The sequence below is a fragment of the Denticeps clupeoides genome, chromosome 11 (assembly GCF_900700375.1).
Source record: "Denticeps clupeoides chromosome 11, fDenClu1.1, whole genome shotgun sequence".
NCBI lineage: Eukaryota > Metazoa > Chordata > Actinopteri > Clupeiformes > Denticipitidae > Denticeps > Denticeps clupeoides.
Window position 1 is genome coordinate 10,960,301 of NC_041717.1, and position 64,908 is coordinate 11,025,208.

The window sequence follows — 64,908 nt, forward strand, 5'->3', positions numbered from 1 at the left end:
TTTAGTAAGGCAAACTGAAAAGTGTAAAGTGTAAGGCAAAGTGCCTATGCACTATTTTCATGTACATATTCAAGAAAATGTAATGTATGTGCAAGTTTTTCATGTACATATTCAAGAAAAAGTTTTCTTAGTAGAACCCATCAGATCTTCCTTTTTCTTCATATATGGCCTAGGGAGCGCCTCATAATTTTATTTTATATAGGCAAGTGAATTATAAAAAAAATCCTCCGGCCTATGAAATGAATTCGCGTTGCTAGCTCTGTAACTAACACCCCTCAACGGGATGCGCATACTTAACATTTTAAAGTGTAAAAGCAACTTCGAAAGGCCTAAGAATGAAATGGCAAGTAGTTAAAACTCTCTGTTTTATTTTAAACCCAACTCTAAAAACGGCGTTAAATCCTCTGACATGGCAACAAAAGTTCCAACATTGAACACGCTGGCGCCCTCTTCTGTTTGCCCTGTTCGCGTCTGCCAAACTTTATCTTTTTTTTTTTTTTTTTTTTTTTTTTTTTTTAACCTCTACCATTTTCCCTTCTAAGCACCGGAACTGTGATGTCCAGGACGAGAGCGCCGTGCCGCCCGCCCCTGGAGTCTGTATGCCACTCATTTATCTCTTTTCCCCGCGCCCGCCGCGATGACACGCTGGATTCCGACTAAGAAAGAGAAGTACGGTGTGGGTAAGTCGCCTGCGCCGCCACGCTTCTTTTTTTTCCCCCCTCTTCCTCCCCACACCGCCGGCTGTTTCCATGTTGTCTTCCCTGTTCACTCCCTGCTCCGGACCCGAGTTCGAACCCGCCCGTCTCACCCTCTCACCTGCACGGACGTTTCTAGCCTGACAACGTTGCGAAAAGTTATTACGCGTACAAACGTATTTAAATGTGTCGATATAAAAATGACACCCCCCCCCAAAAAAAAAGAAAAAAAGAAACTTCACTGCCTGTCCCACAATGTTGGGTTTCACTGTATCACGTCAGAGGTTACAAGTTTACTTTAGTTCCCCAGAGTGACGGGCCACGCAGGATTACGCGACACGGCGTGGCGCTGGCACACCCAGAAGGTAAACGAAGCCCCGTCGCGGTTTATTCCCCTGCTCTGTACGACCTGTACGTCAAGTATTATGCAACGAGGGGCTGTTTCATACACAATTCCGCCAGTTTTTATACTTTCTTTCTGCATTTGGCAGTTTTTGCTGTGTGTGTGTGTGTGTTTGTGTGTGTGTGTGTAGAAAGTATGGACAAACCTACAATGGGGACTTTTTTTTTTTTTTTCATATTAATAAGCATTTTATGAAGCCGGTCATGTTGACATTGTTGTGCCAAGCAGTAATGAAGGTAGAGAAGAGAAGTGACTAAAGAGTGTTATTTAAAAAAAAAAAAAAAAAATTCCTTTATTATATTCTTCAAAATACCTCCATAGAGTTTGTGTGTCCAATCTTTGTATAAATTCCTGTTTTTTTTTTTTTTTTTTTTTCCTTGATCATCAATAACATGTACAAAAAAAAAAAAGGTCGTTTTGGCGTTTTGGGGGCGGAAATGTCTCCCCGGAGGACTCTCAGCCTGTTGCTAATACATCAAACAGTTCGTGGGCAACCTTGACTCGGTGGTGCCGACCGTGTGATAATGTCCTGCCCGTGGCCAGGTACGCTCAGGACCGGAGCCGCTTGTTTTCCCTTCCAGGCGGCCGAGGGGAGAGGTTTCTCACCCACCGCGTTCTCTTTCTCGAATTATTTACTGCTCCAGGCGGCAGGCGGGATGAAGGCGGGCAGTGCCAACTGCTGAGCGAGTTTGCAAGGATTCTTCTGCTCGGTGCACATTTTAATACCAATAAACAATTTTCTCATGCAACGGGCTCATAATGAGTAAGAATTTCCTCGGTCAGGGTGGCCTTCACAGTGCCCCGAGTGTCTCATTTGCAGCATTATCTCTATGCATGTTTATATTTTTATACCATTGTGAGAGATATATTATATTTTATATTTTAGTGCTGTGCTTAGTTCCAATTCGAAAATAGTGCATTGATGTGTATTGATCATTCAAGTTATTTAAATTTATTAGACTAGTGCAAAGCCACTGGAAAAGCATAGTGGCCCATCCATCCATCCATCCATCATGCATGTCACCTTTTGAGTTGCTGATTTTTTGACAGTGTGCCATCGTAGCTCAGGTTGTTTTCTTGGTCATTATTTTTAAAGGCCTTTCTTCTTGGTGCATAATTAACGCCACGTCTGGTACAGGAGTTACGTCAAAGGCAGTGAACAGAGCGGTAAAAGATCGTTATTCGAGATGCGTACATATTAAGCAATTGCTTTAACCCAATGAGGGTCCAATGGGGTGAAAAAAATAAGATTCCTGGATGGTTTGGTGCACAGCGTAAACAGGCCCGAAGTGGGACCGCCGGGGCGGGGCGGACCAGACGGACTGACTGGCTCTGCACGTGTCGGTCTGACGAGTACAATAGGTGGAGTGAGACGTGCGAGCTGGTGACCTGCATTCAGCGCTCCCAGCGCGGACCCCTGGTCGCCTCGCCACACAGCGAGCCCCTCCTGTTCTGGCCACGGTCACAAGCCAGCGCTGTGTCCAGCCTGTGAAGCGACCTATTGTGCCTGTGCCCATGGCTGGCGCCCTGTGAGATGTGCCCGTTGTCATTTTCCCTTTGACCGACTGAAATGGACAAAGTTTGAGTTGTTTGCTCAAAGGTGACTTTTCATAAAAAAAAAAAAGTGTAGATATTTAATCATTATGCACACATGGACAACCAGCATATTCTATACACAAGCAAGCAAACTTTTTTTAATATTGGCAAAGACATAAGTGATGATTTCTGTGCATTCTATTACCAGTTACGGTATAATGATGTTAGATGGTGTGTCGTCTGCCCAATCCACACTGCGCCTCCCACATCCCGTGCTAATTCTGGGCGTGCTTCGTTTCGCTCTGCGTCCACTAATCGTAGGATCAATTAAGCTCATTTGAAGCCAAAAAGGTAGCTAATTGACGGTGATTCTGTAACGAGTGGCTTAATTAACATGGATTGCCTTCATCATCATCATCATTGTTTGTTGAAAGCGTCAGCGCTCCGCTGTGCTTTGTGCGTTATGGCGGAAGGGTGTAATCTGTTCGGCTGTGGCTGGGTCTAATGAACCACACAAGTTGAGGCCTGAAGTGGGGACCCTGCCTCCCGCAGCCGGGATTATCCACAAGCATGTCAGGACAGGGCCGCTATCGTTATACCTTCGGGCTAGGGATAGTTGCAATGAGTGGGGGAAAAAAAAACGCTCACCGTGAGGATTTCTTTTATTTCCGGTTTTGCAGTGTTCCTACATGCTTGCCCAAATATGCAGCGGTTTTGTTTGGCTGAAGCCTTAAAATGTCATTCAGTGGCTAAGAATCGCACAGTAAAGTGTAGCAAACACTCCACATATCAGAGCTGTTGTTTATATATGGAAACCCATTGACACGCCCTTTTTTTTTACATTTTTACATGTCATTTTCTGCATTATTATAATTTCCCTCAGACAAAGTGCGTTCTTCAGCTGTATTTGTGCGTGGCGCCAGCTCATCACACCAGTCTTTCTGCGCGGCGATTTCTTAATGCAGCAGATCAGCACTGCAGGAGAGTTTCCAGGTTTACCTGTTTGCATGATTTGTTGTTTTGTCGGCCGAAATGCTATTTGATTTTGTGCGTCATGATTTGGGGCTATTCCTTTAATTAAGTTGATTTTTGTTCAGCCGCTATTTTTTGCACTGTCTGGGGCGTGTACGCTAGTGTCAGGCTAATGCTAATGCCCTGAGGGATTATTAGATGAAACAAGCAAGAGAAGTGGTCTTCGATAATGCACATGTGACTTATTAATGATTGTGGGTGAGTAAAAAAGTAGAGTGTGTGTGAGAACTTTTTGAATTCTCCGAGTGACCAAGCTTCAACCTTTTACATTACATTACTTTACATTTACATGCTGTCCAAAGAGACTTCCCAATCGGGCCCTATATGACATCCTAGTATTGCATCTGTTGTCGTCTGGATTATGGATTCATGTCATGGTTGCGGCATAGATGCGTGGTTACTGAGACCAGTTCTGGAAGTGCTTTGATATTCCGAGCGTCAGATGTCCTGTGTCCTCCGTCCTCGGGGCGTTTGGCTTCCCATGCACTATTGGCTTGTGGGTTAGGTTTGTCTCTCCTTTTTTTGTGTGCAAGTTGCATCCCAGTTCTGGAACAGTTGGTATGTTAGATGTGTCGTTTCTCACAGTCTTTCACCACGCACTTATTCTCTTGCACACATTTTCTCACTCTTTTTTTTTTTTTTTCCCCTCTCACATTTTCTCACTCACACTCCCTGCTTTCCTGTTCTTTCTGCTCACCGGCTAAGTCAGATTGATACCAAGAGATGAAGAAATGTATTGTGGTTGGTTATTTTTTCACAGGGATAACACGTAGTTACAGATCTTCTGTAGCGTTTTTGATTATATCGGGCCAGTGTGCATCACCTAGGAGTCGGGATGCAGGCCGTCACTTCTTCCAGCCAGTGCTGGATTCCAGCTGCCACTTTACAGAGAGAATGGGAATGGGTCTCTGTAAATCCTGGTGCTTTGTGCTGCTGCTGCTGCAATATGGAATATGGCGGTCTCTCTATGTAGATAAGCAGCATGTTCTACATTTACAAAACACATAAACTATAATCAATTCAACTAGAATTAAATAAACTAGAATTAATAGTATTCTTTATTGTTTAACACCATACTTTAATACATTGCTATGTATATAAAACCAGTTTTTTCTTTTTTTTTTCTTCCCTGTTCTCTTTAGCCATCTACAATTTCGATGCCAGAGAGGAGCCAGAGCTGAGTCTACAGGTGGGAGACACGGTGCACATACTCGAGACATTTGAAGGTGAGTGCGAACGAGAAACATGCCCCAACTTACCAGACCATACTGACACATTGCGTGCTTCCACACGCTAAAGCAGAACCCTGGATATCGTGGAAACCTGCTCAGGCACAAAGCTATTATCTCTCCAACTTCTGTAGATGGTAGCTATCATTTCAGCAGAAGTGATGAGAAGCATTGACTTCTGGTTTTGCTCTTTTGGAAAAAAAGATGTGAGTGTTGTTACTGTTGCCATTCTTCATTTCTCAATCGTGTTTGTTCCTACAGGATGGTACAGAGGTTACACGCTACGCCAGAAATCAGAGAAGGTGAGTTTACATAAAACTTTTGCAACAGATTAGTCATTGAGATCAGCATGAGTGGACATTTCAGCAGAGGCATATCTTTCTTTCTCTTTGAAGGGCATCTTTCCATCTACATATATCCATCTGAAGGAGGCCAAAGTTGAGGGGAGTGGGTAAGACGGGTCAAAACACATACTGCTGAGTTACTGCCACTAGGGATTCAGTTTCTCATATATGTACATGTAAATGTATATATGTACAGAACAGGCCACATGTGTTCATTCATAGTTTTGATGCCTTCAGTGAGAATCTACCAATGTCATGAAAATAAAGAAAACACATTGAATGAGAAGGTGTGTCCAAACTGTTGGCCTGTACTGTACATGTAGATATATGTATGACTAATTTATGCCTTGATTGTACACAACTAAATGTGGGCAAGGATCACCAAGGGAGCAGTGTGTATGGTACTTTGCTATATGGGCAAACCTTTCGATTACGTGTCCACTTCCTTACCCACTAGGCCAACAACTGCCCCTTTGAAATACAAAGATATCTAAACGTTATAAAAAATAAATGTGACTACTTTTATGTGGAGGCAACTGCCATGAAGTTCAACCCCCCTCTCCACTGCATTTTCAAAAATGTGATCGATTCAACCACAATCTTAGTTTGAACATCAATTTTCTCTGCCTTTGCTTTCCAACAAATCTAAAACTCTTATGTCTATCAGTTACCTTCACATTCCTTACATAGCCTTCACTTTAAGGTTTAAGGTGAAGAATTTGGCTAATAAACATAGCATGTGGCACAATTATGTACTCAAGTTTCACTGAAATTCATTTATTTCTGACACCGAGATGAACTTCTGAACCCAGATTATATTTTGCTATGTATTTTTATGTGTATGATTGGCAGCTCTCATGCCTCCTACTTCCTGATTCTGGATTATTTAAATCCCCTGCTGTCAATGTGTCCCACATAAGTGGTGATAATACCCCTCCGTCAGCGGACATCACAGCTCTCTGCCATAATCATCATGTGCCCACAGCCACCAGATAGATAGATAGATTATCAGCCCTTTTATTCAAGAATCCTGATTAGAGCTCTAGTGATTGACATTTTTTGCAAATACTCTCGATGGAGTGTGTCTATATCCAGCCAAATAATAATAATGCCATTAAGTATGTTCTTTTCCAGCTGGATTTGCCTTGCTTTTTTGTATTATTGCCTGGGTTGTTTTATTAATGGCCCTTGTGCAGTACCTTGCTTCATTTGCTTTCTCTGCCCCATTTTCTTTTAACCAGCAAAAAGGAGACAGTCATACCTGCAGATCTGCCCTTAGTGCAAGAGCTGGGGGCCACTCTTAGAGAATGGATCCAGATATGGCACAAGCTTTACGTGGTACGTGGTGCTGGGGAGCAGAGGCCTTGGGCTTTGTTACTGTGAGCCGGCTCAGCGTGTATTTCTCCAGTCTGGCACTGAAGCACATTTGCCTGTTACAGGACAACAAGAGCACGCTGTTCCGGAATGTTCAGCAGATGACCTACTGCCTCATAGAGTACCGCTCGCAGATTGTCTCGGGAACACTTCCCAAAGATGACCTTGTGGACCTGAAGAAGAAAGTCACGGCTAAAATTGATTATGGGAACCGGTAGGTTGTGGACTTTGGACTTTTGCATGCTGCTAATGAGTTCTTGCAGGAGGTGACATGTGTTTTGTACCTTTTTATTGCTGCCGTTGGTGTGAAAAGGTCTCTGCAGGTGTCTTGTTTAATAAGCAACTGAACATATAGCTGCTGCTTCCTTTCCCCGAACTGTGAAATAATGAGCATATTAAAATTTAAACCTTACCGCCTCTGTCATACAGAATATTAGACTTAGACCTGGTCGTTCGGGACGAAGCTGGAAATACACTGGATCCCGACTGCACCAGCACTGTCAGTCTGTTCCGGGCCCATGAAGCAGCCTCACGAAGCATCGATGAGAGGATCCAGGAAGAGAAGGTGAGTCGTTCAAAAAATGGCATCAGACCTTCTGTACTTCAGGGCTTGTCGGTCGATTCAAAAAGCAAACTACATTTACATTTACATTTACATTTACAGCATTTATCAGACGCCCTTATCCAGAGCGACTTATAATCAGTAGTTACAGGGACAGTCTCCCTGGAGCAATTTAGGGTTAAGTGTCTTGCTCAGGGACACAATGGTAGCAAGTGGGATTCGAACCCGGGTCTTCTGGTTCATAGGCGAGTGTGTTACCCACTAGGCTACTACCACCCAAACTACTCCACTAACTAAGCATATTAGCAGCCGTAATTCTCCATTTGGAAAAAAATATAAATGTGCATGCAAAAGATGCAGCATTTGAATCAGCCCTTAAACTCCTTCCCTGTCCGTCTTCATCTTTATGTGATTGTCTATGGCAATTTTGCATCCATGTCATAGGTCAGACTCCACCCAGGAAATACGCAGATGTTAATTGCATTCATGTCATATTATTTTATAATACATATTTCATACTTTCACTAGATAAATAGAAATTCATTTTTGTTTGTGACCTTTTCAGACTCGGCTCCAGAACCTGGAGAGGAGGCGGCAGTCTCTCTTTAACACTGTTCACACTTACAGCCTCCTCATGAACCTGAAGAACTTTGTGTGCAACATCGGAGAAGACGCCGAGCTCCTGGTGTCCATCTACGACCCTGACCAGTCTGAATTCATTAGGTTGGTTCAGACAATCTAAATGGTGACCACTGTGATCCCAGATGTGGTTGAGACTAAGTTTAATGCATTATCAGTGCACTTGGCTCACTCTTAAAATAAATTAAAGGTCTAAAAAAAATGCATATTTTTCAAACGCATCTCCTCAAAATATTTTTTATGAAAAAGGTCAGTCCTCTAGAGGAGTTCAGTGGAGCTTTTAGTTTGTTGCAGAAGAACAAAATTGAGGGGTGCTTTTAGTGTTCTCAGTTAGGGCATGAAATAGGACCATAATATATTTTTTCACTCTGTGTGCATGTGCGTGTGTTTTTCGTTCACAGTGAAAATTTCTTTGTACGGTGGGATAGCACAGGCATGCCCAAAGAGATAGAGAAACTGAATAATCTGCCAGCTCTTTTCACGGTGAGAGTGATATCTCTCCACGCCTCCTGTTACCTTCATACTTTGAATACTTTTCCACGCATGCCAAATTATTCTAAATGGGTTTGAAAACAATAGAACAAAGGTTTAAGATCTTTTTTTTTTTTTTTTTTTTTTTTTACATACAGGATTTGAGCAGCAGTGACCTCATCAGGCCACGCCTGTTCCTGGTCTGTCAGATCATCCGGGTTGGCTCCATGGAGCTAAAAGAGGGAAAGAAGCATACCGGCGGGTTGAGACGGCCATTTGGGGTGGCAGGTGAAGAATGTGGCCAATTCCTATCGTGTCCAAATCTCATGCGCTTCAGTCAAACTGCATTAAGTGAGATTTAAGAGGAACTCCAAAGGAATGGCTGATCAAAGTGTGAGCTTGATGTTGGTTTGGTTTTGAGAGTTTTTCCCTGTTTGAGGGAATTCTTTGAAAAATTCCCAAGCTTTGAAGTGTTACTAGGTTTGAAATTGACTTGATCTGAGTCCTGGAGTCACATTAGGTTCAAATATTGGATCAATACTTTTGTGTGCAGTGAAAAGCCAAGACTACATTGTATTGTTTTATTGCATTTTATTCAGAGGATTAAGATGGTTAGCTGTTTAATAAAAACAATGCATGGGCTCTTCAGACGTGTTAAAACACCTCCAAAGATCCTTTGTTTACACAAAGAGTAAACGAGTGGGGGGATATGAAGTTGGGTCCACTAGAACTGAATGTGCCATACACGAAAGATGTCAAATGTATTACTCCTCTGCTCTTGTCTGCAACAGGGTCTCGTCAAGGATAGCTGCCAAGGAGGGTTTTTTTTTTTTATGCCAACCTTCCTTTTTAATTCTTCCTTTCTCCCATTAATTATTTTCTTTCTAAAGTGCTGTGTGGATTTGTTGTGCCAGCAGACCAGTCCTTGAACCTTTTTTTGTATACCTCATGCCTGAGCTGAGAGGACTGTGTTGTGTCCACAGTGATGGATATCACGGACATTGCTCATGGGAAAACAGACGATGAGGATAAGCAGCATTTCATTCCCTTCCAGCCGTAAGTTTTCTACCGTCACCTTCACCAAAATGAACATACAACCTGTGCTCCTGGTTTTCCTTGACCATATTTTTCCCAGACATTTTATGAAATATTTATTACAATTATAGTCAGAGGAGTTTTAAACTTTTATAAATGTTTTATAAAAACATATAAATGTTTTAATTCATGACATTTTAAAAATAATGCTAATTCCTTTGTGTGTGTTTGTGTCCCTGTGGTTATCTGCTCACCACAGCATCCAATTTTTTGTCATTTTTTTTTTCTCTTTCATTTTCCATCATCATCTTTCTACATCTCCCTCTTTGTCAGGATTGCCATGGAGACCTCCATCCGGCAGAGACAGTTGATTATGTCTCCTCTCATTCCATCAAAGATCATTGGGGAGAGTGAACCCCTCACTACAGTCTTCAACAAGGTCATTGCCAACCGGGAGGTCAATCACAAAGGCCAGGGTAAAGAAAGAATATGGTTTCTAAACAACAAAAAGAAAAGATAAAAATGAGCCAGCAGTGTTCAACCAACGTTTGATCAACAAAGTACTTATCTGTCTGCTTTTTTAAACCAAATGTTTAATTTTTTTCAATTAAATGAAAATGATTATACAAAGCATATGGGGAAAATATTTCCCCACAAAAAAAGATTGAGATGTTCAATCTGGTTCTGGTGGCCTAGCGGGAAACGAAACAGACCCATAATCAGAAGGTTGCTGGTTTGATTCCCAAACTGCCCCGGTCCCCACACTGCTCCCCGGGCGCCTTTCATGCCCACTGCTCACCAAGGGTGATGGTTAAATACAGAGGACACATATGGATGTGTGCACCAAGTGCTGTGCTGCGCCGCAGTGTTTCGCAATGACAACCACTTCACTTCACTTTTCACATGGTGAACAGTGGTTCATTTTGTACAGGTATAATCAACTTTCAGCAAAATGGACTTTTCCCTCTCTAGCATCTCCACAGGAAATATAGAAAAGGAAGTAAGATAGCATTATTGAACCTTAGCTGGGCTATGGGCTTCTAAACCAGTTATACAGTTGCGCTTGTGCAACTGAATCGGCCTAACTACGCAACAGGGAACTTTTGGGGAAAAGCAGGCCTGATTAATAATAATGCCACTGATTTCTTGATCTGAAAGAGTTGGACCAACTCACACAGAGCGTGTGTCGTCCATTATAAAAAGGCTGCAAGAAGATTTGAAAGGAGCCATGCTGTTTCCAAAATGTGCCTTGCCAATACTGGGAGAACACAATCAGTCTGAGAGGACACTTTGCACACTTTGTAAGGAAATGATAAAATACCTTTTCTGAGCAAATTATGTTTGCTGTTTCAGAGGCAAGTGCAAATCTGTTCATCTGTCTGTGTGTCTGTCTATCTATTGTAAAGAGTTACATTATATAATGCATTATATTGTCTTTAGTGCAGGTTATTGAATTGTAACTCCTGTATCATATGTGTAATGATTGAACGGATGATTGAAAGTGAAGTTATTGTCATTGTGAAACACTGCATCACAGAACACGGTGACACAACAAAATGTGTCTTCTGCTTTTAACCCATCACCCTTGGTGAGCAGTGGGCAGCCGTGACAGGCACCCAGGAAGCAGCGTGTGGGGACGGTGCTTTGCTCAGTGGCACCTCATTGGCACTTTGGTGGCTCAGGATTCAAACCGGCAACCTTCTGATAATGCCATCAAACGACGAGAACCATATTTCATTCCATTTTGTTTGTTTGATTTTAATTATAATAAAAACACACACAGATGACTGCATACATAGTTAACAGTAGTTTATATTTTATTCAAAACCTCCACCCTACATTTTTACATTTAAAAAATTTAAGTGTTTTTGATTTAATAAGTCTCAAATTGAGAATTTATTCATATCTTCTGATGAAGAGCTTAAATTGCTATATACATCTCAAATTATGCCCAAAATGTCACTTACACAGATGTAGTTATCACCCATCAATATCTTTGTACGTGTGAAACATGTCTCATCTTTAACAAGTCCAAATGTCTTGCACTTGTCAGTAGCGGAGCCCAGGAAATTTTCAGTGGGGTGGCTAGGATAGATCTGTGGTCATTTTGGGGTGGCGTACATGTCTCACAGGAAATATTATTTAATCCTATAATGCCATGCCTAACATATGTGAGACAGGCATGTCTCAGACCCACTGAATTACCATGAGATATAAACTTTGCAAAAACCCTTTTGTATATAATCTGATGCTTTTTTTTCTACCTTTTGCACTACGAGAATTCTCACATACCGCCAGTATAAAGGGAGATTTAGTGGTAATGACCTCAGTGGTCATTTATTTTTATACCTTTTGTCTTTCATAGTCCAATTTACAGGTTGAAATGTGATATTTACAAGAAATAATTAGACTCAAGTGCTTGAAGGCAATTTGAGTGATATAGAGGTCCTTGTAGAGACAGATGTCGAAGTGGAAGATGGAAGTACGGTATTTTTGTACTTGAATGATAAACATGTTCCAAAAACTTTTTTGGGAATTTCGCGCGACCCCTAGACCCACCGAGGCAAGTCATATTTCAAACCTTGTGGAAAGTGTCGGGAAGTGCCATTGCAGTTCTTGAATGGCCAATAGTGCTAGAATGGCCGAGGGCTACCCCAAGCCACCCTACACCTCCGCCACTGCTTGTTGAGTTTTTTTTTTTTTTACCAGTGGTGTTGAGGAACAATCTTCAGGCCATGTGCTAGCAGTACTGTGGAAAAAGGATTACGAGAGCTGCTTCAATTGATCAAATTTTTACAGTGTAGAGGACATTTTGGTGATGTCATCACGTGTAAAAATCCCTTTTTTAAAAAAACATGTCCTTGATGCTTCACATTTAAACATTGTGTTTTTCATGTCACAACATGATCCTTTAGGAAATATGGGACAGGCCCTTAGTCTGACTAATTGCAGGTTCTGCATAGTTGTAGAATGACTGAGAGCAGGTTTGTGGCTAGCTTACTCGCCAGGAGAACAACTAGCAATAGCCCAAAGAGGGCTAACATGTATGCGTAAAGATGTCATCATCCCCCTCTGATCCCACACTTTGTTCTTTGGATCGTCAGGACTGTTTGTGACTCTCAAGCTGCTGCCCGGAGACGTGGCGCAGGTCCAGAAAGATTACCCACACCTTGTAGATCGAGCAACCACCATCGTCAGGAAAATGGGATTTCCTGAAATCATCCTGCCAGGTCTCCTACCACCACATCATTGTTCAGTTTTTGCCAAATTGGAAACAGCCTTATCTTGTATCGCCGCATTGATGTGTAACAGTGATTCATATGCATGGTTCTGTGTGCTTTAACCAGGCAACGTGAGGAATGATATCTATGTGACTCTACTCCAAGGGGAATTTGACCGTGGCAAGAAGAAGACGCCCAAAAACGTTGAAGTCATAATGAGTGTGCTGGATGATGACGGCAATGCCATGGAGGTGCACTATTGTCTCATTTCTTACAGAACTTTAAATGCCAGTAACATCATTATATGCCAGACTACTTCTTTTTTTTTTCTTCTCTCCGCCGTTGGTTCAAGTTAATGCGAAAAATTGCATTAGTCTGACCAATGCCGGACTGTTAAAATGCATGTAAACTTAATGGTCTGATTGGAATTGTACTAAATTGGAGCAAAATTCTGAAATACTTCTGCTTGTATACTGGATTAAGTAGTCCAGTTAAATGGCCTAGTTGAGCTATATAACCACAGCTGCTCTGTGGAAATGTACTGGCTGACTGTTGTTCACAGGAATCTGCCTGCTTTACTAGAAACAGCCCTCTTACAGCACAAATTGAAGTGTTTAGCAATAGCCTTTAAACCTCTCCGCCCTGTCAAATGTCTCACTGAGAGCACCTAGTAGTAGTTTGAAAACATAATATTCTCATATGTGCCATTTTCATAATAATGAGACTTTTTTTATCAAATCTGGTGGATTCTTTCTTTTGATTCCTGCAGAATGCATTATATCCAGGAGCAGGGTATGATGGAATTACAGAGTACAAGTCTGTCATTTACTATCAGGTTAAACAGCCCTGCTGGAACGAGACCATCAAGGTACTGAAGGATTACAGCTTTGCATTTCTTATTATCATACTGAGAAATGTCCTATACACACATTTGCTGTCAAAAACAACAGGCATCAACATTGCATATATAATCTAACAATAATAACCATGGTTTCTTTAAATATTAAAAAGTTTTATTCAAATTGTTTACTTAAGGTGATGGAAAATTTTGTACTGTAATGTGATATAGTTGTTTCAAGATCTGTAGAATGATTCTTAAAGAATAAATATATCGAGAACTTTTGTGATTATAGTGACGCTGTAAATGTAAATGAACAGAAACCACCAGTTTATTAAATCTTAAATGATCTGTATGCAAATAGAGCAGTGAAGATCATTAACAGTGTTATTCCCCTGCTGGTTATGTGTTTCAGGTAGCAATTGCCATTGAGGATGTCTGCCGCTGTCATCTGAGGTTGATTTTCAGACACAGGTCTTCTCAGGACTGTAAGCATCCCATTCCTTTTCTCTTCCTGACACCAGGCCTGCCTCTAAACTACATTCTGCTCAGAGTAGCTTCCTTTTAATCTTCCGCCATTCTGCTCAGCCGGACTCTGGTCGGTGCTGTCAGCACTCTAATGGCTTCCACTGATCTTCAGTATGTACTCGTCTGAGTCATTCTGGTAGAGAGCCTCTGCCGGTCCTGAGTATTAAAGGCCTCTGCGTACGTTAAAGCACCGCTGCACTTGCAGCAATAACAGCCGAGAGAGGGAGCGAGAATTCAAATCAGCGCTTCCTTTATTATGAGCTTGCATGATATATACATTGCACTGGGGAGATGGCCCAGTTTCTTCACATTGCCCAAGAGGGTGCTGATGAAATAGCTCCATTTTGGTATGTGACAAAGAACAGCAGCCGACAGGAAAGGTTGAAAGCAAATTCAGTTTTCATTTTATTGTTTTTTGTGAACAAAAGTTTATCAGGTTTTTTTTTTTTTTTTTTTTTTCCATATTAACAAAAAGCACAAAAACAGTACATTAAAATGATTGGGATGTGCATTAAAAGAAATTTGTCAGGGTAATCGTTGCATTGTGCAATTTAGCATATGATAATCCAGGATTAATGGAAAAACTTTGTATTATGGTTCATTTTTAAATGTATTATAAATTTTTTTTAGTCATGCTTTTATAAAAGCTCAAGTCAGGGGTGTGTATTGCCTGTTCTTTTATGGAAACATCATGACACAAGTGCATAGTCGATTTAGTCGAACAGTTATTTGACATTAATGCATTTTTGTTATTGTTAAGCTTACCTGTTTTGATTTGAATCTTAGGTGATGTTCATTGCCTTTTGAGAACCACAATGTATGTCCTTTTCAGCCAGAGACAAATCAGAGAAGCCCTTTGGCATGGCCTTCGTGAAGCTGATGAAGAGCGATGGAACCACGCTACGAGACGGCAGGCATGACCTCATCGTCTACAAGGTGAACCCTTGCTGATGTTTCGAAACATGATTGGGTATTTCTGGATATCTTTGGCTATTTTCTTGTGTTGATTTCTGGGTAGGAGCTTAAGAGATGTAGCTCTGATGCGCTCATGCACTATGAATCACTATTCCTCCCAAGAGTTTTTAACAGACCGAGATGTAGTGGTCCAGACTTCAAGGGAAGTGAGTGAAAGAGGGACACAAAGGGAACCCACACTCGTCCCGGTTCTGTGGATTTGAAAAATGGCATCTGCACTCAGAGCGATTACAGTGTGTTTGTGCCTTTATTGAACTTGCTGGCACATTCATCACAAACCCTGTACAACATCTTTGTCCAAGGACCTGACATTTTGTCAAAAGCCTGGGGGCAAGCCATATAGTGGAGCGGTAGCGCATGCTGTTGTGTAGTGCAACCTGTCGATACCCCATCAAATCAAGAGTTCCCTCTGCTCTTAAATGCCCCAGGTTGAGAAGAAGACAGAGGACGCAAAGACCTATCTGAACCTGCCAGGCACGCTGGCCGAGGTTGAAGACAAGGAGCGGCAAACTGGCAAACAGTTCCACCACACTGGAGTCATTCCCGTCACTAAAGACAGCTTCTTAATCTCCACGCTCACTTGCTCTACAAAACTCACCCAGAACGGTGAGACAAATAGGGAACTTCATGGGAAAATACATGTGTGCATGCATCTCATTTGCAATATGTCCCTTAATATGAAATCATTTTAATTGAATTTCTAATTCATTTTTTTTTATTAATTCTGTATTAATATTTTGTGTCTTCCATACCCCTGGGAGCTAGTATTTTGCATCATTTGCTGAAGCTCCAAATAATTTGAACATGCAAGTGTAAATATTGAAATAGCTCTGGCTGTTTATATGAATTTTATTTATCTGTGGCTGGAAGGAAATGAATAAATCATCAGTGAACGAATGAGAACATTTTAATATTTCCTTATACCTGTCAGTGGATCTGCTGGGTCTTTTGAACTGGCGGTCCAACCCAGAGGAGCTTGGGCAGATCCTTCAGCGGCTGATGGAAGTAGATGGAGGAGAGATTGTCAAGGTGAAAAAAGGACTTTGTAACTGAATCCCAGAATTGCCTCCAGAGAAGACTCTTCAGTATCTCATTGCTTTTTTTTGGCCTCAGTTTCTGCAAGACACCTTAGATGCTCTTTTTAGCATTATGATGGAGACCTCAGAAGAGGACACCTATGACACCTTGGTGTTTAATGCTCTGGTGAGATTTTTTTTTCTTTGGTTAGCTTTCTCAAAGTGTGTAGTTCTATGAAATGTATACAAAAACGTCTTTGCAGGTTTTCATCATTTCACTCATTGGAGATATCAAGTTTCAACATTTCAATCCTGTTCTGGAGACGTACATCAACAAGCATTTCAGTGCAACACTAGCTTACAAGTGAGTCCCTTATCACATGCACAAAACACTTACTTAACCAGTAAATGTTGCACTAATTTACTCTACAAAGTAATCAAATAAATAAATAGACACAAATACAAATAATATAATGATGAAAGAATGAACAATTTTGGTAGAGACCTATTTTTTTGTTGTTGATGAATACGTGCTGTTACTGTTCTTATTAAGTTTAAATATTTTTTGCAACCCTTCATTAAAATACTTTAACTCCATATTTTCATTTTTTCAAAACGAGAATCTTAATGTCAATTTGAACACAGACTGCTTTTCAAATTAAGTTTCTTGTCAAATGAATTTATGTTACTGTTCAGATTTATGTAAAATATGTGTCATGTTGATTGGAACATGGAGTGAAACAGGGTTGATTGGAACATGGAGTGAAAAATGTTTCTTGACACTTCGTTCCCTTACTTATAGGAAGTTGACCAAAGTTTTGAATCACTATGTCGGGAATGCAGAAGACCCTGCTCTGAGTGAAAGGCTTTTTGCAGCTCTGAAAGCCTTTAAGTACCTCTTCAGGTTCATTGTGCAGTCACGAGTCCTTCACCTCAGGTATGGCCTGGCATCCTGGCACCTGACATCACACTGTTCCTTTTTCACATTGTGTTCTTCTTCTGGCTTCAAGGTTCCATGGGAACAGTGAAGATGGGGATGAGTTCTTCAACTCAATTCGGACACTTTTCCTCTCTTTCAATGCACTGATGGACAGGCCACTGGATGAAGCAGTAAAGATAAAGGTGGGCATTGAACAAGTCATGGTAATTAACCGTTAATACAAGTCAGAAGCACTAAAGAGGCCAAATGGGAGTTCTACTCTGGTGCACACATCAAAAAGTGAAGCTGAAGGCCGGAGGCAGGGAATACCCTGGAGACGGCAACAAGAGCTGTGAAATCATTGAAAGTGACGACTTGGGGTTAGTGAGAACACAGAGGGCCTTCTTTGTGTTTTGTGACACACATAAGCCTCTTTGCGTTTGCATTAAAGCGGTGTTGAATCAGAGACGAACTGCTGTGTTCTGTGAACTGAGGTTTTCATGGATTTTTTTTGCTTCTCACGCTTTTTGTTTTTATTTGGCTTGTCCCAGGGGGCCATACTGAAATACCTCCCTACCATCATCAATGATATCCTGCATGTCTTTGATCCTGTTGAACTCAGGTATGTCTGGGTTTAATCTGTAAACTGTCTTATGCTGTCAGGTCACCAAAGTCTGAAAATGATGCCACATTTCATATTTTGCAGCAAAAAGGAATATTTGAATTATGACAAGTTCCCTTTTGTTGGATTCTTGCGGCGCTCTGGTAGCGGTTTTATTAATGTCTTTTTTTCCCCCCTGTGCTGTCTTTCTCATTCTCCTCTCTTCAAAATTGATATAACTCTTCTAATCAGTGTTCATCTGACCAAGTTCATTGTAAGTATCCCGGACACTCAGCTGGTGCGACAGAAGATTGGCTGCATGTGTAAGATCGTGGAGAGTGACCTCTTCAAGCAGTCGGGTAAGATGTCCACCATTCTTTTGGATGATTTAAAGTGATTGTTGAATGCCGAGGACACATTTCATTGTGTGCATCACAATAACAATCAACCTTAGTGAGCAGCCAAGAAAGGCGCTTGGCGATCAGTGTGAGCGGACCGTACTTTGCTCAAGGGCACCTCAGTGGCACCTTAACAGTTCGTCATTCAAACCAGCAACCCTTTGGTTACTAGTCCACTTCCCTACTTGCTCGGTCTCCACTGCCCGACATTTCTCATACACTGTCTACAAAAAACACCCTTTCCAAACACTTTGCATGTGAAGCAAATAAACAAGAGAACAGCCGGCTTAGAAACTACTCTGTTGACCATGAAGCGATCAACCAAAAGCAGAAATGTAAACATGTCATTTCTTTTATGGAAGGTTTGCCTATTTAATTTTGTTCATGGCCAAATCTTGTTAGAAGTGAAGTGTTGGAGATGAATAGTCAAAAATCCTGCAAGTAAGAACTGAAAGATTGGCTGTATATAGCAGCCTTAGAATATTTACTTATTTATTTTTCTGCCAAACAAATGGTTATTCTGCTATTTTTTTCCCAGTTAAATACGATATTGTCCATGAGTTATACTGGTACTAAAGGAACTAGTGAAATGTATAATATACCCTTCTATAAACTCTTAATTGGGTAAACATTATTGTGATGGAAATAAAAACTGTTTTTTAATAAATGTATATTTAATGAATTGAATGTCAGCAGTTTGTTAGTTGTTTACAGTTGCAATATTGCAGGTCTCATATATGCCCATGGCATAATGCACAATTTCATGGATCACTGCTGTTTTTAAGCCTCTTGGACTGGCACCTTCCTACCGTGACTGTATGCCTTACCATGCGCTTCCCCTCTCTGTGTGTAGATTGCAGAGATATTCTGTTGCCACTTCTCACGGATCAGCTGAGTGGGCAGCTGGATGACCACTCCAACAAGCCGGACCATGAGGCCTGTGTCCAGCTGCTCAGCACAGTGCTTGATATGCTGGATCGCAAAGATGTGGTCAGTGGTGGGAGGTTGAGAGGATATAAGCATAGTAGAAAGCTTTTAACTGTAGGTTGTTAAACTATAATCTTCAATATTATTGTACCCTGAATATTGGGTTTTGTTGATTGTTTATGACTAGTTGTGCATTATTTACAACTGACTTCTTTATCAAAGATATGTAGACAAATGTACGTGTGTTTGTGTGTGCGTGTTTATGTGTGTCCTCCCCATGCTTCAGCAAAGGAACATAAACCTTTCCATCTCATAATTCATATGTCATGCTGCACTTGCTCCCAGGGTCCCACAGATGCCCATGTCCAGCTCATAATGGAGCGTCTCCTTCGTAGGGTCAACCGGACTGTCATCAGCATGAGCCGCAGCTCATCTCTCATTGTAAACCACCCCTTCGTTTGGTCCCCTCACTTTTCCCAATAAAAAGCCCCATTACTGGTTACTTCTTTGGAATGGTGGCCAAATGTTTAAAATGTGGTTTTTAATGTGTGTTCTCTTAAATTGAAATTGATTGTCTTTGTCAGGGTCACTATGTGGCCTGCATGACGGCCGTCCTGAAACAGATGGATGCTGTGCACTTTGCCCACTACATCAGCACATTTAAAACCAGACAGGATATCATTGTAAGAACTGTGACCATGACCATGACATTTCATAGTCAGTGAAATTAGTTCTGTGATTAAAAAAAATATTCAGAATCTTTCTTCCAAAGTGCGTGTACATGCACCTCACACATTCATTTTATGGTGGTGGGGGGGTCTACAGGATTTCCTGATGGAGACGTTCATCATGTTTAAAGACCTTATGGGAAATGTTTTTCCATCGGATTGGATGATTATGAATCTCCTCCAGATGAGGGTATTCTTACGAGCCATAAACCAATTTTCTGATGTCCTTAACATGCACTTCCTAGACCCTTCATACTTTCACCAGCAGGTAGTGTTTTTTTGGGCACGGCACAATTAGAATGTATGTATATAATGTTCATACTGTTCATGGCTTCTGTTGTTTCATTCTCCTAGCTGTGGGATAACTACTTTCACCTCACTGTGGCATTCCTGACCCACAAGTCATTGCAGCTCGAGTCCTTCTCTCAGGAGAAACGCAATAAAATCCTGAACAAGTAGGCGCCTTCATTGCATGCTTTATTGTTTAGTCTGTGTGTCCACGATGAGCAAACATAGTAAAATAAAAATATGTGTCCTGCCAAAGCAGCCAAATTTGCTGTGGCCCTGTGCCATACAGCCGAGGCAACAAATGTCAGCCGCGCCTCTCTCAGCCCTCTCTGGTGGGCTGCTGCTAGGGAAATGACTAGCTTCATTCCCAGGGCGAGAGGAAATTGTTCGGGTAAATGCTCTTTCAGAGGGGCACTCAACAGCAGAAGCTAGAGAAGCAGGGAGTGATCTGGCATCCTGTGGTCCCGCTGTGTCATTTGAGATTCGGGAGGAAGCATGTTCAAGTCTGACATACATTTGTTGTAACTGCACACGTGCAACAACATTTGGACGTTAATCAGGGTGGTATTAGCCTAGTGGGTAACGCACTCACACCACAAAGTCACAGGTACCAACAGACTAAAATTAAACTTGATGATTTTTAAAACTTCCCCATGTTATTGCACAATGGTGGATTTGATTGTATACAAAAACAGCACATTGACTGGGCTACTGTGCTTTATTCTGCAGGTATGGGGACATGAGAAAAGTCACTGGCTTCAAGATAAGAGACATGTGGTACAATCTTGGTGAGGACCCTTTATGGTTCTTATCTCCATGGAACATAAAGGCCACAGACAGACAGGATGTAGGAACAGGCACCTGCAGCCTATTCCTCCTCCTGTTTTTGTTTTTTTGTGGCAATGGGAAGTCTACCTGGTCTGCAGTGTTTTTCAGTGATTATGCAGATTAAAATGATAAATCATAATAAAATATATACTTTTTTATATAAAATATATAATACATCTTGTAATTCTAATTATTTATGCATGTGTGCCTTAGGTCCCCACAAGATGAAATTCATTCCTTCCATGGTTGGGCCTATACTGGAGGTCACCCTGGTCCCTGAGCCTGACCTAAGGAAAGCCACTCTGCCCATCTTCTTTGATATGATGCAGTGTGAGCACCATTTCAGCCCCAACCATACCTTTCAAACAGTGAGTTCCTCCTGCTGATTTAAATGAACACGGTGTGATTTAAACGTTTTGCAATCTCCACAGTGACTCATCATTCCAGTGATTGGGGAATTGGGGGAAAGTAGCCATTCATTTTACACTCTTGGCTCAAAAGAGTCCATATCAAGATTGAAATGTAGTGTTTATGGTTGAAAGGGAGCTGTGGAGCTACAAATCTGGAAAAAGATGACTCTTTGTGTGAATGATTGAAATTCGGGGGGGGGGGGGGGGGGGGGGGGGGTTGCTAGGGTACCCTAAATAAGTGCTTTTTCCATGACTGCTTACAAAATCTCAGTTATGCCTGAGGGTCTAATTCATCTATCTCATCCTTTGGCAAAGGCAAGTGTTTGGGTCTTCTGAATTGAGAATTAAATTCAATGGTATCACTGTTAACAATTGTCATCTGAACTCATTCACGGGTACAATGTAGATATTTGCTGATCTTTCCTTTCCCAGCCTTTTTTTTTTTTATGAAGACATTTACTTTTGAAGCAGTTCGTATTGTACTTCATCAGAATGTCCTGTAGTTGTTCTGATGACAGTAATGGCAGTTGTCGACCATTTTGTTTCTGTGTGTGTGTGTGTGTGTGTGTGTGTGTGTGTGTGTGTGTGTGTGTGTGTGTGTGTGTGTATTTCAGTTTGAGAATGAGCTTATTACAAAACTGGACCAAGAAGTGGAGGGTGGTCGTGGTGACAAGCAGTACAAAATTCTCTTGGAAAAGACGTAAGAAATGTCTCGTCTCATTTCTTTGTTCTCTAGTTATGACACATACACTACTATTTGGAAATGGCCTTGCTTTGCCATAAGAGTGAACAGAAACTATTACAAAAAAATCAATGAAGCTTTCAAAGTGACAGACTTGCTTTACTGAACACAGAATTCCATTAAAATTCTGAAGTAAACAACTATTTTGCTCATTACATCATCAGAAACAAGATATTTTAAATGACCATAAACTTTTAAAGAGTAATAACTTAATATTCTCATATTAATATTACATTACATAAAAGGCAATTATCAGATTTACAATAAGTAGTTACAGGGACAAGTCCCCCTGGAGCAACTCAGGGTTAAGTGTCTTGCTCGGGGAAACAATGGTAGTAATGGTTTGTACACTTTCAATCAGGCAGAGTGGTGCAAGATCTTACTTTAAAATACAAGTTTTAAAATCTACACTCATGGAGAGATCTCTCTGTAGGCTGCTGGATCACTGCAGGCGCCATCGCTACCTTTCCCAATCTGGAGAGGAGTTGGCCCACTTACTGAGCAGTCTGCTAGAGAATCTGCTGGCCTACCGCACCATCACCCATGATGAGAGTCCCGAACACCGCATGAGCTGCACTGTGAACGTGCTGGTAAGGCTCCCTCACACTGATCTGGGAGCAGCTGTTTCCAAAACCCGTCTTTGGAAACAACAATGCTGACATCGGATCTGTGTAACTGGGACACCTGCAGTGCAAAGTGCAGCTTCACAGATGTCCATTTTGCCATATGATGGATATTTAAATTAATCCATCCTGTAAGAATAGACAAGAAGTTATGCATTTACTAATAATTTATTTTAGAAACAAAAATGTTGCCTAAATTGCATAAGTGGGCACATGGGATTACTAAATGACTGGCTGACTAAAATAAGTGGGGGGATTCTGGGGGATTTTTTTAATAATGTTTCTTAGTGTAAAGGTGATTGAGTTATATGGTTATAATCATAAAGTGTAATGTGGAGTAGTCCAAATGAAAGAAACACAACTTGAATTAAACTTTATACAGTGGCAGAGAGCTGGTGGATGAAGAAAGATTAGTGTATTTCGGCCTGACTGTGTGGGGGTGTTATGTCTGAATCGGAGAGGGCATGGTGCCTTGGAAGTCTAAGAACTACCTGGTGGTGTAAGTGGCTGAAAAGACACTATCTGTCAAATACTGAGGGCCAAGACCATGCAGAGCTTGGTAACCGGGTGACGGTAGTGTTTAATCAGTGTGCTCTTTGACGGGAAGCCATTGAAGCTTAGTTATTACTCTAGCTCTTGTGAGGAGTGCAGCAGCTTTGGATTAACTGTTTAACAATGCTGACAAGCAGCCAGAAAACAAGGAATTAGAGTAATCTTAACATGAAGGAAAAAACAAGAACAAATGTTATAAACAAAGCTTTTAAAGCTTGGCAGTGTTTTAAAGTTGGAAGAAGAGGCTCATTCAGGCCTGGCCCCATAGGTTGCTAGCTTGTATGGTATATTTGACTAGCCTTGTTTTCACTCCTTTTGGATAAATCATTAGCAGCGTGATAGTGACTTCATTTCAAATAAGCCAGAAGCCACCCATTTTTATATATTAGAGATCTGAGAAGTCATGGGAGGTGTACAGCTGAATACTCCACCACATATTGCTTGTCTAGTCCAATACCACAGTGAACTTTAGTTGGCACCTTACAGTAGACAAGGTCAGACCCAGTTTTATTATCAGTATTGTGCCCTCCATATTGTAGTCCAATGATGTAGCATGGATCTGTGGTCTACATTCTTCTGCCCCTCCCAGAATAGCAAACATTTTTGGGGTGTTCAGCAATATTATCTGCAAAACGTTAACAACAGGTCTGTGTAAAGCATGACTAAAGGATCCACAACGAAAACAACCAATGCCCATGCACTGAGTTGTAGGGACGGGTATATACCATCCATCTGTCAAATTTTAGGGAATGTGGCCAAGCACCAGGTGAATACTTTTTTATTCTCTACTGAAAACTGCATTTTAATACCCCCCCCCCCCCCCCCCTCCCCAGAACTTTTACAAGGAGAAAAAGAGGGAAGACATCTATATAAGGTATGTGAAGTGTTGCAGTTCTACCGCAGTTGTACTGCAGATTGGCAAGAGATCTGCTTGACATGCCTCCTTCTTCCAGATACCTGTACAAGCTACGGGACCTGCACCTCGATTGTGAGAACTACACAGAGGCTGCTTACACTCTCCTGCTGCATGCTGAGTTGTTAGAGGTGGGAACATCTTTCGTGCCTTAACAAAATGCGTGAACAAACTCACATTTGTTCCTTTGTTGTTCACGTTAAGGGTACAACTGGTGCTTATCATTTGTTTGTTTATTTAATTATTTTTTTACATCTTTTTTTTTTTTTTTTTTTTTTTTTAATATCTACAATTATCTGCAGTTACATAAGCCATTGTGTGTGAGTACACTCTGTACCTGTCCTTGTTGAGCAGAGAACAACATTATTGCGAATCAGACTCTGGCTGAAGTTTTATGGAAAGTCTTTATAGGTGTTAAGTGGTGAAATGTTTTTTTGTTTGGTGGCGTTCTTAATACAGTGGAGTGACAAGCCCTGTGCCCCTCACCTCATCCCCCGCGAGGGATCCCCCAAGTGGACTCAGCAAGAGCTCAAAGAGAAGCTCTTCCATGAAATCATGTGCTACCTGGACAAAGGCAAGGTGAGTGTCCCTTCCCCACTCACATTCACTCCAGAGCCTGTGGATGCACACAGCACAGCACCAAATCTTATTTAATAACAGCCGGTCAGACCTTATGCGCTATCATTACAGATGAATGGGAGCAGGTGGTGGATGCATTTATGCTTGCTGTTTATATGCGTGTATGTATGAGTGCTGTTGATTTCATATGTGTGATTTGTATTTATTAATATTTTATCTTGTGCAGATGTGGGAGAAAGCAATTGAGATGAGCAAACAACTTGCCAAGATGTATGAAAACCAGATGTTTGATTTTGAGGAGCTCAGTCTGCTTCTTGTAAGAGTGGAACATCTTAATCATCTTGCATATGTATATTTGTATTGTTGTCTTGATTAAAATAGGGCTTTAAGGCCACTTATTTTGAACTGGTGCTAAGAGCAGCACTAGGCATTAAGCATATTATAAAAGGAATATTTTTAAAAGGAAAGGATTTATGCAAAGAAATGTATAAATTTACAGGCACAGATTTAAATTGTCCACAATCAGGAATGAATGGGCTCTTTGTGAGAACTGTCAATCTTCAGGCTCCTCAAATTTTATGCTCTGTTTATAAAATAATCATTAAAAATAGTGTTCTGGATGAGTAATTTTATCTATTTATGCAAGTCCTGAGGACACCTGACCTTACACTAGCAAACAAGACCCATGCTTAGTCCATAATTCTATGTTAAATGGGAGTTGTAAAATAGGGCTCTGATAAGTAGTATAGAATATCGCTATCGAAATTGGCATTGATAATCATTTTATCATCCCACCTCAGCACCCTGAATTGCAATTTAAACGACTCAAACAGGGTGATGCTGCAGCCTCTCTATTTGAATCCTGCATGTTTGCATGTCTGCAGGTTCTCTGTTGATGTGCTACTTTTACTATTACAGTCCAAAGACAAGCAGGTTAGATGTACTGGCAGCCCTACGCTGGTTCTGTATATTTACATTTAGCTATTGGCATGCAGCAAGGAGGAATTTGTGGTTTTACTAAAAAAAAAACCAACAAAAAAACCCAGCGCGGAAGGAAATGAGTAGGAGATATCAACAGCTCAGCCATGGTCTGGCCCCGGCCAACTCCCTGCCAACCTTCATTAGATTTTGTGAGCTCTAAATTAGATTTTTGTGGGATTGTGGTACAGCGCTGTGTTACTGAAGGCATCTTGAGAAACGGTCGCTCATGATAACAGGACTGCCTACCACTTTCTACTTTACAGAAACAGCAGGCCCAGTATTTTGAGAACATCATGCATGCCATGCGGCCCCAACCGGAGTACTTTGCGGTGGGATACTATGGCCATGGCTTCCCATCATTCCTCAGGGTAAACCGCTATACAGTTCCCTCATGACTTGCAGGTTCCAGCATAATTGTAATTTTTTTTTTTTTAAGAGATCATCACACTGTCACAAGCTGTAATACCCAGCACAATCTTACCAAATTATTGCAAATATAGATATGATTGTGAAATGCAGACTGTATTGTGTTTTATATATGAATGAACAATTTAACATTTATGACATTTATCAGACATCCTTATCACGAGGGACAGTCCCTCCGGAGTATCATGCTCAGGAACACAATGGTAGTAAGTGGGGTTTGAACCTGCGACCTTATGGTCTTATGGTTAATAGGTTACCAATCAGGCTACTACCAATTTCAACCGAAACATTTAGTTCATGTGCATTAAATCAACATTTTGTTCCTTGGTATTATGGCTAATGGAAAGATTTGGTAGCCTTTTGGGAGCATGCAGTTGCCCTTGTTGACATCACAAAGATGACTAATTTTTTCACCAAAGACCATGCATTTTCCCCTTTTACGTCAGTATGGGAACTAATAAATAAATCAGTGAATCTGAATCACTTAGCCCGCAGGCATTGTTGTACCACTTAATTAGTGGCATTTGACATTTTAACAGAAAGGATGAGCTGTAAGATTACTGGGCTCTAACAAATGGATAAATAAAGCCTTTGTCACCAACATTGCTTAATTGAACTCTGGCTTTAGTTTTTAGTAGCATTTAAAATATTACCCAGTGGAATGGGGAAAGTTTTTTGATTCATCTGCATCCTCGCATATGTGTTCTTTTCATTTTGGTAGAAGTAGATACAGTAGTTTACTTTTTTGTTGCATTTGGACCCTAATAGACTGAATTACTAAGTGCTGTAACTGAAGTTGTCCTACAGTCTGTATTTGAGTTCATTTAAAATGTTCTGTATTTTGTTATATCTCTCTTTTTTTTTTTTTCTTCATTAAGAACAAGCTCTTCATCTACCGTGGTAAAGAATATGAATGGCTGGAAGACTTCAGTTTGAAGCTGCTGTCACAGTTCCCCAATGCAGTGAGGATGCCCAGCACATCGCCCCCTGGTGACAACATCTATAACTCCCCCAGCCAGCGTATCCTACTAGTGTTGGATGGGTTCTCATAGGAAGCTGCTGTTTCTAATGTGCATTTAAACCCATGAAAGAAACCTTTTCATTGGCATCTGAGCATGGAATAGCTTTTCCAGTATGTTTTGCTAAACAGCCATATGTTCCTTGACACTATGGTACAGACATCCAGTGTTTCACAGTCAAGCCTGTTCTTAAGTTGCCACAACAGTTCAAGGAAAAGGGTGTTCCTGAACAAATCCTTAAGTATGACTCTTCTGAATTGTCCAGTTCAGTCTGTGATAGCGTCCAAGTAACACACCTCTCAATTTCAGCTCCGTTTTGTCCACTCTTCCAGCTACTACAGATCAAATGAAGTGGAGCAGTTTCAGTATTCCAGGCCTTTCAGGAAAGGAGAAAAGCAACCAGACAATGAGTTTGCTGTGAGTATTTTAATTGAACTGTCTCTCTGTTATTGTTCAGCATTTAACTGCACTGTACTGTACAAAAGACATAACAATACTTACAACAGAAGGGGATGTGGTCTTAGAAAACCATTCATCTTTTCAAAACTTGAAGTATTCTCATTATTAAAGGATTAGTCTAACATTTTCCTTACACTATGTTCTTGTCTCTTTTAAATAATCAGTAATTTGTCTTTGAGTTTTAAATAGATTTACAAATTAACGATTTTCAGACCATGTGGATTGAGAGAACTACCTACATCACTGCCTATCTATTTCCGGGGATCCTCAAATGGTTTGAGGTGAAGTCTGTGTCTGTGGTAAGTATCCTGTAATAGACAATTGATATCTGGCACCAAAAAGTAATTATAAAAAAGAAAAATTAAATATTACACACCAAAAATATGGAATTTTTTGTATTAGAGTATAGAAATATAGAAATACTCTAATACTCTAAAGGATACGTACTTTGAATAAAATCTGTTTTGTTCAGTGTAAATGAACAATAACTTTTGGGGAGTGAAAGCCATTGTGTAATCAATAGGCATAATAATGAATAAATTATACAATTCGCAGGTGCATGCTCATGAACAAAGCTACTTGATTACTATTACACATCATGGAAACATCTTTGCCTGGAAATGTTTTTTTTTCTTTTTTAAATCTAAACCTTTTTCTGGTTTTTACTGCTTCCATTAGTGGTTGCCATAGCGACCAGGCCTCTCCATTTTCCTCTTTCACACCAAAAATGCTGAAGTTTAATTTAATGAACTGAAAGCAAATCAAAGAGTCTTCCACATGAAATGTGAATCAATATTCATCACTTTATTTTTCTGTAAGCATTGGCTATGTTAGAAGTTATGTTTGAAGTTTTGTTGTTATTCTATTATGGCCACTTACATACACAGCAATCAGAGATGGTTGGCATCATGCACACAAAAACATACCTGCAAAATTGCCAGTTATTTGCACAATAAATGTCCATTGTTGGTATTTCTTTCTGACTCTTGCCATTGTTGTATTCCTTTTATATAGGTGTAATGCCCTTACATGATTTCAACTCTGTCTGGCACAGGGCTTATCCCTTTCACTAGTTTAGTCACTCTGAAGAGTCCTAGGTTAAAGACCATCAGATGTCTTGCTCAGTTGAGTTTATTTTATTTTATTTATAATCAGTGTGTTTAAAGTTGAATGAATGATTGCTATGTGTCTACTTTACTGCTGACTGCACTAATTCAGTCGGTACTTTTGGCAGGAGGAGATCAGCCCTCTGGAGAATGCTGTAGAAGCCATGGAGCTGGCCAATGAGAAGCTTAGTAACCTGGTACAGCAGCAAGCCTGTGATCGCTCACTGGCCGTGCACCCCCTCTCAATGATGCTCAATGGCATTGTCGACCCTGCTGTTCAGGGTGGATTTGCCAACTATGAGAAGGTCTGGTCTCCATATCTCATATCTTTTGAATAATATTTACCGCTCTAAATGAATTAAAAAGGTGTTAAAGTGCTGCGTCTGCTGTTCTTGACAGGCCTTCTTCATTGAAAAGTACGTGCAGGAACACCCAGAGGATTTGGAACGCATCGAAATCCTCAAACACCTGATTGCCCTCCAGGTTACCCCACAGCCAACTGTTCTAGCACCATCTGCACCTTCCATGCCTGCTGTGTCCTAAAAAAATCCACTGTTCTAGATTCCTCTCCTGGACGAAGGGATCCGCATCCATGGAGAAAAAGCTACGGAGCAGCTGAAGCCATTGCACAACCGCATAGTCACCTGCTTCCAGGACCTGCGGGAGAAGGTTGAAAAGCATTACGGAGTCATCACGCTGGTCAGTGTTTTTCATTTAAAACATTCAGAAATGGATAATAAAAAGATGGTTTTGATGTAATGGCACAGAAATTCATCGGAGATATTTACTGAAGAAGGATTCACCCACTTTGTAATACCAACAATACCTCCAGGGGGTATTGTCAGCTACTGTAGTCTTAATGACTTTTTAATGTTCAAGCTTATGTTTAGACCCTAAGTGTCGGGGTTGAGTTGAAATGAAATGTGTCCTCTGCATTTAACCCATCATCCTTAGTGAGCAGTGGGCAGCCATGAAAGGTGCAGTGTGGTGCAGGAGCACAGTGTGGGGACAGTACCTTCCTCAAGGGGACCTCGCTGGTACCATGGCGGTTCAAAATTTGAACACACAACCCTTCTGTTACTTACATGCTAGGCCATCACACCTCGATAACATTAGCTTTGAATCGAAACTGTTTGCATTTCATAGCGGTTTCTTGGGTTCTTATTTATTTTTTATTTTACATTAGTCTGTATGGGAAGTGTCTGTATGAGTCCTGGCAAAAATTTTCTAAGTAATGCATATGAAGGCCACTGCACATTTTGCAAGAAAGTGAGATGTTGCAGGGTGAGTGACTCAGTCCATGGGTTCAGTTGAAAGAGAACTGATGAATTATGTGAAGGATTGCCACTTTTCAGAGCTAACATTTAACCTTTAATTATTTAAACTTCTGTTTAAAAGTCCCTGTGCCACTTGTTGTGCCATTCTGCTGAGACTGCCCTTCTGGCTGTGTCCGAGCAGTGGCCAGATTGGCAAAACTGTCATCGGTTCTTATTCTCCTTGACCTCTCTGCAGCATTTGACACCATTAACCACAAGACTCTCTTGTCTATCCTGAAGAGTAATTCAGGGCTCAGCATGGCAGTGGTTTGCTTCCTACCTTGATGAGCGATCTTACCAAGTGACTTGGAAAGTATCCACCTCTACCACACGTAGACACTCCACTGGTGTCCCTCAAGGCTCCTCTCCTTTTCTTCCTCTACAAGAGATCACCTGGTGAGGTCATTTCCTCACATGGATTGTCCTACCACTGCTATGCCGACGACACAACTCATCTTCTCTTTTCCTCCCTCTGATCTACATGCTGCTTCCAAAATCTCGGCATGTCTAACTGACATCTCGTCTTGGAAGGCAGCCCATCACCTCAAACTCAATCCCACCAAAACTGAACTAATCTTCATTCCAGCAGATTCTTCACCACATCAGGAAAAGGGGTCTAGCGGTTAAGGAAGCAGCCCTGTAATCAGAAGGTTGCCGGTTCGAATCCCGATTCGCCAAGGTGCCACTGAGGGGCCACTGAGGGGCCACTGAGGGGCCACTGAGGGGCCACTGAGGGGCCACTAAGCAAAGCACCGTCCCCACACACTGCTCCTTCGGTGCCTGTCATGGCTGCCCACTGCCACTCAGGGTGATGGATTAAATGCAGAGGATAAATTTCACTGTGTGCACCGTGTGCTGTGCTGCTGTGCATCACATGTGACAATCACTTCACTTTAGGATCTTGCTATTTACCTGGACAACTCACAGCTTTCTCCTTCTACAACAGCCCGCAACCTTGGAGTAACAATAGACAACCAACTCTCCTTCTCGACTCACATCAGCAACCTTTCCCGCTCATGTAGATTCCTTCTCTACAATATCAGACGAATCCGCCCTTATTTGTCAACACAGGCCACCCAGATACTGGTTCAGTCCTTAGTAATCTCACGGCTGGATTACTGCAACTCTCTTCTAGCTGGTCTACCTCTATGTACCATTCGACCTCTACAACTCATACAAAATGCAGCAGCACGACTGATCTTCAACCTTCCCAAATTCTCCCACACCACCCCTCTGCTACGTTCCCTCCACTGGCTCCCAGTTGCAAGCATCAGATTCAAAATACTGATGCTGGCCTACAAAGGCAAATATCCTACCTCACAGCACTTATAACACCTCACACTGCACCTCGAATACTCCGAGCCTCCAGTACTGCTCACCTGCTCCCCCCATCGCTGAAGGTAAAAGGAAGACACTCATCTAGACTGGGCAATGAACTTCTCCTTGAGGTCAGAACAGCTCAGTCACTTGAAAGAGTACTTTCAAACGGCAGCTCAAGACCTTCCTCTTTAGACAATATTTAATTAACTTGTAACCTTTTTATTGTCTAACTTATGTATAGAATCTACAACAGAGTGAATAAAACATTGTATTCATAGTTGGGGGTCCTAATGAGCCAGAACTGATCACTTCATCGATGGTAACATGAAAGCACGTTGTAAGTCGTTTTGGATGAGGGCGTCTGCAAAATGCCTTAAATGTAATATGTAAATGTAAAGAATGAGCATCTTACCAGTAGAGAGGTTATAGCCAGAACATGTGTTGAGGTGTACTGAAAATGATCTTCTGGGAGCCCAAATATGGCAGCATGAGGACCATGACACTACTTCTGCCAAAGACTGTTTGTATGAAGGACATGAAATGAGCATATCTCACAGCTGTCAGAGATGTTGGGATAGATTTGTGCTAATCGTGTTTTTGGAATAGTAGACCCTAAATAGTACATTGAAATGTATCAGTATGAGACGAGAACAACCAGATCTAGTAAGAGTTATGTTACGGGCAGCATCCCCCAAGTCATTATCCAGTTCCCTTCCCAGTTCAGACTCCCTACTGTGTGGGAATCTGTTTACTGATGAGAGCGTATTGTAAACTTTTGAAATGGGTGACCTTTAGCGAATGACAAAAAAGGAATACCTAAGTATACCTAAGCACCTTTTAATAGCATTAAATGCATCCAGTAAATAAATTACATTGGCTGTTCCTTTTGTGTTAGTGTATTCACAATGGATTCACAAAGTAACCCTCTTCTTATAATAGTCACGTTTAGTTGGAGCGATGCAAACACTTTGGGGTTTTAAGGGCCCTTTCAATATCAGCACTTGAACTTTAGGAAAAGAAAATGATGGTGTGGACGTACAAAGGCCCAGAGCCTCTGCCGATGATCTAATAGAAGCCTGACAGATAATAAACAAATTATGCAAGGGAGTGATGTCGGCACATACTGATTTGAGGGTTATCGCAGCCTTTATGTGTAAAACATTTTCCCCCTATGCACACAAACACACCGGCAAGACAAAAAAAAGAAAGTTAAGTTCTAATTCAGACAAAATGGCTTGATGGTAAAACCTTTTTGCACATATTGCATCATGCCCTTATAAAATGCAGACACATTCATCCATGTCTGGAGCTTGACTTATGTCTCACGGGGAGTTCAGCGGCTGTCCTTGTTTTTCTGCAGCCCTGCTCCCTGACAGAGAAGAAGAAGAGTCGCGTGGGTTCGGTGGTGATGCCCTACATCATGTCCTCCACGCTGCGTCGCATGTCCACAATCTCCACCCTCTCCACCGCCTCCTCGGGCCTCTCCAGCGGCTCCGGCTCCTCAGACGGCGCGCCCTCCCGCCCATCCTCCCAAGAGTCAGTGCCACTCATTTATCATTTGTCATCATTCCTCTCCTCCCTCAGACGCCTTCTTTTTTACATTTATTTTTAGAGAAATTCTGGTGGTTTTAGTTAGTCAAATTCATGAAGTCTTCCTGAATGACTTTCCGTGTCTCTTACTCCACAGCTCACTCCTGTCCCGCTGCAGCGACCGCAGAATCTCTGTGTCTTCCCGCTCAGAGGAGGACAACCGCATCTGCAGGAAGAACAGGAAGGAATGGAGTGTGAGCAAATCCCAGGTCCTGCTGGAGAGACAGACCGACACAGACGAGGTGCCAAAATAACACAGAGACACACCGCTTCATGGAAATCAGGACACTTCTATCAAACACCAGACTGATTAACTTACAGTAATGAGTCCACTGGGCTGCAAATTGCCCGAAAATCTTTTTTTTTTTTTCTTTTGGTAATTTTTCCTGTGGGATAGAATTATTTCAGCTGAATGCATCCAATTTGCATATTTGTGCCACTTCAAAATAAATTCAGAATAGGAATTTAGCTATTGTTGCTTCTCATAAAATTATAAAAGGTTGATAAAGGTAATTTTTTTTTTAAACTAAATTCAACCACTGGAAATATATGGTCAGTGGCCTATCATTGTATTATATTGTGAGAGTTCAGCCAGAATAGTTAATAAAAAAACTTAAATATATTTTTTTTGAAGTATCACAGGTTCACCCATTTATTATTAATGGAGGGCACCATATATGGGAACTGATGATGAGAGCGTATTGTAAACTTTTGAAATGGGTGACCTTTAGTGACTGATAAAAAAGGGAATACCAATGTCATTTTTTACCGAATGTCATGTTTAGTGTTTTTTTTTTTTTTTTTTTTTTTTTTTGTGTGTGTCCTTGCTGTCATCAGACTCCTCCAGAGAAGCAGCAGAGACCCAAGAGCCTTCAATTTGGAGACCGGCGGCTTGCACTCTCCCTCTTCCAGGGTGACTCTTCTCAGCTGAGTCTGACTCACACACTGAGTTCCCTGCCAGCCTCCCCCCGCACGCCTTACAGCTACAGTGCGTGTCCCACAATCCTACAGACACACACACACTCTCCCACGAAAAGCAGCAGCAAATATGTCATTCGTTCTCTCACGTTACTGATGTCTGTTACTTACTGCTACCTGTGCAGGCGACAGTGATGTGTCTGCCGACATGCCAAGTACACCCCCACCCATGCCCCCTAAGAGGCATCCACACGAGACAGACCTCCTTCAAAACTCTGCTGAGGTAAGTGTGTCAGAGTCACAAAAATACACAAAACTTCATCTCCAGGATTTATGGTTGTTTTTTTTTGTTTTTTTTTTTTTCTTTTCTCGCTGCTCTCTGTAGCTCATTCCTCCGCTGCCGCTGAAAGTTGACAGTAAGCCCCCGCCGCCCCCACCCAAAATCCGCAAGTCAATGTTCCCCACCTATGAGCAGAGTCCTCAGTGAGCGCTTGACAGTTGGAGAGCCGCAGCTTCACTACACTCAAGTCCGTCTGCACCATCAACGTGGAGCCAAAATTATGGCTGAGGGGCCGACGGTGAAATATGGGGAAAGTCCCAAAAAGGAGCGTCACTGCGGTGCATTGTGGCCCTTGACATATCATTTTGATTGGCTTTTGTTTGGTTTTGATGACTTTCAACAGAATCAGTGTTCACAAATGATGCTTTATATGATGATCAGTGTTTTTTTTTCTTTATATGATTCTAGTGTTTTTTTTTTTTTTTTCTCCAATGAAAATCTTTTGTACATATTTTGTGTGTGTGTGTGTGTGTGTGTATGTATGTGTGTGTGTGTGTGTGTGTGTGTGTGTGTGTGTGTGTGTGTGTGTATATATATATATATATATATATATATATATATATCACAGCCCAATGTCATCACTGGGTAAGGGCTTGGTTCAAAACTTTCATTTTTGAGGTGAATCCACTGGACGAATGCTTAGTTTTCAAGGGCTGTTGACTGTATGCTGTGAACCAGTTTATGTGTTCAACGCAGTTCTCTGTAAAATGGCTATGAGTTTTAATACCATTTTTATTTAAAGCACTTTAGTTCATCACTACTAAAAAGGGAGTGTAAAAACTCAGTAGCGTTAAATGACATCTTTTGGGAGCGGGCCATTTTACCCCTTCCCATCCACCACAAGCTCTGCTGGAGACTTGACATTTCAAAGCTCCAGCAACATGGACTAAAATAAAGCTTAATTGAACACCATGAATGCATGTAGAATGCACCCCCTGCCTCCCAATTCTGAGTGAACATATGAATGCAGTGCGGGGTTTACAGTGGACAGTAAATGCAATGCACAGTTCAATAGGCAATGCTGTAAGTGCCTCAGACTGTAAACAGTGGTACTCTAGATATGCACTGGATGGCATTTACATCAGTACGTTTTTTCATTGTATTTTCTTTAAAGAATAAAGTGATTGTTCTAATGTATTTTCTCTATGACCGTGTGTGGTAGAAGTTTGTTTTGTACATCAGATTAATTTTTTGCTCCTTGTATATTGATTTATTGTCAAATTGCTATTACTTATGCTCATTGACATGCTAGATATTTCAGGGTCACAGCAGATTCAGAGACTTGAAGAGGGTTGAAATAAACCAGAAGTGTGTAAAATCAATATTTGAACCTTCTCCTGTTTGAATTTGCAGCTATAGAGCAATTGTTTTGTTAACGGATCTTGAACAGACCAGAATTTTAGTTAACCCTTTAAAATGTCCAATTAAGCTGTAAATGATTGAGTTATAAATATAAATCTGCAGTATATTATTTTCAAACCCACACCAAGCATGGGGCTTGTTTGCTAATGTGAGGTTAAAGCCGTCCTCGGGATTTACATACACGGGTATAACACAAAAGAAACATTTCATCTGTATCTGGAGGAAGAGAAATTATGACAACCAGAACATGAACTTTAATTATGTTTTTACAAACAAGAGATTAAAATGGGAGGAGCCTAGTGATTGACAGCTCTGACCCTACTTATTAGCTCATTTTGGATTATCGAAACCCATGTCTGTCAATATGTCATGTGAAAACATCATTAAAGACGGTGCTTCTTTTTTACTTATTTATGGAAATTCCATGGATGTGTTTGACCTCACTCTTGCAAACAGGCCCCATGCTTAGAGCCCAGCTCCACTTGCTGCAATTTCTCAAAATAAAAAAAGTGCCCTTAGTGGTTTTGAGTATTTAGGAAATTTTATTCATAATCCTTGCACAATGTTCTTTTTTTTAATTGAAGTCACAATAATTAGGAGATTTTGGAGATATGAATATATAGTTACACACCCCCCCCCCCTTGCCTGCACAGTACCATGAGTTCTCATGATCAATGAAACTGCCAGTCTTGTACAATACACACACAAATGAGAAGCAATGCGCAGCTCGCGACTTCTCAGTGTTTATCCTAGCATTACAGTAATTAAGTACAACTTTGAATCATGCCAGAGCTGTTGACAGATATAAATGATCAATTCATTTTTCATGATGCGGGGAAAAAAAACAAAAAGTCATGGTAATATTTATGATCGATGCAACAGCACGACCCTGCAGCCAATTCATCTGGGCAGCACAGCATTGCTTCAGTCTGGAGTCTGCCATGTTGTCAAGGAAACCACACTCCTCTGGCTTTGGATCATAGCGGACTGAATAAGCAGCATACCCTCCTCAGGAAAAGCGGGGGCCTTCAAGGACACCCTGTTTATAACCAGACTGTCGTCTACCCTTCTGGAAAGCAGAAAGACCCACTGTGAATGTTTTTCAGATTTGGTTGGGGGAAATAAATTAATAAAAGTTCTTCATTGACTTATGGCAACAGAACTTAATTATTTTCTGCAGATAAGTTTAATCCAAAAGGCTGAGAATCCCTCTGGCTAACTCGCCAGAGGAGAGTTTTAAATGCTCTAAAGGTTAGGCATCAATTTAGAAAATTGCATTTTAACACACAGTGCACTTTCATTGTCTATAAGCTATGTGGCACTATGAGATAAATCTTAAACAGTATTGGACTTGTGGTGAGATGAAAACCTGGCCAAACAAAATAATTTTGAAATGTAAAGAAGTATATATGTACATTAACAAGAACAGGTTGTACTGAGAGAAGGAAAGCAGCGAACACCTCATTAAACTGGCAGGCATTGTCTGTACTGAATGGTCTGATGGCCTGGGGGGTAAGAATCTCCTCCTGAGTCTTGGCCATCTCCTGAGCAAAGCCATCAGCAACCTCTGCTGATGTAGGCCAATGATAATAAGGCCATACTTTACAGGTACAAAAACATCACAAGTTCGTTGGTGTCGCATTAAATATATAAGATTTATGAAACAAAATTTCATCATCCAGAATGGGCAAGTTAGCATCATATTAATATTGCTGCTGACACAATTCTGCTGACACAAATCAACACGACTGCATTAAAGTTCCCTTTATTCTGTTATGCAATGCATTGTACACAATTAAAATAAAAGTGTAGAGATTGTGAAACTCTGCAGCACAGCACACACAACAAAATGTGTCCTTTGCTTTAAAACCATCACCCATGGTGAGCAGTGGTCAGCCATGACAGGTGCCCAGGCAGCAGTGTGTGGGGACGGTGCTTGGCAGATTTGAACCTTTCGGTTTCATTACCTGCCACCATTGCCCCACATAACAAATGTATAATATTTTGGTAATATTTTGCACCATTAAAAAAGGTTCATATTGAAAGATGGCCCAAAAAAGTCTAGCAAGGAAATCAGAACAAAAACTTTTATACTTTTATTCATTTTAAGCCTGTATATGCTTATGGATGACAACCTCACACAGATCTTTCTTCCCCTTAGTCACACTAATATAATTTTTTTTTTAAATCACTGTGCTCTTGAGCATTAGAGTGACAAAGGAATGATTGAGTTGCTTCTCCTAAAATGTCAAGATTTTTTCAGCTCTGCAAGAGATAAAAAAAAAAACAGATTTACGTGTTTATGTGCAGTGCAAGTTCTGCACCAACCAAGTTTAAATTGTGCCTAGACAAAGAATATGTAAAATATTTATAGTGTTAGTCTTCTCTTGCTCTGCATTTCATTTTATTCGCTACGACCCCTCCCACCGCAGCCGCTTACATACATCCTCCTTCGTCAGTTCAAGTACCGTTTGTAACTCAGTGGCCCTTTTCCAAATTTGAGGCAACATGAGCTGCTGAGAGGACAATTGAAACTCACACAGCTTGTCCAATCAAAAATGAACTGCCGTTATGCCACTTCCATGCAAAGTAGGGCTCTCTGGAGAAAAGGGTGCTGCCCAATCATTTCGCCCCAGGTGAAAATTTTTCAGCAAGTTCAGAGGTTATTGTAGTCTGGTAGAAAATTCGGAAACGAAGGTTTTACCCAGACTGATCATTGAATATATTTATCAGTGACGGGTCAGGTTATGAGAGAATCATTCAATAAATGTAACCCTCCTGCAACATTCTAAACAGCCGCCTTGCACTTTGATCAGCAAAATCTAAAGGATTAATTTTTTTGCACCAAACGTGAAGTGAAGTGATTTTAATTGTGAGACACTGCGGCACAGCACACGGTGACACAACAAAATGTCCTCTTCTTTTAACCATCAGCCTTAGTGAGCAGTCGGCAGCCATGGCACGCGCCCGGGGAGCAGTGTGTGGGGACAGTGCTTTGTTTAGTGACATCTCAGTGGCACCTTGGCAGATCGGGATTCGAACAACCTTCTGATTACGGGGCCGCTTCCTTAACCGCTAGGCCACCACTGCTCCAAAAGCGCACTGATGGTCATGTCCAATGATCTATTTTAAGAGCAGATATGAACTGAAGTCTTAAGACATCAGAAAACATTCAGAATAGCATGTGTTTATCTGGAAAGATCATCTTAAACCAAGCAAGTAGTCCTGCTTCAGCGCATAGTGACATCAAGAACCCTTGTTCCTCCTAATTATAACCATTTACAGTACGCCTGTAATTAACAACAACACGAGTTTACAGCCTGACCTGAGGTGGCAGAGTCCCTTGTGCATCCATGTTTCTAAAACAGGTTATTTAAAAAGCGTTCAACAATGCACCACTTGCTTTAGACATGTTCTTCGTCATTTCATTTTCATTTTACAGCCTTGAGATAGCAATGCGCCAACAATGCGCCCAGCCCAACCTCAGATGCCAGTTGGAAATGGGCAGATTTGTTGTAATGACGACGTAGTTGCATAGCCAGAAATGAGCAATGTGCCACCAGAAAAGCACTGATCAACAACAAAAAAAACCCTGCCAAAAAGCGCCTTAGATTGCCAGAATGAGGCCTATTGTGTTCATGAGAATTAGACTGACATGCAACCAGAAAGTATAATGCCCCCAACCATTGCTGCAGAGGCAGAAAAATGAATGAACTAATATACTTTCATGTGAGATACAGTGGGCTAAGGTGACTTATTCTGAAATGCTGCATTTACCTCCAGTGTTTGTTGTAGTTTTTGCATTGAAGGAAATGTAAATGTGGACTATGGAATGTATCGGTTTGCATTTTCACTTGCAAATCATGAGGCTGTCGAAATTTCTGACATTAATTAATAAACACAATGATAACTGATAATTAATAACATCCCTATATTATTTAGTTTTTGAGCAAAATTCAATGATGGGGAGCCTGGTTGTGGACTCGTTTGGTCTCCGGCACCTTCAGACAGCCTAAGCAGGGATAATCGTCCAGGAAGAGGTTGTACAAATGCAGGAGGTTCTTCCAAAACGTCTTCTTTCCATATATCAGCACTAGGGCACAGAGGGAGGTGTACATGGAGGAGAAAAGAACAGTCAAGGACAGGAGGTTCTCATCCTTCATCAGGATTACATAGTGTGAATAGATATCAACAATCAGGAAAGAAAGAAAAATGACCACCAGGAAGAGGTTCATGCGGATGACCCGCATCTCTGAGCCGAGCTTGGGCGTGTGGAACCCGTTGGTGCTGGCCTTCATGTGCTGGAGGTGGATGGCCAGGTGCACGGTGATGGAGATGCTGCTCTTGAATATCAGCACCCCTGGAATGACGTCTGAAACCAGCACACAGAACCCACCATACATTTGACCTACAAAGTCCTCTGGCATAATGGAGCAATCGTCCAACCAGGTGATGTTCTCAGCGGTTATGGTTGTGATCAGAGGGACACAGATGGAAAACCCACAAATTGGGATGACAATCACCACAGTCAGGACATGTTTGAGGATGACCTCCTGGATCCTGGTGTAGCAGTGAATGGGTTCAATCACTAGCTTGGTGGCATAGTAGAATACGAGGAAGGCCGTAGTCCACATAATGGAGAACTTCAGGCTCAGCACGATTACTGTTAAAACTGCATACAGTATCCTGTACTTGCACTCATGGTCCAGTTGATCCATGCTCATCCAGAAGTAGGAGAAAACTTGATGCGCCACGTTTTGCAGGGCCAGGCCGGTGATGATGGTCTCACAAGGTGTCCAGTGGTGGCTCTGTCTGTAGTTTCTGAGGCCCATTAGTAAGATGTAAGTGTTGAAAAATATCGTCAGGACACCCAGGAAGCCGGTCAGAATCCACATACCCATCTTGTGGGCTGTGGTCAGCAACATGGTTTCTGCCTTTTTTCTCTACCTTTCTTTTTAAAAACAACGCCAAATTGTCAGCGTGAATTTTGCACGGAACATCTGTTGGATTAAAAAACAGAAGCTTACCGTTAATAAATTATGACACGACACCATCTGCTCAGACATCTATGACACTTTCTGCTACAATGGTCTGTGCTGCTGTGCATTGTAATAAACAAAGAGCAATAAATACAACAAAGTACATACATTATTTAATGTACACCTTATTGGAGAGCAAATTGACAATGATGGAAGTCTCTTGTAACCACTTGTACTGTATTGTACATTTACATATGAAATTGACCATTTAATATGTCCTAACAGCACACTTTTACACACAGACTATTTACACTGAAAATACTCTGGTTTCATTAATACTAGTAATAATAATACTAATAATAAAGTAGTTTGTTTATTTTAAGTAGATTTACTATCAAATAATATGTAGAGAGAAAAAATACATTTATTTGTTTTTATTATTAAAAATAGCAATTGCTATATAATGTCTGTTAATTTACCATTTACCATATGATTTATTCCTGAAGGTTAAAAAAAATTTAAAGAGTACCTCTTCAGACTGAGTTGGCACATGCATAGTTGGCACATCCACATCCTTTGATCCTTTCAACATCAAAACAGCATTTATACTAGATCCAACTCTTTCAGGAGGATATTTCCATAAACAGAATTCACCAAACTTCTAAGCTCCTCCTCCATCCTCCATTGCTTTCTACAGAAAAGATGCAGAGGCCCAAGGTTATGTCCACAGTGAACTCTGAGGCAAATGAAACAGACCTTCCCCCACTCCCCCTTCACTAATAAGCCCATAGAACTCCAGTTAGCAGAAAGTGTAGTACGGATGTGTAAAATGCCAATAAGTTGTATTCAGAGTCAAGGGCATTTTGTTCTGACATATCCCAAACTTCTCTCACCTACACCTTACTTCAGTTGGTGTTGACCTCGTGCAGCTGGCATTCAAATACACTTCCTGAAGGCCATTTGCTGCGGTCAAATCACAGACCGGTTCTCTGCACAGTTAATTTACATGCGGTGCTGTATCTAAATGAAGGCAACCTCAGACGGCAGGCCTCATCAGACCACATGCAATTATATAATCCACCAACACCATGCAGGCAGTCATTGACTATGTGCCAAACATCCAGCGTTTCAATATTTCTTTAAGGTTGCTTTTTGAATTGTGTATTTCAAGCATATGGTATATAATAGAGGAACATCATGCTATCATACTTTAGCATGTAGAATTAGCTACCTAAATTTATACTGAGATTGATCCACCAAGAATGACATATTAAAGACATTTCTGCACACATAAACACAGGCTTTTACTAATGCACCAGGCTGAGGTAATATGCTAATTTTCCTACATGGTTAGCCCAATATTATGTAAATTGCACAATTTGAACATTTGAAATTAAACCTTCGAACATGTTTCACCAGGTTGGTTAGACAACCAACTCTCCTTCTCGACTCACATCAGCAATCTTTCCCGCTCATGTAGATTCCTTCTCTACAATATCAGACGAATCCGCCCTTATTTGTCAACACAGGCCACCCAGATACTGGTTCAGTCCTTAGTAATCTCACGACTGGATTACTGCAACTCCCTTCTAGCTGGTCTACCTCTATGAAAGTGAAGTGATTGTCACACGTGATACACAGCAGCACAGCACACGGTGCACAGTGAAATTTGTCCTCTGCATTTAACCCATCACCCTGAGTGAGCAGTGGGCGGCCATGACAGGCGCCCGGGGAGCAGTGTGTGGGGATGGTGCTTTGCTCAGTGGCACCTCAGTGGTACCTTGGCAGATCGGGATTCGAACCAGCAACCTTCTGATTACGAGGCCGCTTCCTTAACCACTAGGCCACCACTGCCCCTAAAGAGGAAGGTGTACCATCCGACCTCTACAACTCATACAAAATACAGCAGCACGACTGATCTTCAACCTTCCCAAATTCTCCCACATCACCCCTCTGCTACGTTCCCTCCACTGGCTCCCAGTAGCTGCACACATCAGGTTCAAAATACTGATGCTGGCCTAAAAAGCCAAACATGGAGTAGCACCATCCTACCTCACAGCCCTTATTACACCTCGCACTGCACCTCGTATACTCCGAGCCTCCAGTACTGCTTGCCTGGTCCCTCCATCTCTGAAGGTAAAAGGAAGACACTCATCTAGACTCTTCTCTGTCTTGGCCCCTCGGTGGTGGATTGAAATTTCCCTTGTCACTGAGCACCTTCAAACGGCATCTCAAGACCTTCCTCTTTAGAGAATATTTAGATTAACTTGTAACTTTCTTATTGTCTAACTTATGTACAGAATCTACAACAGAGTGAATAAAAATATTGTCTTCATAGTTGGGGGTCCTAATGAACCAGAACCGCTCACTTCATCGATGGTAACTTGAAAGCACGTTGTAAGTCGCTCTGGATAAGGCCGTCTGCCAAATGCCATAAATGTAAATGCTACTGCCTTGTTTGAGATGAAGGAAAAAGGGGGCAATTTCTATGCATCGAGTTGTTTGACTTCCCTTGTTAAACGAGTCAAAGTGACTTCTAAGCAATTTGGCAAGTACACTTAAGGTGGTTTTTCTACTCCTGCCTGGTAAGTGTGGAAGAAGATGGAGCTGCTCAAGCATACTGCTCTTAGAATGGAATAGTAGGTGCAGAACATACATTTTTGTGGAGGGCCAGGGCGGGCAAGGGTTGTAAGGCAGGGTTCCTACCTGAAACAGGTGCAAAGAATGTATTGCACAAGGATGATGGAATTAAGCTTTCCAACAAGTCTGTTTGCGAGACATATACAGGTGGGAAATGTAGACATAATCTACTGCCAGGAAGAGTTCATTGTCATTTCTGTATTTTAATTATTTGATAAATTACTTTAAATATTTGGTGCAGTTTAATTATTTTTAGGTAACATTTTCCAACAATACAAAGCGCCACAGACCATTTATTTGTGTTCCAAGAGTCATTCTCTGTTCAGAATTTGTCCTGGGACAGTTCATGTCAAAATTTGAGCCTGGGGCAATATGGCCAAAAAAATAAAATAAAATGAATTTACATTTACATTTACATTTACAGCATTTATCAGACGCCCTTATCCAGAGCGACTTACAATCAGTATTTACAGGGACAGTCCCCCTGGAGCAATTTAGGGTTAAGTGTCTTGCTCAGGGACACAATGGTAGTAAGTGGGATTCGAACCTGGGTCTTCTGGTTCACAGGCGAGTGTGTTACCCACTAGGCTACTACCACCCACCTGAATCAAATTAACAGACTTAAATGAGCCCACATTATATAAACAATCCAAAATTAAGGGACTTCAGAGTAAAATAAAACCATCAACTGAATGCAGATCAGTTTCTAAGACCTAAAGATTAGCTGTGAACAATTTGAAAAGCTTCAAAGGCTGACCTGTGATGCACAGGTTCAATGTGATTAAGCTTAAATTGAATCAATTCAAGCTGATTAATCTTCATATGACACAAAGCCATAAAAACTTTTAAATTGCCGTCCAGAAGTAGGAGAAAACTGTGGAGGGTTCGCCTTCTGGACATCTTCCCGATATGCCTGAGCCTGCGGTAACACAGAAAAAATTAATTTGACTGGTGTGGAAATGAATGGTCGGTTTTTCCTTGTGGTATGTTTCTGTGGCACGAGAGCATATAGGAATCATGAGCAGAAGGGCCACTGCGGAATGCAAATGTCCTGAGACCTGACAGCATGAATAAAGGAATCACTTTGTGACACTTCTTTTCGATTGAATGATGCATTAAGTGTAGAGTTTACAAGAACATATTCTTTAAAAAGAAAAAAAAGGAATTGAAAATATTCTCATTGGGACTTGATGGGTCTCTGAGGGACCACACTGTTACAATGTCAGTTTACGTTCTGTTGCATACTGTCACCTATTGTCATTGCATCACTCTAGCATTACACCTGGCGGTTTGTTCAGCATCCCAAACCCACTCAACACTTGCGTCACTCAAACTCATTGCAGAGCCACCCACACCTTGCCTAACCTCACTTCAACCTCACTTCAGTGTTACCAAGGATACGGCGCTTCTGCTGCAGAGCACGCAAGTTACAAAAAAAAAAAAAGATCATAATAATAAATCATAATTTTCTGGTGCCAGCCTCTGACAATTTAAGGAGATTTAAAGTTGTGTGACCCCTTTAATAGACTTTGGCAGTCTTTGACTTACAGTCACGACATAGAGGGACAAGTCTCTCCATGGCAGTGTGTTCCTTGGTGTCTTCAGCATGTTTTAATTTAGTTGACATGCCCTAGTTGCAGCTCGTGCCTTCTTCAGGGCATAACGCTGAATGCACCGGAGAAGGTCTGTGCATGCACTCTGTTAATTAGTGAAGAGTTGCACTAAACTACCCCCCCCCCCCCCCCCCCCCCCTGAAAAAAAAAATTAATTGGCCAGAACTACAAACTGATTTATTTTACATTCAACTAAAACTATGACAAAAACACACATGGCTGGCCAATGAAATGGCTAGTACAGACTAGTACATCTTTTTCCTGATTAATTAACTGATATTTCATACAGACCATCCTCAGTGGATTCGTGTTATGGCCTGAAGAGGGCATGAACTGCTACACGTGGACATTGTTTTTAATATTCCAACTAGGACAAGCAAATGAAGAATGCGTTGGCTTAGATAGACTAATCTGCTGTTATCTTCAATAATTCAATAAGCCCCAACATAAAAACCACCCAACTCAAGAAATCAAGAAAACTCAAACGAAAGATCAAACGTTCATAAAGGTCTTAATGCATTTGGCAGGTTGGACGCACAAAAGGCTAGTCAGAGGACCTCTGGGGCACAAAGCCCAGCACAAGGTGACTGTCGTTTTGCACCCTGGCCAGTAGAGGGCACAAAAAACACTGCACTGGCACTAGTCAGGAATCTATTTAGGTCGATTGAATGGGGTTATTGCCCTCATTATTATTTGATGAAACATCAAGAATGTGTTTTCCTTCCGACTGAATGTAATCTTTGAGATAAAGCTTAATTTCCCCCTCCGGATTAAAGCAAGCACAGTAAAGCGACAGGAGAGACAGGGCATTAACTCCGTCGTAATATCTATGTCACCGGCTAATTGCATGCTTGTAAGAAATAAATCAGGCACATTCTGAAGTAGGTCTGTATTTTCTGGAAGAAAAGTGGCAAACAGAAAAAGAGTAAAAAAATCTTCATTTTAAAAACAACACTATATATAAAGAAAGGCTTTTATTTTATCTACATATGTGCAAATGATCAGTATCAATAAACAGCTTCATTTACTAAATTCTGCTTCATAAATATCTACATATTATTCAAAATAGCAACACAATTTGTTCTAGACAACCCTTGAGTATTCCAAAAACTGTGAATGTCCACAAAGTGCGAGATCCCACTTAACACCATGGTGGTCTGGTGTCCTTCTAGTGGTTACACGGCATAGCCGTATCTGCTGTCGTACTGTAGAGGTGCACTGTAGATGTTGCCAGCGGGGGGCTGTTGACCGTGGTAAACACTGCTCTTGCCAGATTCTGTCCTATGGGGGGGCTGGTTCCTCACAGAGCTGTAGAAGACCCCGGGGTGGGCGCGATAGCCCAACACTGAGCGGAAGCTGGACAGCCTGCTTCCCGGCCGACTCTCAGGGGCTGGAGCGTCTTCCCTAGAAGGTTATGTGTGGAACCATTCATATTTGAATACCAGCAAGTCATTAATAAAACAACGTTGAACTGAAAGGGCATCGACTTACTGGATCTCATTTGCCATTTCCTTCTCATAGCGTCGCTTGTTGCAGCAGCAAATCAGAAGCCAGATGAGCAGGAGGAGGAGGAGCAGCAGCAAGATTGCACCAATCACTCCTGCTGCTATGACCCCTGCTTTGTTGGTAGCTAGAAACACATGACAGCAGCACTTAATAATGAGAGCATCTACCTAGTCTACCACCTCACCCTTCTTCTAACTTGGCCTTAAACAGTACATATTTCTATCCACAGCCTTCAAACCTCAGCTCTTGCTGGCCCTGATGTTTTTGCGAAAAAACTTATATGCTTTTGCAAATGCTCTGTTTTTTTACTTATGACTAACAGTGTCCTTACCTCATTAAAAAACAACATTTCTCTTCAGTTCACAGTGGTCTTGGAGGCTTTTAATGAGCCAAGACTTTGAATTGTGTTAAAAATAGAGGACAGAAGTTCATAGAATGAGCAAAAAAGGATTTGGGAGCAATTGTGCAAGTTGAGAGAGACAAGGGAGTTCTTTAATTTTCATCATAGGTACACTTAAACTGTGAGAATCATAACATGAAAAAAAATCTCATTGTATGATTTTTATCATACATTGTGGAGCCATTTCTGCTCTTCAAGACTGTTTTGAATGCACTGACTGGCAAATATTTAGCTGCAACCAATGGCAACAACACCCTCATCTTGGAGGAGTCAACACGATCAGTCAACAGCCACATCAGCAAACGCACTGATGACGGTACAGTCTTCAAGTCCATCACCACAAGATCCAACAAGAAGTTGTGGATGGCTGCAGAGGTGTGCGAACTGGTCAAACCACGAGACTCCGCTTTCAGGAAGGGTGACATGGTGGTCCTAAGAACAGCGATGACCAAACTGTCTCGAGCACATGGGCAGAAAATCCACAGCCACTTCCAGGACAGTGGTGACACACGCCGTATGTGGCAGGGCATCCGGGCCGAGACAAACTTCAGGACTAAAACTTGTGACTAAAACCCTCCCTCCCAGATTCGCTGAATGACGTCTACGCACAATTCGACACACAGGACAACGTGACTGTGAGGAAATCCAACCCTCCTCCTAGTGACCTGGTGATGTTTCTAACCACGGTGGACGTGAGCAAAACATTTTTGCAGAGTTAACTCACAAAAGGCTGCTGGACCAGGCAAAATCCCTGGAAGAAGCTCAGAGAATGTACAGACCAGCTGTAACATCTAGACATCCAAGAAGTCTTCGGTGTTGTGTCTTAAAGTACTGTCCCCTTGCACTTACACCCATCATGATATGAAACATATGAAAACCCTGTTTTGTCTATTGTCCAAGCTGCTCCACGGATGATGCCATTGCCACCACCCTGCATCTGACCCTCACCCACCTGGACAACAAGGACTCACACACACGAATGCTCATCATAGACTTCAGTTCTGGATTCAACACTGAAGCTTGGCCTGCTGGGCCTGAACACCTCAATCTGCAAATGGATCAGTCTGTCCAGATCAGGAACAGCATCTCCAGCACCACCACACTGAGCACTGGAGCTCCTAACAGCTGTGTGCTCGGTCCAGTGCTGTTCACCCTGCTGACCCACGACTGTACAGCAACGCACAGCTCCAACCACATCATCAAGTTAATCAATGACATGACCGTGGTAGGTCCACTCTCCACTGAACATCAACAGATCTTGTGATTGTCAACAACACAAAGTTCCTAGGTGTTCATCTGGAGGAGAACCTCTCCTGGACTCTCAACATCAGCTCAACAGACAAGAAAGCCCAGCAATATCCAAGTAGATTCAGGTGGCCCTGCTCCCAGCAAAGCGCAGGGTGAATTAGGGTAATGTGGAATGCTTTGTGATGTGGGAGACCTAATATCTTGGCCTCACTTGTTGGGGTGTCATCCCAGCAAGTAAAAAATGCATATAATATATCCCAGATTAGGCTAATTCACCCCAGTCATGTGCGAATGCTGAGCATCTGCTCCCAAGATCATCGCTAAATAAATTCATAGCTTTTATCTCTTGGAAAATGAGCTGATTGACTAATTGAGCCAAAATGATCTTGACTTCCCCATTTCACAATTTAACTGATGGAAGCGCCGTCATGCTAATCAACCATTTGTTAACCGAACACAGAGACGGCTGCATACGTGTGGAGCAGGAGATTCACACTTACGGTTGTAGGCCTTCAGGGCGTAAATACACTGTTCTGTTCCAACCTCGTTCGTCACTTGGCAGCGGTAGTTCCCGGTGTTGCTTTCCGAATGGTTACTGATCAACAGCTCCCCGGTCTGTGGATCTAAACACAGACATTTTTTGTTTTACATTTTTTTGCCTCGACAAGTTCTTCCATCCCAGCGCTGGCTTCCTGTCACTTATTGAAACAGGGATATTTGGTCAGTCCAATTGTGGTGTACACATTTAGAAATGCAACGTCATGTGGGTCCCATTAAATATTTTAATGCCATTTCAAAGCCATGCTGAAAAGCTTGTTGTTGTCATTGTGATACACAACATAGCACAGCACATGGTGTACACAACAAAATGTGTCCTCTGCATTTATTCAAAGGCACCCAGGGAGCACAGTGGCACCTAGATGGTTTCCGAGTCCGCTTCCCAATCCGCTAGGCCACCCACACCAAATTGAAAATTCTGTTTGCTCTTCACCAACTTCACCTATTTATGCTCCATGGTTGTATATGTACCGTATGAAGATGTAATACCACCATCTTATGTTGTATACATATGTATAGTTATGGTTATGGTTGGGATTATGGTACATGGTGTTACATGGTATTACATTTGTTACTCTGCATGTTGCACTGATTTATCACTCACTCACTATTCCTCACTATTCCTAACTGCCTAGTCCTTTTACTCAGGGTCACGGTTGCCAGAGCTCATCCCAGAACACGGCTCACAGGATAGGGTCACACCCACCAGCCCACCACTGGACACACACACACACCATGCACTCAAACTAAATCAATTTAGAGTCGCCAATCCACCTAGTTTACATGCCTTTGGACGGCGGGAGGAAAACAGAGAACCTGGAGGAAACCCATACAAACACGGGGAGAGTGTATAAGGTGCCTCTATATTAACAAAAATTAACATATTTTTTTGCATATGTTACTTAAATGTTTGAACATAAACCTGACATTTGTCATACACGTCTTCTTCAAAAGCTCACACCACACACATATTACCTATTCACTACTTTTGTTTTGCACATGTACACTGTACATATATTAAAATGATGAATGTGAATGATATGTTTATGAGAAAAAAGTAAGGATTTGCAGCCTTGGATTATTATGCTCTAAAATATTATAATACATTACTTAAACAGTTAAAGATGTAGATTACACCCCCATTTTTAAAAAAGCTGTAAAAATTGTTTCCTGTTTTTAGCTGTTGTTTAGCTGTAGAATTTTTTTTATGTTGATTTTGTTTCAATCTTTAAAATATTTGATCTTTCTGTAGGTAAAGCGCTTTGAGCTGCATTTCATGAATTAATAAGGCCTTTTCTTTTTCTTTCTGTTACCATTGCTACTAGTGTAAATTGAACTTACTTTGTGTGGACATAGCAGGCATGTTGCCCCCACTCTCTCTGGTCCATTGATATGTGAAAGGTATGGAACCTTTTGAAGACTTGCAGCGGAGGGAAACGGTTCCTCCCTTCTCCTCTGGACCCTCCACCCAACATTTTGGTTTTGTTGGGCGTACTGGGGGAAAAAAAGTTTATTTTGGTAATTCTGTGACAAATGAGTGACACTAAGACAGACAGGGTGGAGCAAGGTGGAGTGGATGCTCCAAACCACATTCCAGAGTGAGCAGAGCAGGAGAACTGGTAAAACCGAAACCAGATAGGGAGCGGCATCAAACTTGACAGACTAATGCCCGGGTCTTACCCAATACAACCAGGGTCACTTTGCGCGAATCGACTCCTGGCATCTGTTTGACTTTGCACTGGTAGGTAGCTGTGTCAGCCATGGTGAGGGTGGAGATTTCAATGGTGGCGTCACCATTCTGGGGGTCTCCTACAAAGTCCAGGCGCTTCAAGAGGTTTGGGTTGCCCAGTTTATGCTCCTGTCCCCCTGAGTAGGATAAGATCTGAGAAACACAGACTGGCTTCAGTGATAGCTGATAGCTGATATCTAGACATCAGGAATGTTCACCACAGGTACGTCCTCAGACATGTCTGTCATTCTTTAACTCATGCTTTAAATGGTTCTGAGAGGAAAAAAAAGAAGACCTGGCAACTTGAATACAGGCCTGAAAGGCATAACAGTGAACACCAATGAACAACAAAAAAAGTTTTATTTAAAAAATTTTATTTGACACTTTCTCATCCAATAAAAAGACTAATTCTCACCAGTTCATCTTTCTGGGTCATGTCTGGGCTCACATTCGACCACTCAATATCCAGCTCCCCAGTGTCAGAGGGACCCGGGCTGTAAGTGCAGCCCAGTGTCACGCTCTCACCCTCAGCCTTCTTTATGGTCTGGGGTCCCGTGGAGGTCACCTGCATGCCACCTATAAATACAACAGATTGACTGTTCAGGACCCTTTTTTTTATTACTCCAAATATAATGCTTTATTTGTATATTTTCTTTACTGTTCACACCACATACAGTATTCCCTCAAAAGAAGTGAACACAGATCCTTTCCTTTAATATTCTCTTGGAAGCCTCAGAATGCAACATATGTATTTTCTGTATTATTTAACACATATCCACCCTGGGCAATTAACAGTAAATCAGATTTAAGATTTAGATTTTCAAATTTAAACCAAAGTCATAGAGCAGAGTGCGAGGCTTACTGGATGCCTTTTAATGTTCACATTTTCTAAACCAAGCCCCTCACCAATGAGTCGAGAATTTCCTATTTTCAGAATTTTCTCCTGGGTGAGTAGGCAGACTGTAGAGCAGATTAATATGCAGAGCTAATTTCCGTGGCATAACTGTACTCGAAAAAAAAATTCAACTCACCGGCATTATTCAGATGGAGTGCAACAAGGACCATGGCCAAGGACCATATCCTCTCCATTACCAGGTCAGGGCTAAACCTGTAAGGCAGAGTGGAACAGTGATGGGACGGTAATGGTCTCAGCTGCCCGGCTGATTTGCACGTGTGAAACTTCCTCTTTGTGATTACAATCTCCTACGAAACTGACTGCCGGTGGTGACTGAAACTCACACAGTTTCTTTATTTTTCTCTCTGTAGCTCATAATTAACTCCATATCTGTAAAATCACAAAAAATGGATCAAGAGGATCCATGCCTTGGCTTTCAGTGCACTGAAAAAATGTTACATGAAGGTTCGTACCTGTAACCCAGTACAACTCCCTGAGAGCAAATACAGGATCGCCGAACAGCATGCAAATATATCTATATGTACATAGTCTAACAAGCTTCAATAAACAACTCCGTTTAAAAAGCCCTGTAGTGCAAGATGACTGCAGTTCACGAGCATGAACCAAGCCCGTAAAAATGGAGAAGTGCTTCTCTGAATTGTTTTTCTTCCAGCTGATAACAGGGAGCAAGGTACAGAACACCTCCACCATGCCATGGTCAGTTTAAATGGAGGGTGAACAAAACAGTAGCAGAAATAATTATAATAATGACAATCTACATAATAATTTACCTTTAGTGGAATTAATCTTCAGTATGCTCTCCGGAACGGAGAAATGTGTAGAGCGTTCTGCTTAGTGGGTGGATTTTGTTTTTTCTTCCCTGTTCACCCCTGCTCCACCTTTCTCTTACTCTCACCTTCAAAAAATGCAGCAGGTGTTTCGCACAGACCACACCCCGAGACTGTTTACCTGCTTCCTGTTGCAGAGGAAACTGCTCTGGCTTTGTCTGCATTCGGATGAGGGAAGTGGCACCTTTAATATAATCACAGGTTGACGCGCTTGCTTTTTATGTAATTCTGTAAGCTCTGTTCATTAGTTTGTGGCTCAATTAATAGACATAAATGTAAGAGCAGCAATTAAAGGGTCACATGTAATTCACATGCTAAATAAACCCTTTTATATTTCAATGAGTGTTTGATTTATATTTGAAAAAACGGTAGACCATCTTGTATTCAGGCCAACATTTAGTGAGTTCAAGTCAGCCCAACATTTAGAGTTATATGTCAATTTATTATTATTTTTTTACTAGACGTTTGTCAGAATATTAGAAAATAACTCAATTAGATGTATTCTGAAGCTTTAAAAAACTCTGTAACTGAACACTGTTTGTGTGTCTTGAGCCAAGACAAATATGCCATGGTGAGAGAAAAGAAGCAAGGGTAGGAATGCAGTAAAATGCAGCAGGTCCTTTATTACACCAAGACAAGTGGGCGTGAAGCCATTGTCAGTCAGTGCAGAGATTTGTTTTTCATTCAGGTCCGGACTGGATTGTGACACACACTGTCATACATATTTTAACATTGCATTATGTTTCTTCACTCTTATCTCTCCATACAATATTTATTGTGAAGTCTAAATAAAGTACTAAACCACTTTTAGATACGTGTCTGTTCTTGTATGCATGATATCAATTTATCCAAACAGAAGTCACCTAAACATATAGGACGATGCACTTGCTGATTGACCGCACCCCACAGGTTTCCCAGCGCTGGCTGGGTGCTCCCCTGGGGCTACCTGGGGTCATCTGGGGTCATCAAGGATGTGAATTAACTTTGCCTGAGTAGATGCAGGTAACTCATAATGGAGGGTTTACCTGCTGTGTATGTGTTTGTGAATCTGTAGCCAGAACCTTTCGTAGGGCAGGTTCATACAGATCAAAGCCAACATGAATGGTACTCTGTGATACTCAGGTGCCACTGGGTTTAGCATTTAATTTAAGGATGAGTTGTGCTACCCATAGATGTGTACAGAGATTACTTTTATTTCATTCACACATTTTTATTTTTCAAACTGTCTGAAAAGCTGCAATAAATAGTTTCTGAAGTTCAAAACCTTTATATAATGTGTTTGTGTGATTTACAGTTGTGAGATCAATTCATGTAAAATAATCGAGATATTCATGAAAACCGGAATTTTTCTCTGACTATAATCATACCACCAAAATTTTATAATCGTTGCAACCCTACCGGCAGGAAACACAAAGAATGGATGTCCTGCATTGTTAATGTTCATGTTGACTGAGTGCTACAGGTTTTGTTTTCTGTTTGTTGCTGTTGCGCCGTTTTCAGTTCATTTATTAAAACAGGTAAGTTGTCATGATGTTGAGCGTTTTTCCTCCTCTTCCTTTTCACCCCGTGGCATGACATACTCAAACAATAGAATAGAATAGAATGCCTTTTATTGTCCATATACGAATGTACATTGAGATTAAAAGCAACTCCTTCAGTGCAGACGTGTGTAGAGAATAGTACAAAAAAATACAAAATATAAAAGAGTAAAAAAAAGTACAAGAATTACAGTGACAATTGACAGCGCTATATACATATGGGAAGAATGAATAACTGAGTAAGAACTGAGTGTGGGTTGCACAATATTGCACATTGGATTATTGCACATTGTTTTTCACAGTAATGATGAACGTTTAGTGAGTAGTGGATGTTGGACAGAGAGAGTCATGGTATTTTACAGTACACAGATGTTGCACAGCATTTCAATGCTAAAGAAATATTAATACTGCATAGTCGAAGGATACAAGGAGGTTCGGTGGTTCGACTGTCAGTGCATGCGTGAGTTTATGTCTGTGTCTGGGTGTCGTGTGGGGTCGCAACGCCCCGGTTAGTCCTCATCCCGTAGTGTTTCACTTGCTGTTGCCTTTTCCTCACTTCCGGGTTATCGGCCCCTACTCACATTTCCTCCCTAGGACCCCGCGGCACGGTCCTTGCCATGTAAAGGGTGTGTGACCTGTTATGTCTAATCGTCTCCACCCTTTAAGATCATCGGAGCGGTTCTCCCTCACGTTACCCGAGGTGTTCCCTGATTCTGACGTTTGTGTTTAATGCGTGTATATGTTTGGACTCCGTTGCCATACAGGACCGTGTGTAAGCTCTGGTGTGTTCAGGGCTGCACTGCCGCCGGAGAGCCCAGAGCTCATGTAACCTGAGACGCCTCGTTGGACTCCTGCTTGTGATCCAGCTGACTGCAGCTACGCGCTGCACAGTGTGCACACAACCAGGACCAGCAGGGACTCTTTTTCAACTTTGTACCTTTTCTGTGGCCAGAAATAAACTTTGTTCTAACCCTCGGTGTCCATCGTCTCCCTCCACAACTCAGGTGTGACAGTGGGAGCCGTCCTTGACTATCTTTTTTGCTCTGCTGAGACATCGGGAGATGTAAACGTCCATCAGGGAGGGGAGAGGGCAGCCACTGGTGCTGCCGTTACTACTGAAGCCTCTGCCTGTCTGCCATGGTACAGTTGCCGTACCAAACTGTAAACCAGTACATCAGCAGGCTCTCAGTGAACGAACGGTAGAAGGTCATTAGCAGGTTGGAGTCAAGGGTTGTGCTTCCTGAGGACGTTCAGTGTAACCGCTGATGACTCTTCTTTATTACTGCTGTAATATTGTATGTAATATGAAAGTGACGTGATTGTCATTGTGAAACACTGCAGCACAGCACAAGGTTACACAACGAAATGTGTCCTCTGCATTTGACCATCACCCTTGGTGAGCAGTGGGCAGCCATGGCAGGCGCCCGGGGAGCAGTGTGTGGGGACGGTGCTTTGCTGACACCTTGGCAGCTCAGGATTCGGACCGGCAACCTTAAAAAAAAACGTGTTTCCTTACCCGCTAGGCCACCCACCTGCCAGCGAAGTCAGCGGCAATAAGAACGCCAAGAAACCGCAGGGTATGGACACTCTCCACACATTTGAGATAAGTCTGACCACCGTGGTGTCGTCAGCAAACTTGATGATGAGATTGTTGTTGTGGGCCAGACTACAGTCACGGGTGTAGAGACAGTACAGGAGGGGGCTCAGCATACAGCCGTGTGGGGAACCGGTGCTCAGTGTGAGAATGGAGGAGAGGTTGGTGTCAAGTCTCATAGTGTGGCGTCAGCACTATATTTCTATTATCATACATTTATACGTTTAAATTAGAATTTTCATGATATCAGTGTTTGACTAGCAATAAAATAGCCCAATCACATGCATATGTGTGTGGTTTTTGTGTATAGGTGTATGAAATATAGATGTTTTAATAGATTTTTTTTCTGATCTAGATGATCTAAATATAACGGAAATCAGTTTTATGCATTTATTAATTCATTAAGTTCCCACTACTCACAGTCTATTGCTACATTAATTAACCCTCATATAAAATTAATTAACTATAAGACACAACGGCTAGAGTGTTTCCCTACGCATTAGAATTAAGAATCTCCACAGAATTGTGCCTCATACCAGCTCATACATACTTTATTGTTATTTCATGTATACTTCATGTTTCATCTCTGGCTTGGATAGTACCATACCTTAATCCTAATGGTGGGATTCTTGAATAAATTGAAGAACTTTCTTTTGCGTGCTAATTTTCTGCATTAGTAGCATCATGCACAAACTGAGCAGAGAACTGAATTCCCTTCCACCAGCAACAACTCTGATGTGCAACGTTCGCCGTCTCACTCTCACACGTTTATCCTGAATCTTTTTAACCTTGTTAGACCTCCTTTTGTTTACCAGCCGCAGTAAAAGAATTCTCCCTTGGTCAGTGGGCATTCTACTGTGTAATGAAATGTGGAGCGAAGCATTGAAATAATAATGCGCAATAATCAAGGTTCAAGAGCAGATGTTTTACCTCCATCGGTGTGCAGTTCGCATCATTTGACTATTTTGCATAGTCTGCATGCCAGCTCTCTCACAGGGACCTGCATTTATGGTGCCCCCCTCCCCCCCATCGCTTGAGTAGTTATATGAATTTGGGCGTGCTCGTTTGTTTTCGGTGGAAAGGGGTAATTTGTCTTTGTCGCCTTTAGGCAAGCGTAATGACAGATTTGAGTAATTCCCAATCCGCCAGTTGCAAGGCTGTCTTGCTGCTTTACATGGATTGAATGTTTCTGCGGGTTTATGTCTCACTTTTTTTTTTTAATGCTGCATCAGGATATCACAACTGTCAAGACTCTGAAATAAGAGAGGAGGAGGTGAAGCTGGAGAGGTGGACATCCGCTAGGACAGATAATTCAACGGGAACCCTGTCCTGACGAGGATTTATGCCTCATCGATCGTCAGCGAGTGCTCGATTGGCTCGGGCCTGACTGGGAGACTTAACGACTTGAAGTGGAATAGTCATAAAAAATGCGCGCTCATAAGCGAATTGGAGAATTAATGGTGCACATACGGACACATATGCTGCGGAAAACTCACCCTAAATGAATGACTCGGACAGGCGAATTAGCTTAGTTTAAAAATAATGGCGTTCACTAGCTAGCAGTTCATGTCTCGGAGGCGCTAACTAGGCTTTGTAACATTTATTCACTTTTGGGAGACCTGGCCATTAATCCAAGTGGGCCAGCACATTAGTTTGTTAGCAGGATAGTTGATGGCCAGTCTGATGGGCTGGTGATGAGCAGGACGTGTCTAATGTTTACTGAATCTTTGATCTTGCCTTTGCCTTTGCACGCACACACACACACACACACACACACATGCACGCACGCACACACTCGCTTAATGATTTCGACTGCTGAGAGAGCAGGTGTACAGCAGCATGCAGGCTCTCTCAGGCGTATGCAAGTGTGCGAGAAAGACATCCTCCGCAGATGGCTAATCACTGAACAGACTAGACTAGATAAACGAGGGAAAGGCAGGACGCATTTAGAGAATTATTAGTTGGGTTATAATTGGCTCTGCACAGCATCTATTCATTTCAAAAGGCACGCAAGCAAAAGGCTTCAATGAAAGTTTAAATAAGATAACCATTAGCGCCTGTCATGAATTGAATTAGCTAAACAGGGTGTAACTTATGGATGGGCAGATTAATGCGGCCTGTTTTTTTTTTCCTCTCAAGCATTTTCAATATTAGAACTTATTCAGCATGCAGAGATTTATGAAAACACGTATTATGATAATACTGAATGTTCACCAAATATTAATTTCTAATGGTTATAAAATTGGCAAGACTGGCGCACGTTGATTAGGACTGAAGGTAAACACACTTACTGGCCTTTTAAAACTGTAATAGAGACATTTAAATTATTCAAACCAACTACTGTAGAACCAGGTAGACTTGAGAAGTATTTGCTAACTGCTATCTGATTTTTATGGTTGCAGCTTAGCCGAACCATTCCAGCATCCTTCATAATCAGTCCATCAAGTGTCTTACGTGAGAACTGCATTCAGAGAACCCAACAAACATTGCATGGAAATGCAAGGTTTCCACCAAGTCCATGTCAGGGAGGGAACTTTGAGCTACTTTTACAATCTACTCCAGAATTACTCGGTTGAGTGCCTCAAATTTTCTTGAGTACGTGACAGGCTTGTTTGCATGAGTGCGATCATTTTGCATTCTTATGTGTCTTGTTGTGTGTCTCCATATTCATTATTCCAATAGTGTTTACTGGTTAGGTTTTTTTTTATTTTTATCTTTTATTCTCCACCCCCATGCTAAATGCCCTCTTTTGTGTAAATTTTTGTGTATTTGACCCTCATGCTGTTCTTGCCTCCCCCTCATGTCACACTATGACATTAACATCTGTGATGCACACAGGACTGGAAGAGACTGGCCAATCAGCACACAGCAAGTGGTCTGTGCTGAAGTGAAATCTAGGCACTTCTAATTGGGGATACCCTTGATGGGACAAGGTAGAACATTTTTTGCTCCTAAGGATGCATCATTATATCTACTGCACGCCCACAGGAGGTTTCTGCTGCGGGTTACATATGGCTGCTGATAGTTCTGAAATGGTTTAGTTTTTATTTCACCCGACACATAATGGACTGTCTCGACTGGGGATAAGAGGTCCAAACATTTCCTCCTACATCATAAATAAATAGTGAACCTTTTCATTTTCTAACCAGCCATCTCTCTAGCCAATGACTTTGAGCTGAAGACATTTTGTTCATGAGCTAAACTGTCTCCACACAGAATTTTATCAAACATTTTATCAAGCATTTGTTTAAAAAAGGTGATTTGTGTTAGGGCAAAATCTTGGTAAATCTGCAAAGTTTGAGATTCATTGTCTCTTGCATGCATTACACCTCTAAATCAGCTTTGGGATGGTAGACATTTAGGACTGGAAAGTCTGGAAGTGCCTGCTCTAAAGCATATCTGATGCCTATCAGATAATTCTACATCCATGAAGTCATGAGCTTTTTTACCAATGACATATATATCACACGGGATATATGTCATGAGATATGCAGTCTTGTTGGACTGAGAATTAATTAAAACATTTAAACATTGTATCATCATATTCCTTCACCTGCTTGCATTACACGTCGCTATAGTGGCTCAACCTGTCCTTTCAGTCGACTTGACAAAAGATTTATGTTGGATGCCCTTCCTGACGCTATCCTCCCCATTTACCCTGGCTTGGGACCAGCACCAAGGAACGGTCACATTCGTCCCCTAGTGGCTGGGTTGAAAAATTTACATAGTAAAAAAATATCATTTTATTCATTTATGCTATACCAGATTATACACAGCTCAAATAAATAAACCGAACATAAACAACACATTGTAACACCAAGTCAATCACACGTCACACTGTGAAATCAAACTGTTAGGAAGCAACACTGATTGTCAATAAATTTTACATGCTGTTGTACAAATGGAATAGGCATTTAGCAAGATATCCCCAATAAAGGCACGGTTCCGCAGGTAGTGACCACAGACCACTTCTCAGTTCCTATGCTTTCTGGCTAATGTTTTGGTCACTTGATGGTGGTGCTTTCACTCTAGTGGTAGCATGAGACTACAACCCACACAAGTGGCTCAGGTAGTGCAGCTCATCAGTGGCACATCAACGCGAGCTGTGGCAGGAAGGTTTCCTGTATCTGTATCCAGAGCATGGAGGCACTACCAGGAGACAGGCCAGTACATCAGGAGGACAACCCAGCAGTAGTACTGCTACCTTTCTCCTTTGTGCAAGGAGGAACAGGAGGAGCACTGCAGGAGCCCTACAAAATGACCTCCAGCAGGCCACAGATGTCCAAGTGTCTGCGCAAACGGTCAGAAACAGACTCCATTAAGGTGGTATGAAGGCCATAGATCCACAGGTCGGGGTTGTGCTTACAGCATTTGCCAGAAGTTGCCAGCATTTGCACCAAGATCATCTTCATAGATGAAAGCAGGTTCACACTGGGCACATGTGACAGACGTGACACTGGGCACATGTGACAGTCTGGAGATGCCGTGGAGAACATTCTGCTGCCTGCAACATCCTCCAGCATGACCGGTTTTGCAGTGGATCAGTAATGTCGGGTGGCATTTCTTTGAGGGTGTGCTCCATGTGCTTGCCAGCAGTAGCCTGACTGCCATTAGGTACCGAGATGAGATCCTCAGACCCATTGTGAGGCCATATGCTGGTGCAGTTGGCCCTGGGTTCCTCGTAATGCAAGACAATACTAGACCTCATGTGGCTGGAGTGTGTCAGCAGTTCCTGCAAGACTAAGGCATTGGTGCTATGGACTAGCCCACCTGTTCCCCAGAAATGAATCCAACTGAGACACCATGTCTCACTCCATGTTGCACCACAGACTGTCCAGGATTTGACGGATACTTTAGTCCAGGTCTGGGAGGAGATCCCTCATGAAACCATCCGCCACCTTATTAAACATGAAAACCCTGCTGCCCTCTACCCTGGATGCACTGGATTTGCCAATCGTCCAAACCGCTGCACAGATGATGCCATAGCCACCACCCTGCATCTGACCCTCACCCACCTGGACAATAAGGACACATATGCACAAATGCTGTTCATAGACTTCAGTTCAGCATTCAACACATCATTCCCCAGCCCCTGATCAAGAAGCTGAGCCTGCTGGGACTGAATCTTGGACTTCCTGACTGAGATACCACAATCTGTCCAGATCGGGAACAGCATCTCCAACACCACCACACTGAGCACTGGTGCTCCTCAATATTGTGTGCTCAGTCCAATGCTGTTCACCCTGCTGACCCATGACTGTGCAGCCATGAACAGCTCCAACCATCAAGTTCACCGATGACACAACTGAGGTGGGTCTCATCAGCAAGAATGATGAGTCAGCGTACAGAGGGGAGGTGCAACAACCGACGGACTGGGGTAAAGTCAACAATCTGTTTCTGAATGTGGACAAAACAAAGGAGATGACTGGTGACTTCAGAAGAAAATGGAAGGACCACTCTCCACTAAACATCGGCAGATCTTGTGTGGAGATCGTCAAGAAAACAAAGTTCCTTGGTGTTCATCTAGAGGAGAATCTCTCCTGGAATCTCAACTCCAGCTCAACAGCCAAGAAAGCCCAGCAGCATCTCTATTTCCTGCAAAGGCCTCCATCCACCATCCTCACCACCTTTTATAAAGTTAGCTGCATCACTGTCTGGTTTGGGAACTGCACCATATCAGCCTGCAAGACCCTACAGCAGTGATTGTCTGTCTCTTTGTTGTCTACATGTTTTTTTGTTAAATGTCACTCTTGCACTACCTGTGTCCCCTGTTTGTACTTTATATAACCCAGTTTGTCTGTTTCTTAGTCTAAGAAACGCAACAATGGTGTGGAGAGGAGGAGGTCCACTGTTACACAGACAACCAAACAAAGCGTTCAAACAGCTAACAGGTACAATAAAACATCGGACTCAGTACAGATAACCAATATCAGTAAAGCCTAAAGTAAGGGATGGTCCAGCGGGGATAAGTCAAACACGCACATAAGTTAACAAAAAGGGCACATAAAGCTAACAGGCTAACACAGGCTAACAACAAAAGTGTCTATCACACAAAGCAACAAGACACACAAAAGAGATCCCCAACGGAACTCCTTGCAGATCTCCGTGGACCCTGGGGACCTGCCAAAAGAGTAAGGTCCTAGCGGACCCTGGGGACCTCCCGAACATCATCCAAAGTCTCTTTATATAGGTGGAGGTGACCAATAAGCAGATGGTAGGTGGATCTGTTTGGCTTCAACTTCTCTCACAAAGTAAACCAAAAAGAGACAGGACACAAAAACACAGCCAACCACACAGAACACGTGGGAGCGTACGTCCAGGGACATAACACTACATACTGTCTGACGTGTAAGGAGCTGAAATGACAATAAAGCTTAACTTCAACTTCAACTTACAGGCATGTGCGGGGACGGTGCTTTGCTCAGTGGCACCTCAGTGGCACCTTGGCAGATTGGGATTCGAACCGGCAACCTTCTGATTACGAGGCCACTTCCTAAACCACTAGGCCACCACTGCCCCAAATGCTAGGCCACCACTGCCCACACACATGGAGGCCACACACACTACAGTACTGTGCCAGACGTACAAATCACCAGCCAACAACAGGTTAAGGAGGCCAGCTATACAAGCGGCCCTACAGAGCAACTTGTGTGGTGTGAATATAAGCTAACCAGCAGCCGCGCCGATGTGACAGGGCTGCATGAGTCATCATGTGTCCAGGCTGAGAAGCAGAACAGCATAATGTCTTTGTAGTGAGGTAGATCATCCATGCTCAAGTATTTCAGTCACCACTTTAATTGTATCTTCCTGTTAATGGAGTACAGAAAGTTCTTTATGTATTAGCTAGTTATAAACGGCCCTATTGTCGGAATTGCACTATATTTAAACTATTCCGACCTCTTCCATAATGGAACGCAAGATGGCATGACAGCTGTCCATATGGGCCATTAAAAAAATAAAAAGAGTATTAAAATCCAACAATCGAGATCTACACAATTAACGCTGAATAATTTCACCCAGGTAATAATTGGGTTTTTCAGGATGGTGTTCCTATTATTACCTTTTGGCCTTTTCCCGAAGTGACTCACGAACTGTTCTTACACTGCCTACGCACCGGAACATGTGAAATTGCCATGCAGACGGCCACTAGCAGGGACGACAGCAGAAAAGAATTAGGAAGTGGCATCTTACCCCCCATTTTAGGTTTTCAGTGCGTAGCGAAAGCTTCATTTGCTGTCCACACTGATTTCCCCAGACAAAAACTCAATGGTCATCCACAAACAGTGCAGTGCATAATTACATTGCTACAAGGATGTCTGGGTGGCAAATCAAGACGAAGGACGATGTGTGTCTTTTTTTTTAAACGAACAGCTATTCTCATGTGGTGAGTCTCTTCCCACTTTGTAAAGAGGGATTTCTGTCTCAGGCAGACATATGTTTGCCTCAAGGGTCCTCCACAGAATGGAGCATCTTAATCCACTGGTGCAGGCCTTGCTGTCTACAGACAGCATGCGTCTGTTATCATGCTTGTCCAGCACAGGTACCTATGTCATAAAGCTGATTTGCAAAGGATTGGTGGAAGGCTGAAAGGGGGCAAACAGCAGGTTTAAATTGTAGCAGGTGTTGTGGATTATGGTGGTGTGTAACCACAGCTGTGCTCGGTACGGAGCTGGCCAAAGGGTGGAGCCCGGTCACTTTGTTCTGCTCTGATGAAAAAAGGTTCATTCTGTTTACTGTACATACCTGAAAAAATTCAATCATTCTGCCCTGCACCATGTATTGTCTGTCTAAATCAGGGGTGGGCAAAGTACGGCCCGCTGAAGATTGGTGTAGAATTGCCGAAATAAAGCCTAACCTCCCACCTACACTAAACTGTGTTTAACCCACATGTAACACATATCTTAACACTATTTACATCCAACCCGCTCAATTCCTTTTCCTTCTTAGTTTAGCAAACCTTTCTCCAAAGTGAAGGCTGATATGCAACATAGTTCCCACTAAAAGGGAATGTAAATATTAACACTGTAATGCCTTTTTTATGTTTATGTCTGATTTGTATGCATCTGGTGCTAGTCCGGCCCGTGTGATAAATTGTGTGTAAATTTGTACGTTTGTAAATGTAAAATGATATCAACTTGTGGACTTTGATAAACAGACATATTTCGACAGAGAAATAACAGGGAAGGGAACACGATGGTACCCACAACCCGGAAGTGTGAGAGAGGTAACGGCATGTACACTCTACAGGATTGGGACTTACCAGGGTGCCCACAGCTACAAGTGACACATCACACAGACACAGAGACAGACCCTAAAGTTTGTCATGGGGCGGACATGACATGAACATGCTGTTTGGCAGCTGGAATAAAAAATAAAATAAAAAATAATTAATTAATTAATCATTACACTTTAATAATAAATGTAATTATTACGTTTTAGCTTTAACTCATATGTATATATAATAAAAGTGCAAAAGCTATTTTTTGAGATGCACTAATGCATTATTATATTATTATTCAAAAGTTTTTAAGAAAAACACAAAATGGGTTTTATTAGAGAAAAACACATTTGCTGAAACACACTAGTATGGAGATGGACACTTTTATTAGTGATTTACAACTTTTAGATATTGTCAAATGACAGGAGAAGGAAGTGCAGAGACCGGACATCTGGACAAATGGGATTTATTAAACACAAAGAAAAAAACGGCATGAGGGCAAAAGCTGGGGAAACAATGGCGGCGACAACCACAGGGCTCTGGCACTGCTGCAGCAATTGGTCCTCCCTCCCACCGTAGGACCCGGACCCTCTGGCTGGCCCCCAGACGTTGTCTGGCATGTCGGTATAGGCTTCTCTCATTATAAAAGGACAGAAGCTTATAAAATGGGTACATTTGTGTACATGTGTACATTCATTTAATTTCATGCATTCTATTACTATTATGATTTTATTGGGAAAATACAGAACAATTATTTACAAATCTCCACTTGAAGGCACTTTATTTGCCAAGGCAAGACAACATTTCAACAAGTCCATGATGACCATAATCCACAATGAGAGCAACTTCACTACACTTATCCATGCTCAAAATAATGAAATACTTATTTTTACATGTCTTTTGTTTGTTTTGGACCAAATTGCCCTACTCTTCTTTTATCATGTTACCATGGTTACATTGATTATTTTGGTATTTGATGTCTGGTGCTTTAATTCACTAAGGTGATTAAAAAAATTGAGTGGACTACCTGGTGAATTGTATTGCTGCATTCCATATTAACTGGGATCTGCAAATCAATTGTGAATCTAACCTCCAATGATGAAAAAAAAAAATCAAAGAAAACGGCACCACAAGTTGATAACATTTTACATATTTCATGAAAACTGCCAACTTTCATAGTAAATGGAACAAATACAGCTTTACTGCTCGCAGTGAGTTCTGATGTAAGAAATCCAACAGCTGAACATGGATCAATGGTTACAATTCATTCCGACTTTCACTGCACAATAAAGTTAACTTGACTTGAATAAACAGCCATAATTCAAAAGAGAAATAACAGTGTTTGTTATTTAAAATAAAGTGTCAGCATGAGACAAACAGCAAAGTAATTTTCCTTTTTATAGCTTAAACACTTCAGGCCCCATTTTGATGAGTGGAAATATAATTTACGGGCATGTCATCTAGTTATTTTTATGGCAGAAAAAAAAACTGAATTTGTGCCTGCATAGAGCAGAAAGATGTTGTCCTAACTTTCAACTCCCGTTATTATTAAGAGTTGTGCATTGCTATAAAAATAATGTGTTTACTTGGGATACCGGATTCGTTTCTGACCACAGTCTAGCCTGCAGAATCCTATCCACCATTGCACAGATATAAGCACTCTGCCCCAGCATGTTTCTAAAGTATGCAGCGTACATATTTGTCACAATGGCTGGACATGGCGAGGAAGCAGGACGCATACGCACGACATCACGAAACAGGGGTTTAATACATAACTGACAAGACAAGGGAAACATGACCAAACAATGACCCGATGGCGAACGGACACGAACAGGGCAGCTTTATACACTCATACACAGGTGATAACAATCAAATAACATTACACAAAACTAACATGAA

General features: G+C 41.7%; 3 protein-coding genes across 5 annotated transcripts; 1 reads left to right on the top strand and 2 right to left on the bottom strand.

Annotated features, from left to right (window-relative positions):
- The first annotated feature begins 528 nt into the window (after nucleotides 1–528).
- Nucleotides 529–35,764, top strand: dock5 (dedicator of cytokinesis 5). The gene is made up of 51 exons (XM_028995911.1): nucleotides 529–680; nucleotides 4,809–4,892; nucleotides 5,157–5,197; nucleotides 5,291–5,346; nucleotides 6,481–6,577; nucleotides 6,679–6,827; nucleotides 7,043–7,178; nucleotides 7,741–7,898; nucleotides 8,216–8,297; nucleotides 8,444–8,573; nucleotides 9,269–9,341; nucleotides 9,654–9,796; nucleotides 12,425–12,550; nucleotides 12,668–12,792; nucleotides 13,311–13,409; nucleotides 13,795–13,867; nucleotides 14,740–14,843; nucleotides 15,311–15,488; nucleotides 15,814–15,911; nucleotides 15,996–16,085; nucleotides 16,162–16,262; nucleotides 16,701–16,835; nucleotides 16,909–17,020; nucleotides 17,369–17,439; nucleotides 17,671–17,777; nucleotides 18,670–18,806; nucleotides 19,089–19,184; nucleotides 19,328–19,426; nucleotides 19,569–19,739; nucleotides 19,826–19,926; nucleotides 20,489–20,547; nucleotides 20,801–20,955; nucleotides 21,612–21,697; nucleotides 22,173–22,329; nucleotides 23,748–23,788; nucleotides 23,868–23,958; nucleotides 24,287–24,406; nucleotides 24,633–24,722; nucleotides 25,651–25,755; nucleotides 26,692–26,833; nucleotides 26,992–27,073; nucleotides 27,165–27,249; nucleotides 27,504–27,590; nucleotides 28,526–28,702; nucleotides 28,797–28,880; nucleotides 28,959–29,096; nucleotides 32,394–32,569; nucleotides 32,721–32,865; nucleotides 33,461–33,611; nucleotides 33,727–33,824; nucleotides 33,927–35,764. Exons 1-51 carry the CDS (start codon nucleotides 638–640, stop codon nucleotides 34,026–34,028), a joined length of 5,586 nt encoding a protein of 1,861 aa, XP_028851744.1. The 5' UTR covers nucleotides 529–637; the 3' UTR covers nucleotides 34,029–35,764.
- Nucleotides 35,765–38,841: 3,077 nt separating this feature from the next.
- On the bottom strand, nucleotides 38,842–40,808 carry tas2r202 (taste receptor, type 2, member 202). 2 transcript variants are annotated; one of them, XM_028996945.1, is made up of 2 exons: nucleotides 40,752–40,808; nucleotides 38,842–40,243 (listed from the first exon to the last, which is right to left on the bottom strand). In XM_028996945.1, exon 2 carries the CDS (start codon nucleotides 40,166–40,168, stop codon nucleotides 39,200–39,202), a length of 969 nt encoding a protein of 322 aa, XP_028852778.1. In that variant the 5' UTR covers nucleotides 40,169–40,243; nucleotides 40,752–40,808; the 3' UTR covers nucleotides 38,842–39,199. The 2 variants fall into 2 exon arrangements, with proteins under 2 accessions (XP_028852778.1, XP_028852779.1); XM_028996946.1 differs by lacking the exon at nucleotides 40,752–40,808 and adding an exon at nucleotides 40,702–40,727.
- Nucleotides 40,809–45,432: 4,624 nt separating this feature from the next.
- Nucleotides 45,433–51,750, bottom strand: vsig8b (V-set and immunoglobulin domain containing 8b). Of its 2 annotated transcripts, none has more exons than XM_028996285.1 (8): nucleotides 51,603–51,750; nucleotides 50,948–51,024; nucleotides 50,332–50,492; nucleotides 49,868–50,069; nucleotides 49,529–49,681; nucleotides 48,130–48,252; nucleotides 45,967–46,105; nucleotides 45,433–45,879 (listed from the first exon to the last, which is right to left on the bottom strand). In XM_028996285.1, exons 2-8 carry the CDS (start codon nucleotides 51,003–51,005, stop codon nucleotides 45,651–45,653), a joined length of 1,065 nt encoding a protein of 354 aa, XP_028852118.1. In that variant the 5' UTR covers nucleotides 51,006–51,024; nucleotides 51,603–51,750; the 3' UTR covers nucleotides 45,433–45,650. The 2 variants fall into 2 exon arrangements, with proteins under 2 accessions (XP_028852118.1, XP_028852116.1); XM_028996283.1 differs by lacking the exon at nucleotides 51,603–51,750 and adding an exon at nucleotides 51,156–51,248.
- Between the last annotated feature and the right edge of the window lie 13,158 nt (nucleotides 51,751–64,908).

Excerpts from the sequence above, each read along its gene's own strand:
- dock5 (XM_028995911.1), top strand. The coding sequence starts at position 638 with ATGACACGCTGGATTCCGACTAAGAAAGAGAAGTACGGTGTGG. Across the intron at positions 24,407-24,632 it reads GCTACCTGGACAAAGGCAAG|ATGTGGGAGAAAGCAATTGA; the intron begins GTGAGTGTCCCT and ends TATCTTGTGCAG. Across the intron at positions 28,881-28,958 it reads AACACCTGATTGCCCTCCAG|ATTCCTCTCCTGGACGAAGG; the intron begins GTTACCCCACAG and ends CCACTGTTCTAG.
- tas2r202 (XM_028996945.1), bottom strand. The coding sequence starts at position 40,168 with ATGTTGCTGACCACAGCCCACAAGATGGGTATGTGGATTCTGACCGGC.
- vsig8b (XM_028996283.1), bottom strand. The coding sequence starts at position 51,199 with ATGGAGTTAATTATGAGCTACAGAGAGAAAAATAAAGAAACTGT. Across the intron at positions 50,493-50,947 it reads ACTCCATCTGAATAATGCCG|GTGGCATGCAGGTGACCTCC; the intron begins GTGAGTTGAATT and ends TTGTATTTATAG. Across the intron at positions 45,880-45,966 it reads GAAATGGCAAATGAGATCCA|GGAAGACGCTCCAGCCCCTG; the intron begins GTAAGTCGATGC and ends ATAACCTTCTAG.